This window comes from Tasmannia lanceolata, unplaced genomic scaffold, assembly GCF_043159265.1.
Source record: "Tasmannia lanceolata isolate RefF3 unplaced genomic scaffold, GAP_Taslan_0.1 ptg000019l, whole genome shotgun sequence".
Lineage (NCBI taxonomy): Eukaryota > Viridiplantae > Streptophyta > Magnoliopsida > Canellales > Winteraceae > Tasmannia > Tasmannia lanceolata.
This window is the reverse complement of record NW_027518696.1, coordinates 10,155,245-10,227,333: the sequence shown is the minus strand read 5'-3', so window position 1 is coordinate 10,227,333 and position 72,089 is coordinate 10,155,245. Positions and strand designations below refer to the sequence as shown.

General features: G+C 39.4%; 4 protein-coding genes across 9 annotated transcripts in view; 2 read left to right on the top strand and 2 right to left on the bottom strand.

Annotated features, from left to right (window-relative positions):
• The window catches only part of PPR40 (pentatricopeptide (PPR) domain protein 40), a 13,108-nt gene extending 12,511 nt beyond the window's left edge, over window positions 1–597 (bottom strand). For all 5 annotated transcript variants that reach the window (XM_077362722.1, XM_077362724.1, XM_077362721.1 and 2 more), the window contains exon 1: window positions 1–597. This exon is cut by the window's left edge. In XM_077362722.1, the coding sequence (XP_077218837.1) occupies window positions 1–481 (481 nt within the window). In that variant the 5' untranslated portion in view covers window positions 482–597.
• Window positions 598–4,568: 3,971 nt separating this feature from the next.
• On the top strand, window positions 4,569–5,408 carry LOC143852293 (uncharacterized). Its single transcript, XM_077361691.1, has one exon. It carries the CDS (start codon window positions 4,569–4,571, stop codon window positions 5,406–5,408), a length of 840 nt encoding a protein of 279 aa, XP_077217806.1.
• A 21,346-nt stretch (window positions 5,409–26,754) lies between these two features.
• Window positions 26,755–52,886, top strand: LOC143852932 (transcription coactivator). Of its 2 annotated transcripts, XM_077362593.1 has the most exons (11): window positions 26,755–27,139; window positions 27,332–27,421; window positions 27,798–27,902; window positions 31,186–31,287; window positions 36,960–37,044; window positions 40,265–40,331; window positions 40,485–40,529; window positions 47,791–49,488; window positions 49,597–50,097; window positions 50,549–50,765; window positions 52,136–52,886. In XM_077362593.1, the coding sequence occupies exons 1-11, from the start codon at window positions 27,044–27,046 to the stop codon at window positions 52,691–52,693; spliced, it is 3,564 nt and encodes a 1,187-aa protein (XP_077218708.1). In that variant the 5' UTR covers window positions 26,755–27,043; the 3' UTR covers window positions 52,694–52,886. The 2 variants fall into 2 exon arrangements, with proteins under 2 accessions (XP_077218708.1, XP_077218707.1); XM_077362592.1 differs by having other exon boundaries at window positions 47,791–50,097.
• Window positions 52,887–62,043: 9,157 nt separating this feature from the next.
• LOC143853431 (uncharacterized) lies at window positions 62,044–65,139 on the bottom strand. The gene is made up of 3 exons (XM_077363192.1): window positions 64,861–65,139; window positions 63,953–64,362; window positions 62,044–63,386 (listed from the first exon to the last, which is right to left on the bottom strand). Exons 1-3 carry the CDS (start codon window positions 64,921–64,923, stop codon window positions 62,204–62,206), a joined length of 1,656 nt encoding a protein of 551 aa, XP_077219307.1. The 5' UTR covers window positions 64,924–65,139; the 3' UTR covers window positions 62,044–62,203.
• Between the last annotated feature and the right edge of the window lie 6,950 nt (window positions 65,140–72,089).

Below are 72,089 nucleotides of genomic sequence, written 5' to 3'. Positions count from 1 at the left end.
CGCCAAGAAATTGAGAAACCCAGATATAAAATTTAAGGGAGAGTAATGGGTTTTCTTGATTTTGCAAAATTCTCACAACTAACTGTGGATTTAAACTGCTATTTTTGCCACCTAACTCGTGATTTAACATTACAAACCAGTCCTTGTCTCTCAGTATTTCAGATACATATACACAATCGATAGAATTCGTGTTTTTTCTATTCTTATTAATAGAAACTGGTTCACTCCCAATAGAGAAATCACCGAGTTGTTTCGACCCATAATAAAAATCGTGTCTTTTTGAAGGATTGATCGAGGACTTACCTGTGGATGAATTTTCTGCGTTGGGGGGTAAATGGGGAACTGTTTTTGAGCTGTTTTTTGAGGGTTTTTCTTTCCTTGTTGGCATGAGTTTGTAAGTTTCGAATTTGTTTTTGGCTGCGGGGGGAAGCCCCAGAGCAGTAGAAGAAAAGCGTCTCATCCCAGTAAGAGATGAATTCATCAAGGGCAAGAACAAAAAAAAAGGGTTTTGAGGCTGTTGAGGTAAAGAATTCGGCTAGACCTGGCAAAATCGACCCGGGCCGGCGGGTCGACCCAACACACCCGTAGGGCTGGCAATTAAACTTGTGGAAACGCCCTCACGGGGCGGGGATTGCATTTTTTAAAAAAAATGGGAAAATGACCAAATAGAAGGGGTTTTTTCTGACTATGACATTTCAAGAGGGCTGTTTTCTAAATCACCAATCAAGAGTGCATATGACTAAAATGTCCTTGACTCTCCCTCTCTCTTTCTCTTTCCCCCTATCAAATCACCTATTTGAAATGATTACATTTAGGAGAAAACAAATCCCAAAACCCACCTTTTTCCCTCTTCTTCTTCTTCCTCCTACCTACCAAAAAAACGTACGTATGAAAAATCCAAAAACCTCCATTTTTGAAACCCAAAAACCTCCATTGTTAGATGCCAAAAGCTCCATTCTAATGCTAAAAACCTCATTTTTAGATGTGAAAGCCTTCCTAACCCTTCATTGCATTGCACAACGCCTCCATTTTCAACAAATATTGGAAAAAAAACGTTATTGGATTTGGAAATCTTAAAAATCTTCACTAGAAACCACCATTCCATTGCAGAAAGCTTCCATTGAATGGAAAGGTGTGTATTTTTACCCCTCTCCCTTCTCTTTCCATTATAAGGCATGTTTATAAACTTGAATGAAAGTTTTTCATGTTAAACTACTGTCTTTCATTGCAGAAAGCCTTCAATCACTATTTAATCGTATTTAAATTACTTTAAACACTTTATAATCATTGTTATTTTACTGTAATCCACTAATTTCTTAAGTTAAACCAGTATTTCACTACCATAAACCAGTACTCAAGTGGGTGTTTATAAGTGGTTTATATAGGTTCTTTGGGTAAGATTCCTCCGTAGTGGTTTATAATCGTAAGTAGTGGTTTATTAAGGGTTACCAGTGGTTTAGAGTGTTTATAATTGGTTTATAAGGATTAACAATGGTTTAAAGTGTTTATAAATGATTTATACAGGGTAAGAAGTAATTTATAGTGTTTATAAGTGGTTTATATAGGCTTATCAGTGGTTTTGAGTGTTTACAACTGGTTCATATAGGGTAAACAGTGGTTTATATAAGCCTATCAGTGGTTTAGACTGTTTATAAGTGGTTTATGTAGGCTTATCAGTGGTTTAGAGTACTTATACATGGTTTATACAGGGTAAGAAGTAGTTTATACTGTTTATAAGTGGTTTATATAGGTTTATCAGTGGTTTAGAGTTTTTACAACTGGTTTATATAAGGTAAACGTGGTCTATATAGGCCTATCAGTGATTTAGACTGTTTATAAGTGGTTTATATAGGCTTATCAGTGGTTTAGAGTGTTTATAGATGGTTTATACAGGGTAATAAGTAGTTTATAGTGTTTATAAGTGGTTTATATAGGTTTATCAGTGGTTTAGAGTTTTTACAACTGGTTTATATAAGGTAAACAGTGGTTTATATAAGCCTATCAGTGGTTTAGACTGTTTATAAGTGGTTTATGTAGGCTTATCAGTGGTTTAGAGTGTTTATACATGGTTTATACAGGGTAAGAAGTAGTTTATACTGTTTATAAGTGGTTTATATAGGTTTATCAGTGGTTTAGAGTTTTTACAACTGGTTTATATAGGGTAAACAGTGGTTTATATAAGCCTATCAGTGGTTTAGACTGTTTATAAGTGGTTTATGTAGGCTTATCAGTGGTTTAGAATGTTTATACATGGTTTATACAAGGTAAGAAGTAGTTTATAGTGTTTATAAGTGCTTTATATAGGTTTATCAGTGGTTTAGAGTTTTTACAACTGGTTTATATAAGGTAAACAGTGGTTTATATAAGTCTATCAGTGGTTTAGACTGTTTATAAGTGGTTTATGTAGGCTTATTAGTGGTTTAGAGTGTTTATACATGGTTTATACAGGGTAAGAAGTTGTTTATACTGTTTATAAGTGGTTTATATAGGTTTATCAGTGGTTTAGAGTTTTTACAACTGCTTTATATAAGGTAAACAGTGGTTTATATAAGCCTATCAGTGGTTTATACTGTTTATAAGTGGTTTATGTAGGCTTATCAGTGATTTAGAGTGTTTATACATGGTTTATACAGGGTAAGAAGTAGTTTATACTGTTTATAAGTGGTTTATATAGGTTTATCAGTGGTTTAGAGTTTTTACAACTGGTTTATATAGGGTAAACAGTGGTTTATATAAGCCTATCAGTGGTTTAGACTGTTTATAAGTGGTTTATGTAGGCTTATCAGTGGTTTAGAATGTTTATACATGGTTTATACAAGGTAAGAAATAGTTTATAATGTTTATAAGTGGTTTATATAGGTTTATCAGTGGTTTAGAGTTTTTACAACTGGTTTATATAAGGTAAACAGTGATTTATATAAGCCTATCAGTGGTTTAGACTGTTTATAAGTGGTTTATGTAGGCTTATCAGTGGTTTAGAGTGTTTATACATGGTTTATACAGGGTAAGAAGTAGTTTATACTGTTTATAAGTGGTTTATATAGGTTTATCAGTGGTTTAGAGTTTTTACAACTGGTTTATATATGGTAAACAGTGGTTTATATAACCCTATCAGTGGTTTAGAGTGTTTATAAGTAGTTTATATAGAGTTACCAGTGGTTTTAGAGTATTTATAAGTTGTCTATTTAGGATAACCATTGGTTTAAAGTGTTTATAAGTGGTTTATATTGGCTTAACAGTGGTTTATATTGGCTTAACAGTGGTTTATAGTATTTCTAAGTGCTTTATATGGGGTAAGTAGTGGTTCATATTTCATTGTCATGACTTAGTAGGTCTTAGTAGTGGTTTATGTTGTTTTATGAAGACTTAGCAATGGTTGAAGTTATGCATAATTCAAAAATTGGTGCTTTACTTGTTAATTGGAATGGTTTTTTTTGAATTGGTTATTTTGACAATGGTTTAATTTTGTGTAAACAGGAGAACAGTAGAACGAAGAGCTTCTTTTATCTTACACGTCGACGGCTTTGTAAATGATGCGGTATCATTTGAATACGTAGGAGGGAAGAAGTTGCCATTAATTGTGGGTCAGAAAATAAAATTTAGAGAATTTGACACTCTAATTCACAGGAAAATTGGGACTAATCGAAGTAATGTTTCTTTATCCATCAAGTGTCGATATATTTTAGACCCATATCAGATCATCTTATACGATATTCGAGATGATAACGACCTTGATCTGGTGATGATGCTTTTTGATAGTACGGTTATTAATTCTCTGAGCTTGTATGTAACTAAAGAGTACAATTTTGGAGGAAACAATTCTCCTCACCCTACGGATGTCGGTCTGCTGTATCGGTGTGGAGATCCTCCTGATGAAGGAAGATGTGGTGATGGATATACGAGTGATAAGTAAAATAGTTGATTGTTTACAATCCATTTGTGAAATTGCCTTCCCTTTATTGTTACTCACCTTTGCGCAGATGTCACGCCAACTTAAGTGAAGTTTATGAAGATCATATTTCTTACCGGAATGTTGGTGTCGCAACGATCCCTACCTCATTTGCAGACGCTTCGAGGCCGAAAATTCATTCTGTCCCTGCATCACCGAGTCCATCAGTCGTTGCTCGAGAAGGAAAAAAAAGAAGACATAGCAGTAGTCATAACATACATCGGTAAATTATAGTAGAGAGCAATTGTTGAGTGCTATTCATATTCATTCCTTTCATTTATGAATCAATTATTTTATTTCTAATTGCTACCCGATGTGCAGCTACGAAGTGGACTTGAATCAGGATTTTGATGATCCCAATTTTAATGAGACCGACACCATTGAGACCGAGTTTGAGACAACCCACCCAAGCCAATACAAGGAGGAGTTGTCTAGGAATTTTGGAGGTGATGTTCATGCTAATGAATTAATTAGACCGAACGATGGCAGTAATAACGATGATGATGACTTTGGTGATGATAAAGAAGACTTCAGTGACGGTGAGGACATGGGTGATGAGTAGGATGAACCTACTAATTATCTAGGCAATGCTTTGGGAAATACGTATGAAAGGCAGCCGATGGAAGCAGATGAAATGGTTATAGGGGCTGATGAAGTAAATGAGATTGTGCGACTTGAGGAGTTCACGGTTGGGGCAATGTTCCCAAATCTTAAAGTCTTTGAAAAGAAAGTCAGAGACTATGCAATCCAGCATCATTTTGTGTTTGTCCCACAGGAGAAAAATCCCACAAAGTATGGCGTTAGATGCAAGGAGCGTAGTTGCCCGTGGCGTATCACAGGGACCACTTACACAGATTATGTTAAGGTAAAAACATTTATCCCCCAGCACACATGCTCAGGCACAGTGAAAGGGAACGATCATCCCATGGCCACTGCAAAATGGGCTGCTGAAAATTGTGTAGCCTTATTCCCCCGACCAGAAGACGTGAAGGCTACTTTGATAATAGAGTACATCAAGGTCCAGTGTGGTATAACATTGTCCTATCGAAAAGCCCACATGGCGAAGGAGCTTATACACGAAATTAAGTGCAGAAATGCCGAGGCGTCTTACCGCATCCTGCCTGCTTATACTAAGGAGTTGGTAAGAAGGAATCCTGGCACAATAATACGGTTGTGCCGATCCCGAGAGTTACGGCCAAGAGGGGATGATACTTTCGCCCGTTTATTTTGGTCATTTGGCCCTAACATACGTGCATTCAACCGAACAGTTAGGCCGCTCGCCCTAATTGACGGGACCCATTTGCAGGAGAAGTACAGGGGGACTCTACCAGCCGCAACTGGGATAGACGGCAACGGTGGGTTATTCCCGCTAGCATTTGCAGTAGTCGAGGCTGAGACGTATGAAAGCTGGGTATGGTTTCTGCATTTGTTCCGTCATAATTTCATTTCAACGGGCTGAGATGTCATCACGATTGGGTCGGACCGGATGAAGGGGTTGCCTAGAGCCGTAGCTGAAGCTTTGCCCAGGTCACACCATAGCTATTGCATCCATCACCTCAGTGCCAACTTCCATTCAACCTTTAAAAATGAAAAGCTCCGGAAACTCTTTATGACAGCTGCATATTCCCTAAGGGAGGGTGCTTTTAAGGATGCGATGGAGAGTATTAAAAGTCAGAGTAAAAGAGCACACCAATGGATATCGGACATTCCTAAAGAAAATTGGGCGAGCGCGTATTTTGAAGGATGCAGATATAACGTGTTGACAACTAACGCAGCTGAGTGCTTCAATGTCGTTTTAAAGGGAGCAAGAGAGTTGCCAATTACAGCACTTGTCGAACACACAAGATGGAAAGTTTGTGACTTCTTTCAGTTCCGTCAGAAGACATGTAGCAAATGGACGACTCGTTTGACACCAAAAGCGGAATCCTGGTTGGCCGAAGCACGTAAAGAAGCAGGTGCCTATACGCCGTGGCAGTGTAGTTGGACCGAATTTCAAGTAACGTCCAGGTATCACGTTGACCAGGTGGACTTAGCTAAGCAAACATGTACGTGTCGTATGTTCCAAAAGATGGGAATTCCGTGCGGGCATGCGATAGCAACCATGGGACTAAACCACCAAGATCCATACTGTTACTGCCAGGATTGGTATCTGGCCGATGCATAACGGAAGACTTATGATGGAGTAGTTTATCTCACGTTAGATCGATCGCAATGGCTAGATCCTTCTCATACTTTGCCGTTGGTATTGCCGCCAAAAGTAAGACGACAGCCAGGGCGACCAAAAAAAGTCAGAGTGGAGAGAGGACTGGAAAGAGGAGTGCATCATAAGTGCGGTACCTGCGGGCAACTTGGACATAATAAGAGATCGTGCAAGAATTCTCCCATCGTAAATCGTCAGCAAAACGAGGCTCCAATCGGGCCTTCCGCACCAATGAAGAACAGGTGTGATCAATCTAACATGTTTTTTTTACTAGTCCTCGATACAACCCGTGCTGGCGTTAATCGATTCGTGCAAATTTTATTGCGGGCCTGGTCTATCTTGCCTGCCTCCGTTTTTTCTGTAAGTATGAATTGCAGGCCCGGCATTTTTTGGAATACATAAACATTTTTTGGAATAATTGTATGTTTTTTTGGAGTACATGTATGTTTTCTGTAATGGGGTGCTATAATTAATGAGAAATTTTTTTTTTACGAAGCAAAGAAGCACTTAGAATTGTCAAAACCTGAAAGCGACTGATCATAGAATCCACCTATCAGGTGCTTGGCCAGCATACGAACTACATTATCCAAATTATCATCCAAGAAGATAAGCTTAATACATCATATGTCAGTATATATAAAGCGTCTGAGCAAAAAAGTATCCATCATCATCAGAGAACTGAAGCCATCTACTGCTCTGGAGGTGGTGGTGGAGGATATGAGGAACTGGCAGGCTGCTGACCCCACTGACCACCGGAGAGGTACTGGTAATAGGTGGTCCACTGTTCATCAATGTGTGTAGTAAGAGTCTGAAAGCGACTAGCCATCTCCGTGTCAACGTGAGTAGTGAGCGCCTGGAAGCGACTGGCCATCTCCGTGTCAACGTGAGTAGTGAGTGTTTCAAAGCGACTGGTCATTCCCTGTCAACGTGAGTAGTGAGCTTCTCAAACTGAGAAGCCATGGATAGCTGAAGGGCCTCCTGCATAGCGGTGAAATCCTGAGATGCCCGTGGTGCCACAGGTGCCTCAGTATCCTGATCCGCCTCTTCTTCTTCTTCTTCTTCCTCTCCTTCTTCTTCTCCTTCTTCGTCTTCTTCTCCAGCTGCAACTTCAACTACTTCTTTGTTTAGAGCCATGCGCCGGAAAGACTTATCATCAAATGGAGCGGTAGGAATGATGGTCGCCTCACTATCCAGAGCAATGCCAAAGTTGCGGAAGATACACGTAAGGAGCATGCCATATGGCAAGGAGGCTCTGGACCGCTTAAGTGTTTGGAACATAAAACGGAAGATGATATAAGGTAGGCAAACCTTGCGACGCTCAAGAATACAATAGATGAGGTAGGCCTCTAAGGGCCTTAGAGCATCGGTCATGCCCTGTAGACACCCCATTTTGACCGTGCCCTAAACCCTTCCAGTTTTGCAAAAATCCCCATCAAATCAATGAGTTAGGGTCCCAAACTTAACCCTAGGCTAGCTTTGGGTCCCAGCTAGGTCCCCGCAAAATTTTGTCGAAATCCGATCGCGTTTGCCTAGCAAACGAGCTAAGACGGTGCTGTAGTGTAAATGCGCAGAAGGGGGGTGATTTATCCTGGGTGGGGCCGAACCTGGACCGAATGGGACAAAGGTTACGGGTGCGCCTTATCATTTTTGTGCGCCCATCAAATGGGGGTGCGGATATCAACAGGTTATTTTAACCTATATAAAAAAAATCAAAAACGAAAGGGGGGGAGCTCATTTGCAAAAAAAAAAAGATAGAGAGAGAGAGGAAGAGAAGAGCTCATTTATTAAAAAAAAAAAAAAAAAAAAAAACTGTGGGTCTTCATGTTTTCTTCTCCGATCGGATCTGCCGGATTTCGGTCGATTTCCGCCTTCTTCTTTTCCGATCATCCTCATCAAAGCTCCGAGCAAGCTCCGGCCACCTCCCGATCCAAGGCCCTAGATCTCATTTCCTCGTAGAAAGATCTCAGATCTGAGATCTGAGATCTGAGATCTGAGATCTGAGAACTCGCTGGCCTTCACTTTTTCCGGCAATTTATGCCGGAATCCGGCAATTAGATCATCATCTCCGGTGAGATTCGGCTGGGAATCCGAACAAATCTGCCAGCATCGCTCAGGTATTTTTTTATTCATTTATTTTTTAATTTTTTTTATCGTTTCATCATTGCATGTTTGACTGTTCGAAGATTATTAATATTAAAATTGTTGAAATAGTAACAGCTGTTTGAATAGTAATAGGATTAAATTTTTATTTTCGTGCATAGTAAAGCTTGCGTGAACAGTACTAGGTCGATTAATATTATTAAATTATTATTTTCGTCGATTAATATTATTAAATTATTATTTTTGTCGGTGAGTAATTATTGTTTTTTGACCGTAATGATTATTTTATTTAAATTATTATTTTTGTCGGTTATTAATATTATTAAATTATTAATTTTTTTGACCGAGATGATTACTATTAATTAAGTATTATTATTTTTCTTTCGGTGGAATATTTAATTGTTATTTCGTTTCCAATTACCGAGGGACCCGCTGATGTGGAGCCCGCCGATGTGGGACCGCTTGTGTGGGGCCCGCTTGTGTGGGGCCCGCCGATGTGAGACCCGCCGATGTGGGACCCTCTTGTGTGGGACCCGCTTGTGTGGGACCCGCTGATGTTGGACCCGCTTGTGTGGGGCCTGTTTGTGTGGGGCCCGCCGATGTATGAATAGTACTTGGTAGGTCCTACTGTGAATAGTAGTTTTGAATAGTAGTTTTGAATAGTAGTTTTGAATAGTAGCTTTGAATAGTACTTATAAATAGTAGCTTTGAATAGTAGTTTTGAATAGTAGTTTTGAATAGTACTTATAAATAGTAATTATGAATAGTATTTTTGAATAGTAATCTTGTATAGTAATTATAAATAGTAATTATAACAGTCTTCAGCACAGGAGTCAGTCCTTCAGTCAGTCCAGGAGTTTTTCCTATCATCATAGGGGTTAGGATTCTGTCCATCCTCTCATCAAGTCGTGATCTTTACCCGCTCCTGCAAGGTATAGGATGCTGTCCAACCCTTGCCGAGTTATTTTCCTGATCGTTCCCCCGCAAAGCATAGGATGCTGTCCAACCTTTGCGGGATTCCAGAAGTCTCCCTACCCTTATGATGATAGGATTTTATTCTCTGGTGTCAAAAAAACAACAAAAACATTCCAAAAACACTTAAAAACAACAAAAACATTCCAAAAACACTTAAAAATTCAAAAAAACATAATCAAAATCAAAAATCTCAAACAAAGAAGATCCGGGAACCAGATCCGGGACGGGCGCGGGGGGACGTGCCCCCGCGCGAGTCTCTCTAGATCGTCCACGTGAAGGGGCACGTCCCCCCGCGCCCGTCCCGGATCTGGTTCCCGGATCTTCTTTGTTTGAGATTTTTGATTTTGATTATGTTTTTTTGAATTTTTAAGTGTTTTTGGAATGTTTTTGTTGTTTTTAAGTGTTTTTGGAATGTTTTTGTTGTTTTTTTGACACCAGAGAATAAAATCCTATCATCATAAGGGTAGGGAGACTTCTGGAATCCCGCAAAGGTTGGACAGCATCCTATGCTTTGCGGGGGAACGATCAGGAAAATAACTCGGCAAGGGTTGGACAGCATCCTATACCTTGCAGGAGCGGGTAAAGATCACGACTTGATGAGAGGATGGACAGAATCCTAACCCCTATGATGATAGGAAAAACTCCTGGACTGACTGAAGGACTGACTCCTGTGCTGAAGACTGTTATAATTACTATTTATAATTACTATACAAGATTACTATTCAAAAATACTATTCATAATTACTATTTATAAGTACTATTCAAAACTACTATTCAAAACTACTATTCAAAGCTACTATTTATAAGTACTATTCAAAGCTACTATTCAAAACTACTATTCAAAACTACTATTCAAAACTACTATTCAAAACTACTATTCACAGTAGGACCTACCAAGTACTATTCATACATCGGCGGGCCCCACACAAACAGGCCCCACACAAGCGGGTCCAACATCAGCGGGTCCCACACAAGCGGGTCCCACACAAGCGGGTCCCACATCGGCGGGTCTCACATCGGCGGGCCCCACACAAGCGGGCCCCACACAAGCGGTCCCACATCGGCGGGCTCCACATCAGCGGGTCCCTCGGTAATTGGAAACGAAATAACAATTAAATATTCCACCGAAAGAAAAATAATAATACTTAATTAATAGTAATCATCTCGGTCAAAAAAATTAATAATTTAATAATATTAATAACCGACAAAAATAATAATTTAAATAAAATAATCATTACGGTCAAAAAACAATAATTACTCACCGACAAAAATAATAATTTAATAATATTAATCGACGAAAATAATAATTTAATAATATTAATCGACCTAGTACTGTTCACGCAAGCTTTACTATGCACGAAAATAAAAATTTAATCCTATTACTATTCAAACAGCTGTTACTATTTCAACAATTTTAATATTAATAATCTTCGAACAGTCAAACATGCAATGATGAAACGATAAAAAAAATTAAAAAATAAATGAAGAAAAAAATACCTGAGCGATGCTGGCAGATTTGTTCGGATTCCCAGCCGAATCTCACCGGAGATGATGATCTAATTGCCGGATTCCGGCATAAATTGCCGGAAAAAGTGAAGGCCAGCGAGTTCTCAGATCTCAGATCTCAGATCTGAGATCTTTCTACGAGGAAATGAGATCTAGGGCCTTGGATCGGGAGGTGGCCGGAGCTTGCTCGGAGCTTTGATGAGGATGATCGGAAAAGAAGAAGGCGGAAATCGACCGAAATCCGGCAGATCCGATCGGAGAAGAAAACATGAAGACCCACAGTTTTTTTTTTTTTTTTTTTTTTAATAAATGAGCTCTTCTCTTCCTCTCTCTCTCTATCTTTTTTTTTTTGCAAATGAGCTCCCCCCCTTTCGTTTTTGATTTTTTTTATATAGGTTAAAATAACCTGTTGATATCCGCACCCCCATTTGATGGGCGCACAAAAATGATAAGGCGCGCCCGTAACCTTTGTCCCATTCGGTCCAGGTTCGGCCCCACCCAGGATAAATCACCCCCCTTCTGCGCATTTACACTACAGCACCGTCTTAGCTCGTTTGCTAGGCAAACGCGATCGGATTTCGACGAAATTTTGCGGGGACCTAGCTGGGACCCAAAGCTAGCCTAGGGTTAAGTTTGGGACCCTAACTCATTGATTTGATGGGGATTTTTGCAAAACTGGAAGGGTTTAGGGCACGGTCAAAATGGGGTGTCTACAGATGCCCCTCTTTGGCAGAGTGTGCTTGTCGCGCGAATGTCAAAGCTGAACAGACAACACATTTTGACTGGCCCAAAATTTATTTTACAAAGATTGAACTCGTGGAGGGAACAGATGTCTCAGGGGTCTCACTCGAATTGGAGGGAAGGGATGCCTCAGGGGTTTTGAATGAAAAGGATTTTGATTATTGGCTTGATGCTCTCAAAGATGCTCTCAGAGAGACTTTCGTTTTAAAATTTCACATTCAACATGACTTAATATTAATTTGGTGAAATGCTGGACACATAACTCAGCATTCAAAACATATTGGTGAGATAGCCTCCCACCAGAGAAATAACTCGAGTAACACATCGGTCACACTCGAGTAACACATCGGTCACACAGGTATTCCTGACTCCGCACTTGGGTGACGGCACACTGTGGAACGACGGACCATGACTTGACAACAAAATAACTAGAGAGAGTTGTTGTCCAGCTTTTCACCAAATTAGACAAGGAAGAACAACAGTTGAATGAAAATTTTGATCAGGGGTCCATGGTAATAAGCCATGAAGAGCCTTGCAGAAAACGAGGGTCCACGGTGGTGAACCGTGAAGAGCCAAGCAAACGGGAATCGAGGGTCCATGGTAGTAAGCCACGAAGAGCCTCGCGGAACGAAATTTATTTATATTTTTTTATTTTTAGGAAACTAGAAATCGAGGGTCCACGGCAACAAACCGCGAAGAGCCAAGCCATAATCCGGGGTCCGTGGTAATAAGCCACGAAGAACCTTGCAAGAAAGATATTGAGTGATTAATGGATTAGAAAAACTGAGAATCAAGGGTTCATAGCCATAAGCTATGAAGAGCCAAGAAGTAATCGAGGGTCCACGGTGACCAGCCGTGAAGAGCCACGCAATGAATCTAGGGTCCATGGCAAGAAACCATGAAGAGCCCAGCAGAAAGGAATTTAGGGTCCACGGCAATACTCCGTGAAGAGCCACGCAATGAATCTAGGGTCCATGGCAAGAAACCATGAAGAGCCCAGCAGAAAGGAATTTAGGGTCCACGGCAATACTCCGTGAAGAGCCAAACATTGAATTTGGGGTCCATGACAATAAGCCATGAAGAGCCCAACATGCAGAAACAAATGATATGTAAAAGATATGAATGGAATGACTATGAATAGTGGGTCCATGATATTTCTGGAAGGACATATCACGAAGAGCCAATCGGGGAGCATGGGTCCATAGTATACCTGAATGGTAGACCATGAAGAGCCAAGAAGTAATCGAGGGTCCACGGCAACAAACCGTGAAGAGCCACGCAATGAATCTAAGGTCCATGGCAAGAAACCATGAAGAGCCCAGCAGAAAGGAATCAAGGGTCCACGGCAATACTCCGTGAAGAGCCAAACATTGAATTTGGGGTCCATGACAATAAGCCATGAAGAGCCCAACATGCAGAAACAAATGACATGTAAAAGATATGAATGGAATGACTATGAATAGTGGGTCCATGATATTTCTGGAAGGACATATCACGAAGAGCCAATCGGGGAGCATGGGTCCGTAGTATACCTGAATGGTAGACCATGAAGAGCCAAGAAGTAATCGAGGGTCCACGGCAACAAACCGTGAAGAGCCACGCAATGAATCTAAGGTCCATGGCAATAAGCCACGAAGAGCCTAGAATGAAATTTGGGGTCCATGACAATAAGCCACGAAGAGCCCAACAAGAATAACAAGTAATGGAGATGAATGAAATGAGCATGGAGAGCGGGTCCATGATATATCCTAAAGGACAGATCACGAAGAGCCATTCAGGGAGCAAGGGTCCATGATGTGCCTGCCTGACAAACCACGAAGAGCCTTGGAAGGACAGTGATATTGCTGAGAATTGATTGATTTCGAATGATGATTTTTTTTTTTTTAGACTGATTGCCTCTTGCCGAGGAAATTGGGAGTATGAGTTCCTTGCTGAGAATTGGACTCAGATAACTTGCAGGGATTTGGATATTGACCATTTTTTCTGATTTTGCCGGGGATTGAAGGCTGCGCGAGCAAATTCTAGACTCCGCTTGGGAAACTGATTTTCTTAGAGAATTGACTCTTCTGAAGAGAGGACTCAACTGAGGAGTTTAGAGGTTAGGCTTGAGATGTGCTTGTACCCCTCTTATCCTTACTTGCTTGAGACATTGTTACTGATTGCCTTTGTGCGCTTGACATCTTTTATGACGCAAGTCATAAAAGATGCCCCTAGTATATTGTGTTTCCATGACAGGAGTTTTAAGAAGGCAAGACAATGATGGTTGAAGAAAAGATGTTTCGTTTCATGAAGGCTTGAGGATGCAAAGTTTTTTTTTTTTTTTTTTTTTTTTTTTTTTTTTTGTATGGAGAGAATAGGACAATAACCATGATGGCTGAGTCTGAAAATCTCTTCTTTCGCATGGCTCACTTTTGGAGGCTTAAGGTCTCGGGTAGGTTTGAACAAGATGTCTCCCGCCCCTTCTGATACCTAAACCAGGATTTACTCTGAATTTTCTTCGCATTTTGGAGGACACACTCCCATTCTTCCAGCACCTGACAGTTTGGACTTTGCAAGGAAAGGGAACACAAATATGAAGGAGGAACAGATTTCCAAGGACTCAATCAAAGAAGACTCTTATTGCTCGAAGGACTCGACTCGCTTTCGACTTCGCTCTTGGATCTGATGTGTCATTTTTTAAGGGTATGGCTTAGTCACTCTTAGAGTATTTCGAAGACCGTGTCAAGAGGCACTACTCTCCTTTTTCGGTGTTTAGGTCATGGTTATTATCCCTTTTGGATTGCTCGGTTTCAATGCCCCAGTTTAGAGGAATGTTAAAGTAAGCTTGCTGGCACTACTTGGACCCCGAGATTTTACGCTGGTTGAAGGCTGTTTCTCCATCTCAATGATTCGCTTTTTTGTTGGAAGTCATTGCCATTGATCAGATTGCCTTTTCAGGTTTTCAATCTGACGGACCGCTTGCCCTAACTTTTGCCTGGTTCGCCCTTTCGGGTTTTCAATCCAGCGGGCTTGATACCCTAATTTTTGCCTAAGCCGACTTTTCAGTTGTCAACTTAGCGGGTGAATGACCCTAAATTTTGCCTAGACCGCCCTCTCGGGTTTTCAGCCTAGCGGGTCTTCAGACTCCATCGTTTTTTTTTTTTTTTTTTTTTTGACTTTGAACCTCTGCTTGTTCACCAGAAGGACTTTCTAGGCGGGATTGGGTTCAAAAGGGTTGGATATTTCCTTTGGATTTCAAAGTTTCAACCGAACCTGGATTGGTCAGGTTGCCTAAGTACCCCAAAAATGGAGGATCAGGTCCGCGTAGTTTGCTGGGGTTTGGAACACAATGATTTGGCTTTAAGCTCAAAAGTTGAAAGGGAATAATTTGATTTTTATTCCAAAGGTTGAAAGGGAATAATTTGACTTTTATTCCAAAGGTTGACCGAACCTGAATTGATCAGGTTGCCTACGTACCCTGTAGAAAGGGATCAGGTCAGACGTAGTTCGGAACGAACTACCCCTGGTTTGTGGGTGTTTGAAAAGAATGTTTGATTTTGTTGAGGCTCAAAGGTGTTTGCAAAAGGATTTTTCAAACTTGGGATTTTTGGCGTTTAAAGCGCAGGCGTCCAAGGATGGCCCTCTGGTGTTTTGGCATACAAGCTTTTTGAATGGCTAAGGTTCAATGGCTTTGAACTTTTTTCTCTTTTTTTTTTTAGGAGTCTGGCGGCATTTCCTGGCAAGACTTCATCTGTACTGCGCAAACTTGACTGATTGAATTCCCACTTTGTCTTTGGGATCTTGCACTGATGCTCAGTATTCTAAGACTCAGGGTCTTCTCTATATGCTGAAGATGCTTTAAAACCGACTCAAATTCTCGGGATTCTGATATTTCTAAGGAGTTGACGTGGGGCATGCTCCCTTCTCCTTTCGTCTCTGGATTCTATCTTTCTTTTTTTGTTCATTTGAAATGCGGGAATGCCCTTACCCTTTGATTACTTTGACTTAGAATTCCATCGTAATGTATAGCCCAAGTATTCTTTTTGGGGTTCATGTTCTATGCTCATGACTTTGTTGTCCGAAAGTCTTCTCTCAATTTTTCATTAACTTCACTTGATATCTGGTATTCTTCGTTTGAAATTTTCGCTTTTTCGACCCGATGTCTGAAGCTGAGGGTGACTTATGTTGAACAATGCCAAGGCACGCTTCCGGTTTATCCTCATAGGACCAAGCAACACTTCTTTGAACCCTCTAAATAGGTTTATCGATTCTTTGCGCTCTTCGGGAGATTTTGCCAATCCTTATTTCCCGGGTTTCGGATTTGGGTACCACTATTCACGGTATCGATTTCATCTTCAAGTGGCTTTGCTCGACGCTCTTCCCCTCGTCTGATCATCTTTCAAATCTCGAGGAGAATTTCATCGGCATCCTCGTCCGAGGAGGGAGTCTTAATTTGTTTATTAACATTAGATCCAAAAGTGAACATATACAAGAATACTGACGACACTGGAATCAAATGTTCGTTGCATTGAATGTTTGAAGTACATACATTGATTTTTGACGCGCCACGATAGGCTCTCCATCAAATTCAACAAAAGATGGGACATTGGCTCAGAATGAGAGAGACCACAAAACACAACATACTTAGAATTGATATTGACATGGTTAGACTTACCAACTTTGACAGGAGGGTTGGTAGACACACTTCAAAGCAAATTTCAAAGATGAGATACTTCATCAGAGGCAACGGATTGGCGCTGAAAGTTCAAGGACAACGTGCCTTCATTGATAATGATTGGAGAGAGCAATCCTGGAGTTAGAATCTCAGAAGAGAGGGCCTCTTTGGTTTCTGTTGACCCAGCTCAAATTGTTCTTTAGTACCTGACCATGGCAAGGCTTTCTCTGGTATGATGTTTTCAAGGAGTTCAAGCTCTGACATTTTTCTTTTTCCTTCTCAATCATTTCCAGCCCAGAGGTGGTACAGGTAAAGGTGGCGAGATCCATGAAGGGTTGAAAGGGTAGAGTGGTTCCCATGGTGGGTGAAAGAGGTGCAACACGGTTTGGTGTAGGGTTCTTGGAAGCACCTGAGCTCGAGAAGAGAGGGGATCCCCGTCTATCAGGTCCTGGATATCATCATCATCTCTCTCATTTCTCTCAAGACGAGACTTTTAGCATACTCAGCCATCTAGGCAATGTGAGAGGAAAAAGGTATAGCGAGTTAGACCAAGCGAGTTTAGAGATGAAAGCTTTTTTGGGGTTGATGGTAGACGAGTGACTAAGACTCCTGTCATGGACACCATAAACACTAGGCTCAATGAGAATTAATCGCATGACAATGTAATGCGCAAGTTGAGACAAAAGGTAGCGCCAACACATCCTTCCCTTGGACCAAAATCCGACAGCTTAACGGTTGTACATGAAGATGTGGTACGACAAGTACATGGTTTGTCAACAAGCCTAAAAGGATGATGACCACACTCAAGGTATTTGGAGAAAATTCGGCAGCATAACGGCTATACCAGGAGATGTGGTAAGGTAAGCACATGGTTTGTGAATGAACCCAAAAGGATAATGATTACGCTCAAGGGTTCTAAAAAAAATTGGCAGCATGACGGCTATACTAGGAGGGTCTCAGCAACTAAACATGAAGAGCATGCCGTCATGGTCAAGATAAAGCAGGGTTCTCAGCAAGAACACACACTCCGATAATGATAATGGCAAGATAGACTCACAATCGACATGTGGAACACGGTCTGATCAGGATCAATCAAAGGATCAGACTCATGGGAGATAGATCATGGCTAAGAGAGCCAAGCATCTGATGATAATCCACAGAATGGATAGAGAAGAATAATTGATTAGATTATGAAGGAAAACTTAACTAGGAAGTAAACCCTAATCTAATAACAAACATGTACATATATATACATATATATATATACATCCTAATCAGGGGCACCAACCCTAGTCTAATCTAGCGGAGCCAATGAGGTCTTGACTCGTGACAGACTGATGAGTGTACTAGGACCGCGCTGTAGCCACGCAAGGTGAGCTACCCTAGTCTACAAATGGGACAAGGCTCCTAACTCTAGGCTTCACATGTGTAAGCAACACATGTTCGTCCTCATATGAATACAATACATATGTATATAAACACGGGTACTTCCTAGTTGGGTTTCACTAAGTCAGTAAGTATATACATAATATATAAAACAAAGTAGGGCTCCGGACTCAATCTATCGGGTACTATGCGTATGAAACATACTTAACATGTATAACAAAAGTACGCCCAATGTTATACATAGTATGCTTCATTGCCCATCGGCTGCTGTAGACAAAAGTACGCCCAATGTCTACGGCTGCAGCACCGGCGCATAGCTTGGAAATAGATTCAACAGTACCATCAGGGTGTAATGACATCCCAGTCGGGCACGCATCGAATCCATCCCGTGGAGCCAATAACGAAAACAAATAAAGAAATAAAGAATATGACGATGCATGATGTGCAGTGTGTGAATCCCTTGTTTTATTTACGCACCTACTTGGTGCCCCTGGATTTCTAACGATAAAGTTCCCATTTAACTTGGTTTTGACCCAAATTTCTTCTAAATTAATAAAGATGGCATTTTTACAGAGTTAGGCAATGTTCCAAGTTTTCCCCAGCAGAGTCGCCAGTCTGTGGAACCAGATCTAGAGACTAGCGCGCGGGGGCCCGTCCCCACGCCGCCCCTTCCCGGATCTGGTTCCACATGCCCCCGCGAGGGGTGAAGTTGCTGAACATGAAGTTGTGAAGCATCTTAGCTTCAGGAATGAGATGGGAGGCTTTCACTATCATGTTGGATCTATAACTCCGGGTAATCCGACCATACACAGTGTCGTGATCAAGATCATTAAGTGAATGGATCTCATTTTTAGGCCAAAAGTAATGCTCAAAACCATCGGGACTAATCTGAAGCATCTCAGCAAGTTCATAATAATTGAGTCAAATCGTTGTTTTCTTGACGCAAGACTCAATTTTGAAGTACGAAGGACTGATTGTGAGAATGGCATAGAAAAGACGTACCAATCTAGGATAGATAAGCTCATCAAGATGAAGAAATTGTGTCCATCCAAGAGCGTCAAACCGAGCTTGAAGGTCGAAGTGTTTGAGGACGTTGGGCTCTATGAAGCGTCCGGTGCGGACACCACGATTAGCCATTTTCGGCCATGCCTTCTTCGCTTGTGCAGAGGAGAAGTAGGAATTTGGAATAAGCTCTGGTTCGGGAGCCGGAGCCGTAGCTTTCTTAGACCGCTTCCTCGATGGTCCTTCATCGTCCTGGCGTTGGGTAGAACCTCTGATTTGGACATTTTTAGTTCGAGGCATCTTGAGAACAGTTAGGGAATAAGAGAAGTTGTAATGGAGGGTAAAACGGAAGATGGGAAACCTTACATTTCTGAAAATGGAGAAAATGAAAGAAAATGGAAGAGAAATTGATTATAATGGAAGAGATGACGAAGAAAATGAGGAATGTGGAAGAAAAATAAGAGAAAATGGAAGGAGAAGGAGTGTGAATGGAAGAAAATGGACAAAAGGAGGAGGAAATGGAGGAATAGGAAGAGAAATTGGGGGTTTTAGCAGGGATGACGCATTTTATGGGTTTTTGGGTAAAAAACAGGGTTGTGGAGGATGAAGATGATGAATTAGGGTTAGATTTGAAGGGATTGTAAGGGAGAATGGTTAATGGAGTTAGGGTTTGGAAACGGTTTTCAGAGAGAACGGAAAACGAAGGAAAATTAGAAGAGGGAAATGAAAAAAAATGCACGTTCGAGGGTTTAAAAGCGGTTAGACAAGTGTCGGAATTCTGAGACTATGTCTCGGAATTCAGAATTTTTTTTTAAAAACCGTCAGAGTCGCTGCGGAATTCCGAGACATAATTCTCGGAGTTCCGAACACATAGGTTTAACATTTTCAAAAAATTCGAAGTTTACTGCGGAATTCCGAAATAAATTCTCGGAATTCCGAGAAATTTTTTTTTCCTGCGGAATTCCGACTAAATCTCGGAGTTCCGACCAGTACTAATTTTTTTTTCCTAAGATAAATATCATATGTACCCTAATGTGCTATATTGGATTTGATTGACCGCCTCCATTATGTCCATTATTTTGGAGCCTTTTCCATCCATCCTATCCCCATGACAACAAATAAATTGAATTTGTTTCGAATAGTGTATCTCACTGCAAGCAGCATATGTGAACTCATGACCATGCGCAACAATCAAATCCTAATCCAACCAATTATTAGATGCCAAGGTCTTGAAAGTTATATTCGATTTGAACCTGCATTGGAGTTGGAAAATGGAAGAGACTGTCTGATCCTTACACAATGGACAAATTTACACACATTAGAATTTGGAACTGAAGAAATGGAATAAGTGGTCTGACAATCACCATAATACATTACAATTTACAGAGGTTATAATTTCGAAATGATATGTCTCGAGAGCGTCGACCCACCATAAGCACTCGGCCTCACAATCAGCATAACAATCACTATCACTGCCTTCTAAAAGTGGAACATAAGGTGCCTAACCCTTCAATGGTTCCCTCCGTAACAATCACCTGCAACACCACCACCACAGCCCCTACAAGTTGACAATCGTGCCACACCGGCCATCTAAAAAATCCTCCAGTAGTTGTCTTCTCATGACCATGATCTCTGCCTGACTGAACTTTGGCGGCATATCACGTGCCCGGCAATCCATCTCCTTCAGCACAAACAACCCACAATCATTGCTTCAAAAGAAGAAGACATCATCGACCAAGCTCGTGGAGCGCAAATAAGAGGCACAATGAATTTAAGTTTCCTAACCCCTGATTCTAATGAAATTTAGTACCTGTTTCTCTGTATGGGCCCCTTGTCAAATTCTTCCATTAGAAACTTACTTACATCCACCTTCCACTTTTCTAAGTATAGCCCCTCGAGGTATCGAACCTATGAAACAATCATTATAGGGTAACAGTTTTATATACTTACAAATTTAAGGAAGGAAGGTCAGACTCGAACTCACCAATGGTAGAACCTCTGTCCAGTACTTCACATCTTTCAAGGAGTTGTAGATGTAGAACTTTTCGTCCACCATATCAAGGACCAGAAGAATCCAATGCTGAGGGACATGCACCGGGAAGAGGACTCTTTTTAGGCTATCCGGCGGGCATTGATTCAAGCGCCAAACGTACTTCTCAACGGAGTCGGGGCCGGCGTAGCCCTTGTCAGTTAAACAATCCTATAGAAGCAATACAAGCAAAGTGATTCGTGAGCAAAATACATTCAAAGCTTCCTAAAAAATTATAAAAAGCAAGTTTGGGAATGAAAAACGATTTATTCTTACGTAGAGGTAGGTGCTGATGGAAACACAAGCTCTTTCTCCAGGTTTTCTATTCCGTTCATCCCGGACGTTCAGATACTCGGCGTATACGTTCATAAGCTACGTAAGATAACATATAGATATTAGAGACGAATATCACTAGTGAAAGAAGTCAGTATTACAAAAAATAACCAAAACACTTACCGGAGAAGTTAACCACGCTACGGGGTCGTTAAGAATAACCAAGTCTTCCGCACACATGTACTCGTTGTTGATCTCTATGACTCGGTGGCTGCAAAACTCCGGATTGTTTAGCATTTACAAAGGCTAGATAACTATATTACAGAAGAGCTTCAATCCAATTTACCTTTTGGGAAGTGCAAGAAGCGGTCCGAGCAACCGATGGTTTTGCGGCTCTGTCACCGTCTGTTTATTGTTCGTCTTCTTACGCCCAATACCTCTATACGGCGAACTAGTGTATTGAGAGGCTTTCTTCCTTCTTAAACTCAGCTTCACTACTCTCTCAATACTCCAAACTTTCGGACCCATAGGTTTTACTGGAGTGTCGTGGATGGAAATTACTACCGGCTCTATTCCCTCCCGTCGGTCTTGGCTTCCAAACACGACCAACTGCTGGTCGTCCTCTCCATCCGGACCTTCACCTTCAACCACCTCCGGTGTATCCTGGCTGGGAATGATGACCAACTGTCGGTCATCCCCTCCTTTCATCACCTCCCCCCTCCTTCATCTCCATCCTGGCCTTCGGCCTCTTGCTCCCCTTCAGCCTCCTGGTCCCCTTCAGTCAGCTTCCTCTTCAACTCAGCTACTTCATCTTCCAACTTAGCTACTTGATCTTCAAGTTGTCTTAACCTCCCCACTATGAAATTTAATTCAGCCCTGCTTATAGGCTTCTCTTCTCCATCCACTTTATTCTTTTCCTTATCAGTTTTGTTTTTTGTCCATCTTCTTCTCTTAACAGCTACATTGCTCTGAAAAACGTAAATGTGAAGTTAATAACATATGAAATATATAGTTATTGAAAATGAACTATAAAGACCGTACCAGTAGACTCAGAGACGCTATCGTTTCTTCCTCTGAAAAGTGAATGTCTTGGAGACGATCCTTGTCTCCAACACCTTTTCTCTTATAAACCTACGAAGATTAAAGGAAATTTAGATAACTTGAATACAATGACCCTATGTAAGCAAGAGAGTGATGTTCCTTACCACTGATATCGGAGTAGAACGTTTTGCGATCAAAACATTGTCGACATCTAAGACATCATCTTCTACGACGGACTGCCGCTGTCCCTCTTCTCGAGGAAGAAGAGGATCGTCGAGATTGTCTACATCATCTGCTACGATGGATAAGAGACTCTCTTCTTCAGGAATAGGTAGTAGGCACTTCAGAACCTGAAATCGAATAGTTAATTTCGGTTAGAATAAGTGAGACCTAGAGGAGTACAGAAGCTTTAGGTCTCACATCCTTCTTCTTTAGCTTCCTATCACGGATCAGGGTAATGAGGGTTGTCTGCTCCTTCATCCGTGTATCGATCCTCGCGGTCCACTTCAATAGACGTGGACGCGCATCTGGAACTGAAGGTTCCCACAGGGTAGTATGCTCGAATAGCCACACCTGGAATGAAGACGTACGATGATTATAGAACAAAAATTTAACTTACATATCGCTTATATGGTACATACTATATGTACTCTTTACCTGTAGCAGAATAGCACAACCGTTGATATATCCCATCCCCTTCTTCGAATATGAATCCAATGACTATGTGAGGAAGTCATAGACAGGGTATGCCCAACCAATTCTTCTGATGATCTCTGCTTCTAAGTAGGGGAAAATGCAAAATTTCGTCTTGTGATCCGTGGAGTCGGCATGTGCAAAAAGCACAGAGCAGCAGAGGAGTAGCAAGACATGTCTGACTGTCGCCTGGATCGATAAAATCTCGTCCGACATAGACTCTGCCCTAATAACCTTTGCAATCTCAGTGAATCTTGCCGTTGGACTGCCAAACCTCCAACCTTCGACCTCTTCTGTCGAATGCCAGTCTATCCTTATTCTCTCCCCTATAAGGCTTAGACCTAATGCTAATGCTACATCCTTAACCTCAAAGTGGACTACGATGCCGCCTACTCTAAATGCCCTGGACTTGGGTATCCAGGATCGCACGAGGGTGGTCAAAATTGCCTTGTACAATTTTACACCTTCTAGGTTAAGCAAGCCTCCAAATGGGCTTCTACTTAGGATATCAGTATGTACATTCCTCAACTGCAGGGACTCGAAGAAGTCGTAAAACTTGGAGGGGCAGCATCTTGACGTAACATAAGATGGCTGGAAAATAAAGCATTATTAGATATATAGCACATTAGCAGAAATACAACACTTTCAAGAATAACAGGAGGCATTACCATGATTTCACGAGATGATTACTATATGCAAAAGATGAATATGAATCCAAATAATCAGATGTGGACCTGTTCAAACACAATGTGAGGAAACAAATTAACAAATATCCATTTAATTTCTTAGAAGCCTATTAGGGTGTTGAGCAAATCTCTAAGGAGAATTAAACCCCTAATTTATCTATTAAACCACTGTTAACATGAAAAATTAGGGGTTTAAACACTTGATTGCTCGCAAATTCAAACCCAATATAGCAGTGAAATGTCTATTGTATTTTTTAATAGCCTAGTAGGGTGCTGACCAAATCACCACGGAAAATAAACCCCTAATTTATCAATTAAATCACTGTTAACATAAAAAAGTAAGGGTTTAAACAACTGATTTGTAACAAATTCAGCCCCTATAGAGCAATGACATGTCCATTCATTTTATTACAAGCCTATTAGGGTGTTGAGCAAATCACTATGGAGAATGAACGCGTAATTTCTCAATTAAACCACTAATTTCTCCTAAATTAGGTTTTTAAACCATCAATAGTTAGTTAAAACACCTTATTTATCAATTAAACGACTGATTTCTCACAAATTAGGTGTTTCAACAAATAATTTCTCATAAATTAGGAGTTTAAACCACCGATTTCTCAGAAATTAAGCGTTTAAACCACTGCTTTCTAACAAATTAGGGGATTATAACCATCAATAGTTACTTAAAATCCCTCATTTATCAATTAAATCACTTAGATTAGTTTAAACCACTGATTTTTCATAACCCTAACTGAGAAAACGACTAAATCACTGACTTATCAAAACCCTAAATGACAAAACCACATATAGACTGAGAGGGAGAGAGTGACAGTGAGAGAGATGGGTTACCAACCTGTGAGATTTGCCGCTGAGATTTACCTAGAGAGAGATAGAGAGAGGCCGAGAGATAGAGAGAGAGAGAGAGAGACGGAGAGACTTGCCGGAATTTTTCCGTCCGCCGGCGACGGTATTTGCAGCGACAGAGAGAGACATAGAGAGAGAGAGAGTAAACAGTGGTTTAAAGTAAAAAAAAATAAACAGGGTAAAAACAGAGAGAGAGAAAGAGAGTAAAACTGTTTTTTTTTACTAAGGGTATTTTTGTCACATACGCATTCAAACCAGTCAACATCACTTCTGTTTTGTGATTTAGAAAACACCCCTCTTGAAATGTCATACTCAGTATAAACCCCTTCGATTTGGTCATTTTCTCTAAAAAATCCCAAAGCAGGTGGCGGGGTGGGGGATGGGATGCCCCGCCCCATATCCTCATCTATAAAATTACATAAATATCCCTATAAGAGGCTGTCTTTCCATAAATTGTTATAATTTTGTTTAGAAATTTTAGAAATTTCGATTCTTATTTAATAAGTGTTTAATTAGATTAAAAAAAGTATAAATTTTTATTATAGAAAGGCGGGAAAGGGGCAGGGAATTTTTCCCCGTAGTGTGCAGGGCAGGGATGGTATGGGGATTAGATTCCCCCGCCGGGGGGCATTCCCCGCCATCCCTGAAGCGGGAGCGTGGACGGGGATGGGGAATTTTTCTTGAGGCGGGGGACGGGGAGTGCAACATCCGGCCTCGCCCCGCCACGTTGCCACCCTGCGCACCCGCAAATCGGCAAGTCTGTGGGTACATGTTGACATTTGAGTGACCCGTCCAAATTGACCCCCCTGAGTCACCCAACGTGCCAAAACTGGGGTTGGGTTGGGTGAACCCGCGGGTTGATGTGCCACAACATAAATAGGTTGTGCCCAAAAAATCATCACCATGGGATGATTGTAACACTCCGATCTAAAGAGGGACTCACATTATGGAAACTTCTATAGATCGGACGGTTGGGATCATCCTATTGAAATGATTTTTGGGGCACAACCTATTTACGTTGAGGCCCATCAAATGGAAGGTTTGGATCGGCCTGTGGTGTGGGTTGTACCGTCCATTTCGAAAATTAGGGGGTGAATTCATATATAGAAGGGGGTGAATTTATCACCGACCCAAAAAAAAAAACTCTTTGGCAAAAAAATTGTAGGTTACCCACAGGTTGACGCAGCCCACCCGAAGTGGGTGTCGGTCACCTAAGTGTTGACCGTAGGGATCTGGGTCATTTTTTACCTGTGGGTAACCCAACCCAACACACCTATTTGCTAGGTTCACCCTCTTCTCTTTATTATCTAACCATTGTCCCTAAGCCTAGTTGATCATGACCCTGGCCTACTAAGTTGATGCTGCCCCAACTCACAACCATTGCTCACGCTCACACTTAGGGGTGTAAACGGATCGAATTCGAAGCGAATATGGCTATATCCGAATTCGATTACAATATACACTATCCGAATTCGGATTCGGATTCGACGGATATTTAATATCTATTACTGAATTCGTATCAGATATTGTTCGAATTCGGATATTATCCATATCCGTTTATCCGGTAAATTCGACCATTTTATTGCAGCACTTTATCTTGCTTCTCCTTCTTACTCCTCGAATGAATTTTCCAAACCCTAAAACAAGACATCTACCTTCTCTTCACAAATTTAACTCTCAAACCCTAAAATATATGCGATCCGCTTCTTCATTTTAAAACAAAGGCAGAGAGAGAGGCGGTGGGGATGGATGATGGTGTTGGTAGTGGTCTTTGGGTTTTTTTTATATATATGATGGAATGGGTTTGAGATATTTTGAACAGGGGAAGTGGGAATGCTGATGGTGACAGATGAAGAGAAATGAGGATTGGGTTATAGATGGAGGTGACGGGCGGTGATGGAGGTGGTTCTGAGAAGGTGGAAAGGGGTGGCGGTGGATTTTGGTGGGGGTTGGAGGCACCAATGGATGCCAGAGATGGTGTCTCAGCCTCCTCATTTCTCCTTTCTCTTGCTTCTCCTTGTAAACCTTAGAAGTCCCCTATTTTAATTACATTTTGGGTTTTTATATAACCCTAAGTTGGAAAATTGATCCGAGCTGTCCATTTACCATCAATGACCCATATGACCTTTTTGTTTAGAATTCTCTAGAAGCTATGCCATATTATTTCAATCACCATCATCCATTTGTCTCTCTCATCTTACAACCTCCATTTGTTGCTTCATAAAGAAGCCATGTCAAACTCCAAGAGTGCCATTAAAATGAGATATTACTTCATTTCCTATCCAAAACACTTTGTGTTTGTTTTTTTTTTTCTAAAAAAAAATTCAAAAACAAAAGATAGTGCGTCATTACTAAAAATAAATATGAATGATATTACTAATAATAAATAAAAAGGATTTACTTCTCAGATTCGGATGTTAAACGGATCGGATATATCATTTACCAGATTCGAATCCGCTAAACGAATTTGGATAATATCCGCTTGAAACGGATTCGGATAATATTTGCTTTAAACGGATTCGGATGCGTACGGTAATCGAATTTTCGAATATCCGTTTACACCCCCACTCACACTTTCCCTCTTCTAAGAATTTTAACAATGTAAAATATAAGTAAAACCTATGGGAAGTAGGTACAAAGAACAATCCGAATCCGAATCCGAAAGAGACTCGATTCATTGTGACATCCAACATTCACCGCTACTTCCAAATCCAACCTTGCTCAAGAAGCTTGGTCGAGCCACACGTGTTGCCATTTTCGGTGCTTTCCTCTTCTCCCGCCACAGCACGAAAATCAAAATCCTTCCCCCCCCCCCCCCCCCCCCTCTCTCTCTCTCTCTCTGTATACGCGCTTCTGAGATCGTTTATGCTCCTGCTTTTTTTCTACCGCTTAATCTTTTTCTAGGGTTTTGTTTTCTCCGTATTGGACCCTCGAAATCCATTCAATGGATGACTGTGGTTCCACTTACCATTATCCGAACAAGATATTTCTCGGCATTCGTTTCGTTCTCTTCGGATTTGATTCCATCTCCCAATCACAGGTTATTTCTCCTCATTCCCCTTCCATTTTTTTATTTATTCCACCTAACTCGTTGATTTTCATTCATTCTCTCTCTCTCTCTCTTTAAAATCTCTCATCCCTAATTTTACTTATTTTCTTACTCTCTCCTTTCTCTGTATAATTCTATCCCATCAAATTCATTTGTTTTTTTGTTTTTTGTTTTTCCATTCAGTATCATTCCGAGCTTGTTAATGCCGGTGGAATCGATGTTGGTCGATACGATCCCAGTTGTACTCATGTGATTGTCCATAATCGTGTTTATGTAAGTCTATTTACTTGTTTAATCTCTTATTTTTTTCAATTTTGATCATTCTTTTTTTTTTCCCTATGGTATTGGTATCACTCTAACTCTTCATATATTGTTGTGTGGAAAATTTTCATGACGGTATTTTGAATGGTATTGTTAGATATGAGTGAATCTTATTTTTAAGTATTATTTAGGTCCTGTTTGATTGAGATTGTGCCAACTTATTGTTAGCCCCAAACCTATTATTGGACTAAAAAATAAACATAATTTTGAGTCCAATAATCTGTTTGGGGCTTACAATCGGTTTTCACAATCTCAAATGAACAGGCCCTTACTGTTTCTCATTTATCTAAGACTGAATTGGCATTTGTATTTCTTTTGCGTTGCATAGGATGACCCTGTTTGCATAGCTGCTCGAGGTGATGGCAAAACACTTGTTACCGATTTATGGGTCGAAGATAGTTTGGACTTTGGAAGGCTTGCTGATCCCAGTCGGGTCAGTTCCTTTATATTACTTGTGTTCTATGAATTATCTTCTTCACTAATTTTTTTTCCTAATTTTGGTGCAGGAGGATTGATATCTTTTATTTATGTTGTACCATTTTAAATGACACATTTTGGGCTGAGGATCAGGAGTAGAATACTTTCATGTGAATTCATCAGTAGAATGCATTTCAAATATATCTCAATGCGGGATTTTCAGATCAAATTGTTACCGCTCCCAGATCTCATTTTTATTTGCTTCCCATGCGAGCATGGAGCATTATGACCTTTCAGTAGATAACTAATAAACATTAGCATTTCACGTATTAGTTGAGCTTATTATTGTTTCTTCTGGGCATATTCTGTGTATTTGTTTCTTTCGAGCACGTTCCGAGTATTCCAAATGACTTGCTGATTGTAATAACTTCTATCTAAATTCATGCAGTCAAGATGGAGTTATTCCAAGTGACTTGCTGATTGTAATAACTTCTATCTAAATTCATGCAGCATCTTTTGCTCCTTAGTTATAATATACTCCTTAGTTATTGGGGATGTTTTATTATTTTTTCCCTCTCGACTATCTTTTGATTCTTGAACCTTTTAAATCAGTGTTTAGAAACACGGATGTGGTGCGGAACGCGGTCGAAAAAAATCCTAGTTGACTTGGCACGACCCGGTCGAGTACTCGGTTGACACGACCGAGTACTCGGTTCATGAACATATTTCGGGAGAGTTAAAGGAGTTTTTTATTGACTCTGTAGGGCAAAATGATGAATGCGGACGCGACGCAACACGGAACACGGCCAAGGTAAAAGGGAGTTGACTTGGGGGAGTCAGTGACCTACGATTGAGAAGTCCCCACTCACTATAAGCCCATAACACAGGGAGACATGTGCCAACTAACTCGTAAGAGTTAAAATAGAGGAGAACTAGATTACTGTTACAGTGTACGAGATTTACAACTTTGATTGTGATGTTATGGTTTTTAGAATATTCAGAATGATAATATTTGTTTATGGATGTCCCAAGGCTTTGCTCAAGCAATAAGACGACTTGGCAACTATTTTTCCATAAAACAATCACGACTATAAACATAAAACATGTGTTACACTCTCCCAATTATAAAGGGCGAGGCACTGGTCAGTGGGGCTGTTTACCTTTGTCAACATGTAGGAAGTAGCTCACTGACAAGAAAAAAAAGCGTGGGCATGGGGGAACAAACTAGTGGTGAAACTCGCCTTCCCGAAGTAACTCGCTTTCTAGTTTCTACAGATGTTGAAAATCTCTAAAAATTATAATTAACCTCTAGGTGGCTTTGCTTTCTTTATTTGCCACTCACATCTTTACATAATTCTCCTTCCACTTGCCAATTGACACTGCTAAAGTTGATGGATAAGAGGTCTTGTTAGAGAACTTCCATCTCCTTTAGGAACTTAACAATGCCAATAGACCTGTATAAATCACAAGGTGTGTCCATGAACACTATGGAAGAAACCATGCCACCGCCCATCTGAGTGAGCTGATGAGCCTGATAAGGCATTCGAGGGCACCAATGACTGGGTTTTGTGTCATGGTTAACAAAGGCTAAATCTCGTGGAGCAACAAAAGAACAATTTCAAGATCTAGTCCCAAAGTAGAGTACCAGGCTATGGCATCTACTTTTTGAGCTTCCTCGGCTTCAGCATCTTCCGCGGTGGCTCGGTCGACCGCGACAGTCGGGCCCTAGCCGTTGGGGCGTTTTCTGCTTGACTTTTTCAAACCAGTTATTTACAGTTTTACCCAAAACGGTCATATTTTCAAATATACTATATATACTTGATTAAAACCTATCCCTACCAGCTTTTGAACATTTGAGAAAGATCAAATCCCATTTCTCCTTCAGCTTTATTTTGAAAATCACCTTTTTGAACATGTATTTTCACATTCTTTCAAGAGGCACTCCATAGGGCTTTTCTTTTGCTTATTTCTTGGGAGTGATTGTGAGCTTAAACTTTGTAATCAGCCTATTAAGAGGCATTGGGAGTTTTTATTTTTCTTTGTTCTTCATTGAGGGTCTCCGATTCCGCCCGTTAAGAATAGTGAATCCGCCATATGAGGGTGTGTCCCCTCGCCGAAGGCTTCGTGCAGATGGGCTTCGCTTTGGCCCATGAGAATGGAAAAGCGGGCTTCGCATTGGCCCTTGAGAATGGAAAAGCTTGGTCATGTAATGGCTCATTGATCCGGCCTTGAAGGAGGATCAAGATAGTGGAACTTACGCGCGGACGTGAAGAGTGGAGTAGGTCTTGTGATAGACCGAATCACTATAAATCTTGTGTTCATTGTCTCTCTCTCTTCCTTTCCTTCTCTTGCACATGAGTTGATTGGTAATCTCTAACCTAACTTATATTTGTGATTTTGATTGAACAAGGGTTAGCAAATGCACTTGATTGAAATGATTAAACCCTAAGCATTATAATATGTATTTAAACATGGGTTAGCTAAATGTGCATGATTAGAAAGTCTAAACCCTAGCTTTCATTGATATACTTATTTGAACAAGGGTTGGACTAATTAATGCTTAATTAAATGAATTAATTTTTAATCTTCTCCTAATTAAGCCTAAAATTTCTAATTGACCAATTCACCCCCCCTCTTGGGTTGTCACATCTGTATTTCACACGTGTTTGCCAAGTGGGCCACACGTGAGGGGGAGTGTTAAAGTATAAAAGATTAAATATTGTCCTTCTCCAAAAAGCTTTTGGAGAAGTCGGTAAGTTTCTAACAGAAACCAAAGAAACCAAAGCACCGCTTCTGTTTGCTTCTCTCTTTTTTCATAAGTCTAACCTTTAACCATCCTGTGTCATTTCTGTAGTGTGAATTTCTGCAAATAAGGCTGCGGTTAACTTTATAGTTAAAATTTGTGTAATGAAGGGAAGGCAATTTATGGGTATCAAATTCATCTATTTTGTAAGTTTTTTTTTTTTTTTTAGTTTCTCTTTATATATGCACGTCTTTCAAAAAATGCATAGCATATAATATGTCCTTTTCCAAATTTCATAGATTCTTGAGGTGACTACTGTTCTTATTTGATCACGCAAATTGATAGCATTAGAATTGTCTAGCTTTAGGTGCCTTCTTTTCTTTCCTTCGCAAGTAAAAGTGCTAAGGAAGTTTGCTTTTTTATCAATATGTGAAAGCTAAAATCCATCTAATGACGTCTTTCTTTTTAATTAATTACTATATTTTGCTGGTGTGTTTATCTTGCCCTTGGTATGCTACTTGCTATTTATGATTGTTTTTTTGATACTTCTCTACAGATTCTATATAAACCAGTAAAAAATTTGGAAGGTATCCCTGGTTCTGCATCACTGTACATTTGCTTGACTGGATATCAAAAACAAGAACGCGATGATATTATGGTTCGTTGCTTACTCTATGCAATGCTGCTGTTATTGTTGCATGTATGATGTACCTTGACCATAATTGATTTGAATTCTGGACAGCTCGCTGTAAGCTTAGTATCTTATAGTTGGATGCCATTGTTTCCAATGTTTCAATAGATAACATGCTAGAGAAGAATATTCTCTGTAGATAACATGCTAGAGAAGAATATTTTCTTGTGTTTGTCAAGAACTTGCAACTTTAGAAACTAATACACGAAAAGAATACAAAATTTTCCTTTAAAATAAGGTGATCCGCTATATTCTTTTGCCAACAAGGTCTCTTGACCCTAAACACATTGAGTCATTTCATTATCAATCGCCGTATAAACTTCATGGTGTACGACTTCACATACATACATAACAAAGAATTCTGAATCAAAATGAACAACTGAGAGCCCGCTTCGGATTTGAGTCAGTGAATGATAAGACTTGCATAGGTAGCTCCTTCACTACGACAGCGAATTAGGGTCTTATAAAAGAAGAGTTAATGTGGATGTCACCCAAGATTTCTTTCGGAAAAGGAAAGAGAAGTTAGCCAAGCCTAAGAGATGGGTTGTTTGAAAGGTGCCTCATATGCTAAGCTAAACTTTGAGGAATGTTCTTTTGGTAACCAGGGCCTGATCGGTATTGTTCAAGTTTTTAGAGATTGCAAAAAGAAAATAGTGCTTGCTTTTTTTGGTCCGATAGATAGTAAATACTAGAGTTGAGCTGAGGTATCTCCTTGTAGGGTTGAGGCCTCTTTTTTTTTTTTTTTTTGAGGATTGGAAAAGGATCGTTGTGGAGGGTCGAGGATGACTCAGAGAAAAATGCAGCGTGGTTGGGCATCTTGTAAAGGTTCGGAGGCCATGGCATTAATGTGTCAATGATGAAACTACTTATTATGTAGGGATAAAGAAGTCAATCTTTCTCTTGTTCCATGGACAGCCAATGGTTGACTCTCCTTAGCTAAGGATGAGCTAAACAAATTGTGGAAGGATCGGCTGTTGGGAGTATCAACTAGGGCAGCCCACAGCGACCAACTTCTTAGCTAAGGACCTGGCTAAATAAATTGTGGAAGGGCTCACTGTTGGGAGCATCAACTACCCAATCGTAGTAGCATTCTCAACAAGGGTAGAGTTTTGTGGCCATCCAGGAGGCCAGAGTTTGTCGGAGAACAAACTGTCGTCTGTCCCTCACTAGCCCTGATAAACATCCAAGTCACAAGTGGGGTAGAGATCATCGGAGGGGATCTACCAGGGGGACATTGTGGTGGTGGTGGTGGGGATCCTAGTGATGAGGAGTGGGGTGAGGTTAGGTCCAAATGGGATAAAAGAGCCCTCAACGTACCTGTAGACCAAGTTGCTTGGAGCCTTGGGAACTGGTATTGCAGCCAGTGTAGATTCTCCAACTTAATATACATGTTATCATGTAGGATGTGCAGTAAAGGTTGTAGAAGATCAGATCTTAACATTCGCAGGGTGTAGCCGGCATCAGAGGTGTCCCTAGAAGACCCAGAGATGGGGCTCCAGTCCAAGTTAACCATGTTAGGATTTCAACACAGACAGTAGGGGGACTCTCCTTACCTGTTAGTGTTGTCTAGAGGAATATCTTGTTGGCCCTAGGAGAACATTCTAGTAGGTAGTGATTGGTCCCGGAGCAACCAACGAACTAGCCTTGACGAGATTCAGTAGTGGTGTTCCTGCTTTCAGAATCTCATAGGAGTGATAGCTTGCAAGATCAAATTACCCGAAGAGATGTCTTTTGGGTCGGTTGTCGACTGATCATTCCCACTGCAATCTTTGGTTCGGTGGGCTGAGCAAGTCTGGAGGATCAGTTGGAAGAGCTAGGCTAATGTTCTCAGATCAAGATCCATTTGGAGTTTTCATCAGAGGTCGAGGTTGATCTAGTGGTTGGGATGGAAGTGTCTCGTCGTGTGGAGCGATGCCCCCCCACCTCCCAACCACCACTGCACACACACACACAATTTTTTTTTGTTTGCTTGACTATTAGAGATCTATGACTGAAATAAGGGTGAAAGTTCTTGCTATTTGGCTTCGACGGGGATGCGTCCATAATAGGGATGAAAGTTCACGGATTTTGACCTCAAGACTCCAAATTAAAAGTGTTGGCTAAAACATGTGAAATATCTATATTTTGAATGAACCTTAATATTCAGGGCATGCCCACAATGCATGTCAGTAGGTGTTTACTCATGTTAAACCATTATGGATGGTTGTCTTATTTGATGGTTTATAAATGTGTGTTTATGCTTATTCTAGCATTTATTGAAGTTTCATCTTACATTTCCATTCTTTCCATGGACTTCCATAAAATTCTATAATTTTCCAAGATTTTCCTCGACTTTCATAAACTTTCATGAAGTATTTCCGCTTCCCTGGGGATGAAAGTTTGGATCGAAACCTATATTTAAATCCTTAGAGAACGATGTCACTACATTGACTAGAGTCATTCTAGTTGACGTGACTTCTCGTTTAGCCTCTCTATTTTTGGTAGGTAAGCTAGATTGAACCCCTGACCTCATGGTGAAAGCGTGTTGTCTTTACCAATTGAGCTTGAGGCCCAACCCAACTCTCGATCAGTCTCTGCTGAGAGATTAAAGGTCAGTGGTGCTGACATGGCCCTTAGATGTTCAGACGTTCATGGCAATACTGGGCACATGGGCCTCTCGAGAATTCGAGAGTCAATCTCAATCTAGGGTGCTACGACCCAGGTCATCGACAAGGAGATTTACATTTTGAAAGGGGTTTGGTGGGACAAGTTGCAATACACTATTTTGGGTCTTATGATTTGGCTAGGACATGTTGTCCATTTTTTGCTGAGAGATTAAAGGTCAGTGGTGCTGACATGGCCCTTAGATGTTCAGACGTTCATGGCAATACTGGGCACATGGGCCTCTCGAGAATTCGAGAGTCAATCTCAATCTAGGGTGCTACGACCCAGGTCATCGACAAGGAGATTTACATTTTGAAAGGGGTTTGGTGGGACAAGTTGCAATACACTATTTTGGGTCTTATGATTTGGCTAGGACATGTTGTCCATTTTTTGCAGTTCCTTCATTAGTGAGTGTGACCCAGATTATCCTCCGTGTCTCATTAGGTCTCAACGAGGCACTCAAAATTTTTGATGTGTGTCGTTGATGGGCACACGGTATTTTCGAGCACTTTTATCTATGAAAGCCTGAAAGGAGCAACGATCCAGGGAATTGAGTGGAACCCTTAAATTTTTAAAGAATCATGGTTGTGACAGGTGTGGTGCATTCATCTTGGTGTCATGTTGAGCCTGGGACATGTTCTCCAATAGAAGGTGGGGCAAAATTTTCAATGTCGGAGTCCTCACATATGCTGTTGCTTTGGGTCTCATCAAACTATGCGTTGATTTAGCTAGGCTTTGAGTGGCCTTTACAAGTGTCATGTCTTTTGTTTGGCCGTGGGGTCGACGAGTCTGCCACTCTAGGCTCATCAAACCTTTCGAAGTTGACATATGGCTTCATTAAGGACCAAGAAGAGAGGTTCGGGCATCCTTGTTATTGGTTATTGGAGGACCTCGTGTTCGCCTGTTACTAGTCCATAATGTCCAGACCAGTATGGAGAGTCTTCTGTGATGAGAAAGATTTTGACCGAGGGCAAGTTGAACCAAGCCAGAACAGTCCTGCCTTCTTTTGATTTTGACATTAAGGTGGATAGAAGGATCTTGAAAATCGCTTTACTTCTGAGGTTAAAAAGGTGGTCTTCTTAATGAAGGGAGGATGTGTCCCTGCACCAGATGGGTTCTTCATGGCAATCTTTTGGGAGTGCTGGGACGTGATCCAACATGACTTGATGAATTTTTTGTACGATTTCTACTTGAGTATGAGTATTGATGCCTTTTCATTACCTCAATGTTTAAAAAAGACGGTTTGAAGAATCTCACAAACTTTAGGTTGTTCAATCTCTATTGCTAGCTGAGATCCTTGTCGTCCTTTTGAAGTTTTTTTTTTAATTGAATAGGATCAGTTCAAAACCACAGAGTGCTTTCATTCTAGGTTAGCGCAAGTTATTGATGGGAGTGCCTTGATTACTTGATGGGCTATTTGGTGCTAAATGGAGGATGTGTATCCATAGTTGCATGCCCCTGGCTTGGTTTTCTATTTGTAAATGAATCCACTTAAGACTTCTTCAAAAGCTTCAATGGGCTGTGTAAGGGTACCCTCTCTCCCTGTTGCTTTTTGCGATCATAGGCAGGACGATGGAGGGGTTCGTAATCAAGTCTCACAATGTGGATATTACTCACTTGTAATACTAATATGCAGGTGTTACTCTTCTATATAGAAACAAATATGAGGAGAAGGTGAAGGAACCTCAAGGCAATGTTGTGGTGCTATAAGTAGTTTCAGGTCAGGGAATTAATTTTGCAAGTCTTTCGTGATGGGGATGAGGTTAGAAGAGGGGTAGGTTGATGGATTTTCTCTGATGTTGGGATGAAAATATGCTTCTATCTCGAATTTTGTTTGGGGTTACAAGCTTGAAAGGTTGCAAAAGAATTTTTTGTGGGATGTTAAGAGAGCTGGAAGTATCATCTGGTCAATTGGAATGTGGTTTGCAAGTCTAAGGAAGAGGGAGGTGTAGGTGCTTAAGGGCGATGACCAATTCCCTACTAGATAAGTGGATATGGTGGTTCAAGGATGATGTGCTTCATCTCTGCTGTGTGGTGATTGCTGAGAAGTTTGGGATTGACTATGAGGTTGGACATTGTGAGATTCTTTTTTCTTTTCTGGGTTGACGATGTGGAGAGATATTTTGAGCACTATTGTCTTTGTTCCGGAAGGGATTTGATTCAGAGTGGGGACAATTGACCGAGTTTGGTTGTGGCATGATCTGTGTTGTCGTGACTTCCCTTTAATGGATTATTTTCTTGACATCTTTAGAGTGGTATCCTCCTGGAAAGCAATTGTTAACGTGTCCTTTTAGAGAAAATGGTCAGATAGTGTGGGATGTTCGATTCCAAAGGCAATTTTGTGAAAATTGGGTCTCCCAGCGCGTGCGGGGCGGGGCGGGGCGGGGGATCTCTTTGGGACAAGGAAAATCTTGATAGTGTTGACATGTTAAACTTCACCTTTGTTAAAAAGGAAAATCTTGATAACATGTCTTTGTAGAGAAAATGGTCAGATAGTGTGGGATGTTCGATTCCAAAGGCAATTTTGTGAAAGATTGGGTCTCCCAGCGCGGCGGGGCGGGGCGGGGCAGGGGGGATCTCTTCGGGACAAGGAAAATCTCGATAGTGTTGACATGTTAAACTTCACCTTTGTTAAAAAGGAAAATCTTGACTGTGTTGTCATCGTTTAGCATCACTTTCATGATGGATACACTTTTCAGTTCTATATTCCATGTAAGATAATATTTTCCAAATAAATGTTTGGCTGGAATGTATGTTATGAAATTTCCATATCATTTGATCTTCTTTGATGTGTGGCCTAATTGCAAATATGGTAGGTTGTTATAATTGCAAGATGTTTTTATCTTCATAGATTTATAATATCAGAAATTTGGCAGTGCTTTGATGATGTTGCTATATGTCGCTTCACATAAATTTTGTTCAAGGTTCGCTAAAGCCCATCCTCTTTTTATTCTTTATTTTGATGTGATAAAAATTTGTTTGTGTTTGTTTCTCAGAAAATGGTAGATCTAATGGGTGCACAATTCTCCAAGCCTTTGGTAGCATCTAAAGTCACTCATCTTATTTGCTACAAATTTGAGGGTGCGTTTTTTATTTCCATGAACAAACCCTTGTTAAAAAGAATATTGCATGATAGTTATCTATTAATGGCTAGTAATGGTTGACTATGATATACTAATGTTTAATCCTTCTAGCCATTTAAAAAAAAAAATGTTTAATCCTTCTGATACAATCTTTTAAATCTTCAAGTTTGTAATTCATTTCGTGCGAGAATGATAATGTTTCTATGTTGTATTGATTTGGATTCTCATGAGTTTCTTTCCCATTATCTATTGAGCTGTTTTTTGATAGATACATAATTACATTAATAACAAAGAATATCATATATACCATGGGATAACATCCTATCAGTCTCTGGTTCGTACAAGGGGAGATCTCTCTATATTGATTAAGACGCGGCATGGTTGACATCTCTCTTAAATTTGCCTCGGCGATTTAGGGAATTTGAAATGTAGGAGGCAGTTTGACTGTCTCATAGAAGGTTAAGACATCATCTATTTCTCAATTATTACAAGAGCAAATATCAATTCACAAGTTTGGTAGGTGGGTGTTGGAATGTGGTTGGGGCTCTTATTGCTGAATAAATGATTGAATGCCATCACTCAAGGCTTTTGGTTTCAAATTGTAGCATTTGAGGCATCTGAAACACCACCATGATAAAGCCTCATTGGTCATGCATCTTGGGTGGAAGATTAGGAACTCTTAATGAGGTTGTAATTAGAGGTTTGGGTGGAAATCATTTGAGACAATCCAACCTTCCCATTTAGTCTCCAAAATTCCTTTTCTATATAATTGATTTGACACTGCTAACCTAACATTCCTTTGGCTTTAGTTTGAAAACAAATGCAAAATATTGAAGATTGTGGTTGTTATTAGTTTATGAAACTAATTACGATGATGTGTATCATTTTTGTTTATGTAGATTATCATGCGAATGACTTGATGCCAAAATCATTGTAATTGAATGTTCTTAACTCTTAAAAGTGAAGAAAGAAGGAATCATTTGGAGGAGACCAGCCTAGTTGTGTAGATTTAGATAGAAAATAAGATAGAAGGAAAGGAGAAGGAAAAGAGAAGAATGGATGGAGTGCAGACAAACCTCATGGAATAAACTCAAGTCAACTCAACTAAGCCTTTGTCCCAAACTAGTTGGGGTCAGCTAATGAATCCTTTAGAAAATTTTCATGAAGAAGGTGAAAGGATCTACCCGGCTCAAATTGACTAAATCTAATCCTGACACTAGTTGGGTTCGTCTACATGGATCATTTTCTTCCATTCTATCCTATCCAAGGTCATGTTCTCTGTTATGTTCCTAGCCCTCAAGTCTTTCCTCACTGTTTCTACCCAAGTTATTTTCGGTCTGCCCTACCTCATTTTACTCCATCAACTTGGCACGAGTCACTTCTTCTCACCGGAGCATCCAAAGGCCTACGTTGGATATGTCCAAACCATCTTAAGTGATTCTCTCTCATCTTCTCCTCAATTGGTGCCACCCCCACCTTTTTACGGATGTCTTCATTTTTAATTCGATCTAACCTTGTGTGGCTGCACATCCATCTAAGCATTCGCATCTCCGCTACACGCATCTTATGCACATGCTGCTTCTTGGTAGCCCAACATTCTGAGCCGTACAGCATGGCTGGCCTCATTGCTGTCTTATAAAACTTTCCTTTCAACTTGGTAGGTATTTTATGGTCGCACAGAACTCCTGAAGCATGCTTCCACTTCAACGAACCTGGTCTTATTCTGTGGTTAACATCCTCTTCAATCTCTCCTTCCTTATATAGGATTGAACCAAGTTAGCGAAAGATATCCCTCTTAGGTACCTCCGGTCCAGTCATATTTACTACATCGTCGCCCCGCCTCCTTACATTACTAAAGTTGTACTCCATTTACTATCTTAGTCCTTCTCAGTCTAAAACCTTTGGATTCCAAATTAGTTCATGGCATCCACAACTTTATATTTACGATATATATGTACATACATACGTATACATATAAATATATATAAATGGGTTGGAAATATTTGTAATAATTCCATAAATGAAAATGAGCATTAGCATAACCCATAGAATTAGTCATTAAAACATAAAATAAATCACTAAAAATACGTTATATTGTCAATACTCCCCTCAAGTTGAAGTACAGATATCTTCCATGCCATTGGGAGAATAAAACTAAACTGACTTCGGCTAGGAGCTTTTGTAAATATGCCCGGTAGTTGATCTTTGACCTCGCATATGGAGTAGATATTAGCTTGCTTGCGACATTTTCATGCACTAAGTGGCAATTCACTTCATTGTCCCACATCATATATTTGTAAAAAGTGAACTTAGACTCATCCATACAACTTGGCTTAGTTCATACAGGTTAAAATCAAGTTAGTCAAGGTATGGACTTTATGCAGCTGGGAGCTCCAACCTTGTAGAGTGCCTCAACCCTTCTCAAGTGTAAAATGATTTTGATTCTGTGAATTGTTGCTTTACCAGATCTGTGCACATTAGAAATTGGAAATCATTTTTATTTGTTTGCTTTGTATCTGGTCTAGCCAATCTATCCACCATCTTTCTTTCCGTCACCCAGCCACCATCTTCCTTGCCAACATCCAGCCGCAGGAGTGAACTTCGATATCAGCATGCGCATTGTTATCAACCTCACATGCTTCCAACTTCTAAGCAAAATTTAATCCATATTAAATAGGCTTTTTTAGTTTGTAAAGCTACTCATTATTTGCAATGAGTGTGTTTCCTTCCGTGTTTTCATGTTGCACTGATACTTCTCATTTATTGTCTTCAAGTCAGGATTTTGCGTGTAGTTCACACGCTAATTATAAAAACGGCACTGAGTTTTGTTAAGGAATATCACTCCGAGATAAAGATTATTTGGCATTGAAAACTCGCAAACTTTGAAGCTTGTCTGTCTAAAGATTGGTCATTGAAAACTCATCAACTTTGAAGCTTGTCTGTCTGAAGGAGGCTGTAGTTCAAGATTTAGAAACATCCACTGTTGACTGTGATGGTGTGTGTGGACAACACCTAAGACGTGACCTGGACTCTTCTATATACTAAGGGAGGGACTTAGTCTATCTAGTTAAAAATCAAATAATTCATATATTTTTCGTCCTTTTTAGGTGTATTATGAATTTAAGCTTTCTTATTGGTTCCACATCCCATATTGTTGTGGATCATGTATGCTTCTTTTGGTGAATTTAGTTATAAGCGAGACTTGCATTTTTATGTAGGTGAAAAATACGAGCTTGCCAAAAAAATGAAAATAAAGCTTGTGAATCATCGGTGGTTAGAAGACTGGTATAACTTGACTCCTTTTTTCTTATTAAAGTTAAAACATAAGTTCTAGAATCAAAGACATACATTTGTGGACTATTCAAGTACCATAAAAGTTGGGTGTTTCATTCTTCCCTCATCAATGATTTTCTATCACTGATATGTTTGTTGTTGCAGCTTGAAAGCATGGGACATCCTTCCAATAGATAAGTATAACAAGAGGTACTTTAGTGTTTCTTTTTTGGCTATTATGTTGTTAGGTTTCTCTGTATCTCTCTCCTCCCTCCCATGTTGTACAGCAGAGTAAAATGAAAAACAGATATTCCTTTCTTTATGTATTGGTTTGTCAGCAAGTGGCTGATGATATGCTGTTTTCTTCGTCCATCTTTTTCAGATTTGTAATCTGTTAATTGTACTAATTAAACATATCAATGAAACCCTAATAGTATAAGGTTAGTGTTTATCATTTATCTAAAATATAACTTTTCCTAGCCATCTTTTTTTTTCCAATAATTTTTTTTTGAGTTCCGTGTTGACTCATGTAAAAATTGGCATTTAATTTGTAACGACCCGATTTCCATGACCGGATCGCTACAAGCAAACACCTGTCAAAATACTCATATATATATATATATATTAAAAAAAAAAAAAAAAAAAAACCATACATGAAAATTAAATAGCCATCGCTCTTATTCCATTTCCAAAATGTCTCCTTACAATAACTTTAACTTAAAACCAATTTACTCAGTTAAGTAAAGTCTCAAACTAGCCAATTTAAAATAAATTCAAAGTGTTGACGAAGGGTATCGTCTTCCTTAATTATTTGCTCCCATCATCCTACGCTCCTAGACATCCTCGTGCGCAAACGCACCCTCATTAGAATTCTCTAGTCCTGGGGAGAAAAATAAGGTCAGCAGGATGATAGAAACTGAACCAGTATAAGAATTCAATTTAAAACAACATATCAAGATCCATATATTATAGATAAGACAATTGTAATTTTCCAAAATAATGGTTTACCAAAATCTTCTGCAACTGAATAGAAAAATCATTTAGGGCGAACAAATGTACTAATAACTGAAAGAGGATAATTCAATAAAAATAGGAACAAGTATAATCTGCTACATTCTTATCATATCAATTTCATTTAAACCCAGGGCACTCCAGCTCCCACTAGCTTGTTACCCTTGCCGACACGACCGACTCCGCGTGGACTTATTACAATAGATCATACCGCCTAGGGACTCTTGGTCTCCGTAGGATTCCGACATCAACTAGGAGTTGCGCGGTTCCCCCAAGTTGTATACCTTTGTTTACGGGGATAACTCAATGGTTTCCCATCACCCTTTCCCATTTCCTCTTTGGATATTTCTTATGTTTCCATACGACTTCCAAGTTATTTCATGTGATAAAAACAATTAAACTGATAATTCTTTATTAGAAATCAGATTCCATTTCCAACATGTAATACAAGAGACAAAATTTCATTTATCATAGAATAGTTTAGAAAACCATAAAAATTTAGATACTGATGCATGAATTGAAAGCCATACGAGCAAAGTTAGCTATCACCTGCCTTAATCTTACGAACGCGGTAAGATGAGATGGCTCTTGTTAGAGAGTGGAGTGCAACGATCCTGAAGTCACATAGTTGAGTGTAGAGAATAGCAGTTTAGCCTAGGTTCAAGTTGTTAAAAATTTTGTACACTACTTAATCTTGATCTTGTCCCGTAGTGGGACTCACACATACTCTTAATTACACCATATTGCTGCCCTGTTCGAGCATGCAATCTCACTCACCACAACACTAATAGCTGCCCTGTTTAAGGGCATAAAACACGTAAAAAAAAAAATGCTAGTTTCCTATTTTGTTCTTGGTTATAAGGAACAACACACAATTAAAACACTTATTCGGAACTCGAGGTCATTTAAACAGTTAAGCACTCGTACTCTTATTATTTGCATGCCACCCCCAAAATATACATACGTAATAGCATGCAAGAAACCTATTATATTAAAAATAAAGGGGTTGTCTTGAGAAAATAATGCAATAGCTATTATACCTTGCCTGCACGCATGAACTGCTTTTAAGGAAATAATTACATATATAATATATGTCATAAGTAATGACTATTTTGAAAGAGAAGGCCATCCCACAAATTTTTATAAACAGGCATAGGGTCTGTTTCAAGAGAAACCATTATATATTCTTAAGATTCACACTTATGATTATTGGGTTATAAGAACTGACATAGCATAAAAAAAATCATTTGATCTAGGTGTGAAATCATTTATGGGAAAATTGAAAGAAAACCATTCATCCCACCTTAATACAATTGTTGGAAAAAGGCTCATGTAATAAAGATCGTTTTTACATTGTACATGTCATTAGCACTGTTTGAGCAAAATTATACGTGTGCGAGGTTGTTCTTATGTACAATAGGTACATACGTCTGTTGTAAATCAAGGCCTACATAAAATAAAATTTTAGCAGTTTTATTTCTACATACATATATTATTTTGGAAATAAAAGAATCACTTTATTTAACATATGCCCATGAGTTGAAAAGAAACGAAATTTAGATACACCTCTATACGTAAGGTATATAAAGAAATGATTACATGTATAAACTCATTGGACCCAAAATAATAAAAAAAAGAACAATTGAAATTAATTATATCATATAAAAGAAATCTTTTGGTTTTAGAAGTCTATCCATAAGACATACATATAGGGTCACTTGGAAGGTTTACTAATACATACAACATACGTTTGAAATTCAACTGTCAATACAAGGTTTTTAACTTGCGTATAAATTCTTTTACTGTTTGATATACAAAGAAAATAAAAAGAATCAGTTGTAAGACTTACCTAGTCACAAATCACAATACACATAAAACCTTAAAATTGACCAAAATATATTTGAGTAATAAAATAAAAGTGAAGCCTTATGATTTCATTGTCTCACCCACTGTAAAACTTGAGTAATAAAATTTCATATGGAAATCATGATTTTAAATTGAGGAACTCAATTCATCTACCAAAAATCATGAGTATTACATCCCTCATTTGTTAAAAGAATTCAAGAACTTAATTAACTCTGAACGTACTTACTTGAAATTATGAATAGGATAAAAAAAAGCCCTCCACTTCTCCTTCTCTTCTTTTCTTTCTTTCTTTCTTGCTCTCTTTCTAAAAATTTTGGGCGAGAATGGGAGAGGTGTACGTCACTATATATATATATATATATATATATATATATATATATATATATATATATATATTCTATTTTTCTTGTTTTATGATTGGTAAATTAAGATGAGTCATATGAGGGCTATAGTAAGTTACCAAAAACCCAACACCTTGGTCTTATTTATAAGGCATGATAGCCACTTTTTATGGGTTTTAAATTTTAAAGAAAAGGAAAACAACCAAAAGAGGGGATTACATATATTCCCTAATTTTTGTTTTGATTTGCTATTTTGGCTAATCTACTATTAATGATAATATTATATCCCTAAAGTTTCTCACTTTACATCATCCATAAGTTTACTTAATCTCCAAGTAATCCCACTACTTCTATTAATGTAAAGTCCCCATTATTGTGAAGAGTTTTTGAATTTTTAATTAAAGAAACTAAGATATCCAAAATCTAGGAATTTTCTTTTAAGATTACTTATAATTAGTAAATCTAAAAAGACATCTTTAAATTTACTATCATCACACCATATCATTGATTGCTAATTAAAAGTAATCACATATATTTCCCTAAATAATTACTTATACTTAGTAATCCTACAAAGGCATCTTTAAATTAACTATCATCATACCATATATATATATATATATAAGCTCACCAAACTTATGGTGAGCTAGCTTGCCCAATCACATGGGTCCCACATTTTGGGGAGTGATCCAAACCATTCATTTGCAAGGCCTTATCATAGATAGGGGGTGTACCAAAAATCAGCTCCATAGGATCATCCTAACCCCTCCATTTGTGGTGGACAAAAATGGGGCAGATTTGTGTCTGTCCATTTTTGTCTTCCACAAATGGAGGGGTTAGGATGATCCTATGGAGCTGATTTTTGGTAAACCCCCCATCTATGTAAGGGACTTTCAAATGAATGGTTTGGATCATCCTAACAAAGTGGGCCCCCATGTGATTGGGCAAGCTAGCTCACCATAAGTTTGGTGAGCTTAAGCTCACCAAACTTATGGTGAGCTTAAGCGCCCAATCACATTGGGGCCTACTTTGTTAGGATGATCCAAAGCATTCATTTGAAAGGCCCTTACATAGATGGGGTGTGTACCAAAAATCAGCTCCATAGGATCATCCTAACCCATCCATTTGTGGAGGTCAAAATGGACAGACATTATTTGTCCACAAATCTGCCCATTTTTGTCCTCCACAAATGGAGGGGTTAGGATGATCCTATGGAGCTGATTTTTGGTACACACCCTATCTATGATAGGGCCTTGCAAATGAATGGTTTGGATTACCACAGAAAATGTGGGACCCATGTGATTGGGGCGCTTAAGCTCACCAACACTTTCCTCTCTCTCTCTCTCTCTCTATATATAATTTATTGAGGGTGGGCCCATACTGCACGTTTTCCCATGATTTCTTCCCATAACTTTTTATCTTATTTTATTTTTTTGACTTTCTGCGTTTTAAGTGATATTTTCCGTGGAAATTATTTTTACAACAAGACTTATTTTCTTCTCTCATTTAGGGAATTTAGTTATAACCCTCAATAGCCCTAGATTCTAAGATCTATGGATCAAAGCAAATTAAAGGGAAAAGAGTGATTAAAACTAAGATCAAGGGTTGATCATTGATGGATCGTTGATCCCCACCCTTGAAAATAGATTCACTGATCCAATGGCCTAAATCTTAGAGTTTTGAAAGAAGAAGATAATCACAGTCATTTCATAATTATGCCATCTTCATCAAAGATTCAAAGTCATCCAGATAAAATGTTGTTATTATGTCACATACTCACATCTTGGTTGAATTTGTTGAATAGCTGATTATGCATCAAGGTGGAGATTGTTGAATTAGTGATACATAATCACCTTCTATTTTCTTTTTTTCATTTTGGGTGGGTCCCACTTGGTGTGTTAAGTGGGGTGTGTGTAAATACAAAAGGAAAAGGTTTTAAAAGAGGGGAAGAACTTGAGAGAGTTAGGCTTTGAGAAGAGTAGAGAGGAGGAGAAACTCTAGGGCAAGAAGAGGGGTTTTCTCTTGGGACTCTAGGAGGGCTTTCGTGGTGAAGCAAAAGCAAGGCTCTCTACTTGGTTACTCAAGGTGTTGAGAAGAGAAGGGAGGAGAAAAGGTAGAGCAAAAAGAGGGGTTTTCTCTTGGACTCTTGGAAGACTTTTTGTGGTGAAGCAAAAAGGGTTTTTCCTCATCTTCTTGTTTACTCAAGGTGTGTTTTTCTTAGGGGCGCAACTCGGGCGGGCTCAACCCGAAAAAAAGTCGGGTTGGGTTGAGTTCGGGTCGGTTGAGGGTTGAGGGCTTGGGCAACCCGACCCGAGTGAACCCGACATTTTTAATAATTTTATTTTTATTTTTTAAGCTTAAAATCTTGGGTCGGGTCAGGTTCGGGTTGGCAAACAAGGTTCCTTTGGTCGGGTCGGGTTGAACCTTGTCGGGTTAGAACTCGGGTCGGATTCGGGTTGAGCAAATGATTGCTAGGGTCGGGTTCGGGTTGGCCTCAACCCGACCCTACCCGAGTTGCACCCCTAGTTTTTCTTCCATTGTTCTTCTTCTCCATGGAGTTTTCTTATTTGCAAGAGAAGCATTGTATTGAGGGGTTTTCCAAAGGAGTTTTCCTCATACTCAGTGTAGAGATTTGAGGGTTGCTTCGGGGTTGCATAGAAGGTTGGAGAGAAGGGTTTTATTGGTGGATTTTACCGGTGGAGGTAACATTGTACTATGGTTCTAAATAGTGGATTTTTTTGTGTTGCCTTGTCTGTGGAGTAGCCCATTGTAGTGAACCATGTATATTTTTCTCTTCTTGTGATTTGGTCCCTTTGTGGTTGGGGTTTGTTAGCATTTATTTTCTCCATCTTGTAGTGCAAGATCATGAGTATTTCCGTGTGTTCGCTGGTGGTAGATTGGCGGATGTTATTGACGGTGCATTCCCAACAATTTTGTCTAGTTTAATTTAAACAGTTGCAATGCACACCAAAAGTGCAGTTAATAGAGCCAACGACTTTTCTAGCCCCAATTAATGTACTAGCTACTCCAAGCCTTCCAGTGAGATGTACATGTGCAGGATTTGCATGTACATTTTGCAGGTATAGTGGTTTGACTTGGTCCCTCATGTCAGTATGAGTAGACATTGAATTGAGTCTAATGCTCCTAGTGAATTTGAAATTATTCGTCGAGGTATCCTAATAAGTTGGTAGTTAGATTGATGGAAAGCAGTCCATAAGTGCGTACAGTTCAGGTAGCTCCTTTTGGAATTGACTTACTTGACATGCCCCACAATTTTTTATCCCCATATAAGATTTTGGTTGTATGTTAACTATTACTGTGGTTTATAATTATCCTTAAGACATGTCTGCCTTAACTGAAAGCGTTTGTAGAATTAAAAAAAACTTTTCAAAAAAAAAAAATTATCCTTAAGACATGTCTGCCTTATGTACTTCATTTCTTATTTGTATCTGTGACATTTTCCTTTTCTTGATATTCAAGCTCCAAATCTGGAACTCTGTGTATAAGAACCTTACATGGCTCTGGAGCTTGGTCTGGACGTTGCCAAGGTCTTTCCAGAAAACCAGCATGTTGTCTTCTTTAGGAGCTAGTTGATTGATTGCTGTTTGATGAATGTCGAAGAAGTTGAACTTAATGGGCCTGTTACATGGCCTTTCAAGTTTCAATTACAATATTTTTTCTGTAAAAGATTATTATCAAACTGAAATAAATATATTACTTTGATCTAACCCTTGTCGGTCATTTTATTTTATGCTTTTGAAATTATTTCTTCTGTATGTGTACAAGAAGAATAAGTTTAGAACTAACTATAATGTATGGTGTGAAGTCATACGTAATTCAAAAAGTTGTCCTAATCCACAATGTTATTATTCACATTATGTGTATTTGTGCTGTATGCAATAGTGTGCTCGTAAGGAACTTAATCTTACATGTGCTTTTGCCACATTTGTAATGCTTTTAATCCTTCTGCAAGGCTAATGTGACTATTTACATGTCCTAGTTTTTTAGGCTTATCACATAAGATACCCCATTCCTTTTTCAAAATTGAGCCACCTATCCTTGTGCACTATTCTCACTTCTTTCATGTGTTAAATATATAATATTTCTCTCTTTTTGTGATGTCATAACTAATTTATTGCCTGCTTCTGTTTTTTTATTGCCGTGGTTTTGTGAGTGAATCAAGTTCAGTAATCTGTCTTCATTTCCACCAGCAAAAATAACGTATCATCCCTGTTCTGATGTGTTTTCTACCGCAGTGGGTGGGAATTAGAGGTTATGGAGGCTGAGGCCAGGGATTCTGAAGAAGAAACGGAGCCAGTTGCAGGGGAGCTTTCTAGCTCACGAATGGGGACTACTCCTAGAAGCTCTAAATTGACCATGCCAGCGAGGGACGTATCTGACATTTACCAAAATACATCAGCTGGCAAAAGTTCATCACATTACATTGAAGATAAAATTAGGTTATTATCTACTCATGATAAAGGTCTTGATCTATGTGATATTGACAATGGGCGCCTCAAGGAGTTTGACAATCAAGGTACCGGAGTTCCTGATCTAGCCGGTGCTACAATGGATACTAGTATTGATGGGTATACATTGACCCCAAACAAAAAAATTTCTAGCCTCAACAATGAAGTCCATAAATTGTATTCTGATGCAAAAACCTATAAAAGGTCCCCACCGTCTCATACAGAAGAAGATGAGAAGTTTGTTACTAGTTTATCGAGGAAAACTCCAAGGAAATCCACAGTCCCAATGCTGCCTGAAGAACCAATTCATTTACGCAGCTCTCCCCAAGGACCTTTAGAAGAATGCAAAGTCGAGGGTGCTTTTGATAGCAATAGATTGTCTTCTGGGTCAAGAACAACTAAAAGGTCCCCACATTCTCATACAGCAGGTGAGAAGTTTGGTACACTAACTTTCTCGAGGAAAACTCCAAGAAATTCCACAGTTGCAATGTTCCCAAAAAGAACATCAAGTCATTTACACAACTCTCCTCAAGGACATTTACAAGATCAAAAAATCAAGGCTGTTTTTGACACCTCAGCTTTAACTTTTGATCAGGCTCAAAATAATCTCACTTCTGGTGAAATTCAAACTACAAGGGTTAGTGGAGATGTGCATCATGAGGAAGGGAAAAGTGATACCTTGCCTCAGAAACGGAAGGTGGGTATCCCGAGAACTGGTCTCATATCACCAAAGACGGGAAATTATAGTGGCATAGAAAGCTCATTGAGGAATAAAAGTCCAAGTAATATTGGTTCTCCATCATATGTCAAAATGGCAGACTTGCCGTTAAATGTTGAACCAAGCCACACGTTAAATAAGCCTCTGAGCATAACTGAGACAATGATTGATATGGGGGAAATGGCCATTGACAACAAAAGCAAAGTAGAAACATGTACTGCAGAGAAATCACCTGACACATCATTAGGGTTTCTAATAGAGGCTGAGTTGGGCATTAAAGATGAAGATCCATCAGTGCTTCCCTCCATTGAAACGGGAGAACCCCAGAAATCACAAAAGGGTGGGGAGGCCTCATCTCCCAACAGCAAAAACCCTGAAATTAAAAAGTCCCCCAACAGCAAAAATCCTGAGATTAAAAAGTCCCAAAGCACTGCTAGTGCCAGCATGCTTAAAGACAGGAATGTTAAAGCATCTTCAAGTACACTTCGGAGGAAACCGGTAGCCAAGAAGAATATTAGCCAGAGATCTAATTTAAGTATCGGTAACGATAGTAAACATAATGGTTCCATTTACTCGAATAAAATTGTCAATGCATCTTGTACAGAAAAATACGAAGCTGGAGCAGTTGCTAAGACGACTAATGTTGGGAAGACTCAGATGGTTGAGTTGGTTTCTAAAGCAGATGTAGTCATTGAGGAAAAAGTGAAAGGAGATCAGCCTTCTGTCAATAAAACCAAGAGTAAGGCTAGAGCTGCGGATGATGTGGAAAAGGAGAATAAGCCAACTGAAAATGGAGATACAGATGTGAGTTCAAAAAAACATAGCAGCCGAAACGTTAAAGCCAAGAGTAAGACTATAGCTGCAGATGATGTGGTGACCTCCATGGATGTGGAAAAGGAGATTACTCCAACTGAAAATCGAGATACAGATATGAGTTCGAAAAAACAAAGCATCCTAAAGGATCAAACCAAGAGTAAGACTATAGCTGCGGATGATGTGGAAACCTCCATGGATGTGGAAAAGGAGAATAAGCCAATTGAAAATGGAGATACAAATATGAGTTCAAAAAAACATAGCAGCCGAAAGAATGAAGTTAAATCCAAGAGTGTGTCAGTACATAATAAGAAAGTAATTGGTGGAACTGATGGAGATGGATTGCAAGCAGACAAGGGTTCAAGAGTTGTAAATTTTGAGCCGGTTTGGTTTATATTGAGCGGTCATCATCTACAGAGAAAGGAGTTTCAACAGGTTATTCGACGATTGAGGGGAAGACTTTGCAGAGATTCCCACCATTGGTCTTACCGGGCTACTCACTTTATTGTTCCAGATCCAGTGAAAAGAACGGAGAAGTTTTTTGCTGCCGCAGCTGCAGGAAGGTAATGCCAAGGATTTAATTGTCAGTTTCGGCCACAACTGAAACCTAAATTTTTCAGTTTCTGCTGAAATAATGTAAAAGTCGGTAAAATTTTTTTGGTATTTTTTAAAATTTCAGTTGAAATTTTGAATTTTGTTCCAAATTTTGGCAATTTTGGAAATTTCAGTAAAAGCCCTATTCAACGTATTTTCGGTGTCAGTTTGGACCAAAACAGAAATATTTAGGGCGGAATTTCGGATTTCGGCTGAAATTTAAAACTATGGGTGATGCTCTGCCAACATCAGTGGATAGAGTACTCACTCTTACCATTAGAATGGAAAAATATGGTTCGGTGGATTAATAGGCTGGGAATATGTTTTAAACTTTTTTTTTGGTGTGGTTTGAGTGATGTTTTATATCTAACGCCCATGTTGTAATACTAGAGAGCAAATTCTTTGGTGCCATGAATGCAGGTGGATACTCAATACAGATTATTTAAGTGCTAGTAATCAGGCTGGGAGGTTCTTGGCTGAAGAACCTTTTGAATGGTATAAGAGTGGCCTTAGTGTAGATGGTGCAATTAGTTTAGAAGCTCCTCGGAAATGGCGTCTGTTGAGGGAGAGGACGGGCCATGGTGCTTTATATGGAATGCGCATTATCATATATGGAGAATGCATCTCACCCTCTCTGGTATTTTATTACCTATATTGGTCTGGGTTTAATATCTTTTTTTCAACAGTACTAGCTATTCTGTGCTATCTTTCTTCCTTGATTACATTTTTTTTAAAATGGTAACTTTCATTGATTCCATAAAATTACAGAACCATAATAGCACAGGAGACAAGAAGTCTTCCATCGTCAAATCTCCATTGCATCAATGAGACACCCTAACAGTTACCGGGAATATTAATGATTACTTCCATCCCATCCTTCACTACTACTCTAGCGAGTTTATCCGCCTCTCCATATTTTCTCCATCAGATCATTGATCAAGAAATTTCTTCCTTGATCACTGGAAGAAGATAAAACATTCACCGCCACCTATGCCCCTCTTCTACGGAAGTAGTGATCAAGTCTACTTCATATACACTGGATCATGCCTCGTGTTTACTAGATTTTGTTTACTCACTGATTTGTTTATCCTCTTAGCTGTTAGCTCTGATGGTATGACCTCGCAAAAAAGTTGTTCTTGCAGGTGGTAGTGGGCCCTACCATCTGATCACCTTCATATCATGATAAGGCTTTGGCCACTCAGCAAAGGCTTGATTGACTATAATTATTATCTAATGGTTCATTCTTCCTCGTTTGTGATCAATGTCAATTATCCTCTTATCATTTTTGGCATTTTAGCAGTCTATTCATCATTGGAGAATGATTTGGCAGTGTCCTGACAGCAGGGTTTGCATGGTTGCCACATACGGTTTAAAAACTTCTCTAAGTCAATCATCGACTTGCCCTAGTTGACTCAGTTTCACCTTGGCTGAGTTCTCCCGGTCCCAATTTTTGCCCTACCAACTCAATAAAAAACTCCTTTGATTTGCCTGGGTTAATGAAAAGTTGACGGTGCCCTTCATTGACTTGCCCGAGTTAACTCCTTTTACCTTAGCTGAGTTTGTCTGAGTTCGAGTTTTTGAAAACTGCCATGAAGCCTGTACCTGTAAAAGGTGGTGAGGCCGTCATCCGGATTATCATGTCATGATCTTACAGTGATAATTTCTCTAATCAATGATGCAGTGTGATATGTGCTAAATCATTCTTTCTGCATACAATTTAGGTAGCCCTCTTAATGCGTCTTGCTTCTTAGCATAATGGTCACCGTCAGGTAATTTGGCAGAGTGATTAGATGGTGTGACTCACCAAGCAATTTGTACCTCTAAAAGAAGGTAGTGGGCCCACCATCCAATCATTTTTCAGATCATGATCGACGGCGACTATTTCACGACACTCATTGCCAACTCTACAATGTGCATTGGATGACTCCCCTTGTTTTTATTTAAGAATTTTGACTCATCATTAATTCTGATTACCTCAATCCATTTCTATGTTTCTCAATAAACTAGGATACTCTGAAGCGAGTGGTGAAGGCAGGGGATGGTGCCATTTTAGCGACTTCCCCACCATACAATCGCTTTCTTAAATCCGGTGTCGACTTTGCCATTATCAGCCCAGGCATGCCACGGGTTGATTGTTGGGTCCAGGAGTTCTTAAGTCACGAGATCCCCTGTGTTGGGGCTGATTATCTGGTGGAGTATGTGTGCAAGCCGGGCTACTCTCTGGAGAGGCATGTGCTCTATAACACACATTCTTGGGCTGAGAAATCATTCTCTAACCTGTTATGCTGCTCAGAAGAGATTCTCGAAGCCTCAATGCCATCATCGAAAGATGACGATGATGTCGAATGTGAAATATGTGGGTCCCGCGACAGAGAAGAGCTGATGCTTATTTGTGGCGATGAGAAGGGTTCGTCAGGATGTGGGGTTGGGATGCATATTGATTGCTGTGATCCTCCACTTGTAGCTGTTCCAGAGGAAGATTGGTTTTGCCCCAAGTGTAGTAGAAGTAGAAGTACCACTCCTTTCAAGGAGACAAGGAAAAGCTCATCCTTGAAATGTAAGTGATTTCTCCTAATCTTTTTGTTTAATCTTTCTGTAAATGTATGCCAATATCATGGTTTTGGTCCTTTTCTTGTCCATGACATAATTCAAATGTTTGGACTCTGATAAAAACATGTAGAAATTATGATAGTAGATTTTGATATAGAGAAGCTTCCTATGGTCCAGTTGCTAAAGTGTTTGGTCTGTGATAAAAATATGTAGAAATTATGATAGTTGATTCTGATATATAGGAGCTTCTTAAGGTCTTCTTTTCACAAAGCTCTTGTTTCATGGTTGATATAGGAAGTTGTTTTCTACCTGCTATGACTCAAAATTCTTCATAGCAATACCACAGTACACATGGACACGCGTGGCGATCTTACCCGTCCATTAGGTAGGCCCTTTTGCAGGCAAATGCAACCCTAGAATTGCACCAACCAAACAATCTTCCTCGTCCAATCAATCAGCTTAGCCCTCAGATTTCAAACCCTAATAACCAAAATCCGGCAATCTTCCTGCTTGCCTCCTCTCTGTCATCCTTGCATGACATAGAAATCCCAACTTGTTTCTCAGCTCAACTCTGTTTATTGTTGATTGCTAAACCTATCGGCATAGCTATCCCATGCTAACAGTCCCATTATAGGCATAGCATGTCTTTTTGGTATTAATGCTATGACTTGTGATGTCTTATGATTGGTTTCCTCCATGAGTTTTTTATATGATTTATAATACTTACCGCTAAAATGCCAAGGCCATAGATTCTCGTTCTAGCTCGTAGTATTTTGTACATGAAAACCATAAGATATGTTACATTTATGGTTTGATTTCCTCCCTCCCTGAGTTGATTCTAATTTTTTGTTTTGTGCTGTAATCCTTGAGGACCATCTCGGTTCTCTTTCTTCAATATATATTGCTGCAATTTCAATATATATATATATATATATATATATATATATATATATATATATAGAGAGAGAGAGAGAGAGAGAGAGAGAGAGAGAGGGGTTGCTGCGCTCGAGGCAGCTAGGCTTAGCTGCACTCGAGCGCAGAAACAGGCGGGTGGGGCCATTTTTTTTTTTTTTTTTGGGGGGGGGGGGGGGGGTGATCCTAACCATTCATTTGGAAGGCCCCATCGTGGATGGGGGGCCTACAAAAAATCAGCTCCATTGGATAACCAATGGGTGTCCGTTTGTGGGGCAAAAAATGGACAGATACTGTTTGTCCACAAATCTGTCCATTTTTTGGCCCCACAAATGGACACCCTAAGGTGATTTAATGGGGCTGATATTTGGTGGACACCCTACCCATGAAAGGGCCCATCAAATGAATGCTTTGGACCCCACCCAAAATGTGGCCCCACCCTGTTTCTGTGCTCGAGCGTAGCAACTCTATCCTCGTGTGTGTGTGTGTGTATATATATATATATATATATATATATATATATATATATATATATATATATATATATATATATATATATCTCTTACAGAGGAAACTGTTGCTGCGCTTAAGCTCACCATAAGTTTGGTGAGCTTAAGTGCCCAATCACATGGGGGCCCACTTTGTTAGGATGATCCAAAGCATTCATTTGAAAGTCCCTTACATAGATGGGGGGTGTACCAAAAATCAGCTCCATAGGATCATCCTAACCCCTCCATTTGTGAAGGACAAAAATGGACAGACACAAATCTGCCCATTTTTTGTCCTCCACAAATGGAGGGGTTAGGGTGATCCTATGGATCTGATTTTTGGTACACCCCCTATCTATCATAAGGCCTTGCAAATGAATGGTTTGGATCACCACAGAACATGTGGGACCCATGTGATTGGGGAGCTTAAGCGCACCATAAGTTTGGTGCGCTTAAGCTCACCAATAGGGGTGTAAACGGATCGAATTCGGAGCGGATATGGCTATATCCGAATTCGATTATAGTATACACTATCCGAATTCAGATTCGGATTCGACGGATATCTAATATCTATTACCGAATTCGTATCCGTCGGATATTGTTCGAATTCGGATATTATCCGTATCCGTTTATCCTGTAAATTCGAACATTTTATTGCAGCACTTTATCTTTTTTCTCCTACTTACTCGAATGAATTTTTCAAACCTTAAAACTAGACCTCTACATTCTCTTCACAAAATTAACTCTCAAACCCTAAAATATATGAGATCCTCTTCTTCCTTTTAAAACAAAGGCAGAGAGCGAGAGAGGGAGGCGATGGGGATGGATGATAGTGTTGGTAGTGGTCTTTGGGTTTTTCCTTTTTTTTTTGTATGTGATTGAATGAGTTTCGGCTATTTTGATGGAATGGGTTTGGGCTATTTTTGTTTTTATATTTTTTTTTCTAAAAAGAATATTCACTTTTCTTATAGAAACAAAAGATAGTGTCATTACTAAAAATAAATATTAATGATATTATTAATAATAAATAAAAAGGTAAACCTCTTGGATTCGAATGTTAAACGGATCGGATATACCATTTACCAGATTCGCATCCGCTAAGAGCCGGATATCTCATAAACGGATTCGGATAATATCCGCTTGAAACGGATTCGGATAGTATTCGCTTTAAACGGATTCGGATGCGAATGGTAATCGAATTTTCGAATATCCATTTACACCCCTACTCACCAACAGTTTTCTCTTATATTACATTTACTTCACAGTTCCTCCTTTTTTTATTTTGAGGAAAGCAGAGAGGGATGTCTCACTAAAAAAGTATAAAAATACACATGCAGCATGCAGATAACGGAATGAATTGGGTGTATAAAGCTTGTCCCCTGATTGGATTGGATGCCTTGATAGACATGTGCACCGTTTTCTTGACATTTTTTTTTATCAATTTGTGAATGGGAAATGATATTTACACTCTCTTGCCGCTCTCCATTATTGCCACCCACTATTTGTTTGATTTTTCTTGCAAGTGACTCCATTTCCAAGGAAAGACAAACGGGTGGAATTGCAGCCATTTTTCAGGAAAAGACAAACAAGAGGGAGTAAAACTGCAGGCATTTTTAAAGAAAAGGATAAACAAGATGGGGGATAAATGCTGAAAAGGTGGTGGGGATTTTATTTCCCTTTTGCTCACCCAATGAATAAAGCAGTGGTGTGGTTGCTGCTAGAAGCATGGGAAGCCTTTATATCTGAATTTGAATAGAGTTGCCACCTAAGATAGGCCTATGACCTAAGGATTGATACAGTAGACACCAATCTATTTCCCTAAGGCTCTGTTTGGATGCAGGTGGTTACCACGTAGATTAGTGGTATAAGTAGTAATTAGGGAGGAGACAAACAATTGTAAAGTTTGATCTACCAAGGATTTACCTGGTAGAATAGTGATCATTATTTGGTAGCCAATCTCGTAAGTAACGGGAGGGGTGTCATTACCATCGGGGAGAGAGAGAGAGAGAGAGAGAGAGAGAGAGAGATTTCACTTAGAGAAAATGTGGCATGGAGGTTATAAGGAGTTCATTGGTGCCACACCACCAGACGAGCAATAATCAGCTATGGTTCTTGTCTGGGAAACAAACACCAAAAAGTGCATTATTTTCCTCTGCGATTGCTCAAGGCTCCCTTGCAATTGGTGTCCAAACAGAGCCTAAAGAGGCTTGGGGAATTGTGTTAGAAATTGATCCTGACCAAATCAATAAAAATCGATCGATCTCTACTAAACTTTACAAAAATTTATGTTAAAACTAGAGTTTAAGGACTATCGATACATATTAGAAGTATTATTGCAAGATAACGTGCATAACTATATAGAAAAAGCATGAACTCATTTACATTAACATCATATTGATCTTCTTTCATTTCTAACTGCAAATCTATTTGTGATTGCTCAACTTGTGATCTTTATCTACTCACGGTACCAAACGTATTCAAATCCACGATTGTTACTTTAGAAACTTCAGATTTGATTTTATTTATCATGTCTTCCAGATTTCTGTAAATTTCTTAAACACCTATGCAAAGTTGCAAACTAGATCTTAATGAAACTAAATGGATCTAGCGTAATAGAATTCCAATAAAAATCTACAAGCATGAGAAGAAACTACAGATCCCCTATGAGTTGAGATCTACCTAATAGAATTCCAATGAAAATCTACAAGAATTGAATTTTATCGTCTACAATTAATTTTCTAGATTTGATTCCCTTACATTGGCCTCAAATTCTAGGATCTTGAGAGTTTTAGTCGATGCGGGGCTAAAACTTTTTTCCTTTTTTGGGTTGGTAAGCTGGGGTTTGGCAGGGACCCCTATTGGTTTATTAGATAAAAAAACTTCTACCTATATTTCTTAAATCATGCAATTTAGAAAAGTTTTGGCGGAGCTTTAACTGATTTTGCAATTCGCAGTTTGTGGCGATTTGCGATCGTAAATCCCCAATTTAGGCCCTGTTCGTTTAAGATTATTGCAACCGATTGTGAGTCTAAAACCAATTATTGGACTCAAAATTACATTAAATTTTGAGCCCAGTGATTGGTTTTGGACTGGCAATCAGTTGACATAATCTTAAACGAATAGGGCCTTAGTGTCTGCATTTTAGGACCAATACGGGGGTTGAATTTCTAAAATACTTTGAAACGGTTTGATGATTTTAAAATTTAAGTGTTATGTATAATCCATCATTTACTAAAATTTACCATTTTAATAACAATGGATGGCTCCCGTGTTTGAAATATTTTCTTTGAAAATTCTTTTAATAAAACAGGATTATTCTATTTGAAAGACGAACATTTCATACAATATTTATCACATTATCGGCTTTTAGGTTCTCCTAATATAATCTCATTAATAAGATAAAAACTCTTCATCATTAGAGACACAACAAGTGACTCATGTCCATGATTTTAAATTTCGACCGAAATCCAAAATTCGGTGGAGACCGAAACCGAAATTTCCCGAAATTCCGAATTTCGGCCATTACCAAATTTTGGCCGAAATTTCGGAATTTCTGGAATTTCGGTCCAAAATTTCAGTTAATTGTGTGTGTGTGTGTGAATATATATATATATATATATATATATATATATATATATATATATATATATATATATATATATATATATGTATGAGGAATATGTTCGTGCGCTCAAGCTCTAATAAGGAATGGTGCGCTTGAGTGCACCAATCACATGGGTCCCACAATTTCTGTGAGGATCCAAACCATTCATTTGCAAGGGATAGGGTGTGTACCAAAAATCAGCTCCATTGAATCATCCTAACCCCTCCAAAAGTGGAGGGCAAAAATGGGCAGATTTGTGGTCTGTCCATTTTGACCTCCACAAATGGATGGGTTAGGATGATCCTATGGAGCTGATTTTTTGTACACACCCTATCTATGTAAGGCCCTTTCTAGTGAATGCTTTGGATCATCCTAACAATGTGGGCCTCATTGGTTTGAGAGCTCAAGCTCACCATAAAGTTCCAACACTCAAGCTCACAATCCTTTTCCTATATATATATATATATATATATATATATATATGTTACAAAATTTAGGAATTTCGGTCCGAAATTTCGAAATGCATTAAATATTATTTTTTAATTAGGTCGAAATTTTGGAATTTCGGTCGAAATTTCGGTTTTCTAAAGGTCCGAAACAGTTACCGAAACCGAAATTTTAAACCATGCTCATGTCATGTTAGGTATATTAGGTAGAACAAAACGAGGTATCTACAGATACCGTTCGTTGGTAGTGGGTAGACAATGACCAATTGTCAAAGATTAATATACGACGAAATTTGGTTTCTCACCTAAAGAATTTGTGCCAGTTTGTCAAATCAGAAATATCATACTGACAAGAAAAGAGTTTATACTTCAACACCTGGCCTCATTTTTTGGGTTTGCCTCACACGTGAAGTTTTAAAATTTTAATATCAAGGAATTGTTGGGTTTTGATCACACCCGTGAACGAATTGCTCTGATATCATGTGAAACAACCAATTAGGCCCGTTTGTTTTAGATTATGACAACCGATTGTGTGTCCAAAACCAATTAATGGGCTCAAAATTAAACATAATTTCGAGTCCAATAACTCATCTTGGACATACAATCGTTTCCGTAATCTGAAACGAACAGGGCATTAGTCTAAAAGCTTAAGCTGTTAGAGTTGGTGTAACTTAATTATTTATGATTCAACAACCCTCCTTCTCTCCCTGCAACTTATTTGGGAACAACTTGGAAAATTTAAAAATAAACTGTAGGTGGAGTCATTGAAAGGAATTCTAGTAAAAAGAAGAGAAAATAGATTCGTTGGTTCACTTCCACTACAAATCTAAAAAAATATTGGAGACCTGATTTAGTTTTTCTTTTTTTAGAAGAGTTTCCACTTAGAATTGGGGTCCAAGATTCGTGTTTTGACAATGTAGAGAATTGGGACTATGTTCCCGGCTCCAACCATAGATCATACTCATCTGTTCTGTGCACATGTTGTTATAATATGTATTTAGAGATCTTAGCATTCACCTCAATCAACCACCTCTATCATAATCCAACAATATCAATGCTACCTACTCACTTCAATCTCAGTCTCCTTCTATGTTCACACCAAGCATATTGAAATTGACTATCATTTTCTTAAACACCTTCTAATCCCTTTATGTAATTAACATCTTGAGATCAACCGGGTGATATGCTTAAATATAAGCTTTCGTGTACTACATTTTTCAATGTCTCCCATGGTTTTAAATTTCCCCCGAAATCCGAAATTTCGGTTGAAACCGAAACCAAAATTTCACGAAATCTGAAATTTCGGTCTAAATTTCTGGTTTACCGATATAATGAAATAATACTTTTTTGTTTTTCCTATTACTGGATTTCGGCCGAAATTTCAGTTTCAGCCAAGGCCGAAATTAGGACGGAAACAGAAATTTAAAACCAAGTGCCTCCTAAACTTACTCTAACCCTTGCAAGGTCAAGCTTGAGTGACTAAAAGACAAAAACAGTTTCCATCGATGATAAGGTTAGATCAATGCAATCCAACGGTTAGAACACTCCAAAGATAATTTCTTTCCAAATGTATCATCCCAATTAGATGACTTAAACAGGCAGATGAGAAGGAAAATGTCTTCATCCCTTTAATCTAACGGGTAAGATATATGTAAGGCGATCCTAATTCTCTAATAACATCCAAAACCGTGGTTGAACCCACACGAACGAACGATCCCGATCAGCTCAGAATTCATGAAACTCAGAGCCCTACACATGATCCATCACATCATAGCCGTTGATGAATCCGAGATATTGAAAGTCATAACATACAAGCAATCTGTACCGTGTTCCTTAACCTCACGTTTCCCCAACCACCCTTTATATTATTATATTTTAATAAATTTATAAATAAAATAACATTATACAAAATTAGAAAAAAAAAAAAAAAAAGATTAATTTTTCTGCCCTTGCACGTGATTCCCTCTCACTCACATGCACTCTGCCATCATCACCACTTGGCCACTACTTTCCCACAAGTCCACAACCAAATTTTCTTTTCTTCTTATAAATGTTCCCAACATTCAAACAGCCCCAAAATTACTAAACTAACCTACCTTTTCTCATTTAAAAACTACTATTTTTAATAAAAGATCAAGGGCATCTTGGGAATTAATGCTCTGACCAGAGAAAATTTATTTATTATTTTTCAGATTAGTATATAGTTTGGAGGCATGTTTCTTCCCACATCCCTCATTCCATCTATTTATTTTATTCTTTGTTAGGAAAATAATCCATCCAATGGATGGTTAGGATCAATCCACAAATCTGTACTCGTTTGGTGCTTTTATTATACACAGAGTTTTGGTGTATATCTTGTACAGATGATCATAGATTCGAATTAAAAACCTGGCGGGAAATTTTTGGCTTTGTTAGAGTGGTAATTATCAAGGTAGTAATTACATCGACAGGTCTATATAAATCTGACCAATTTAAGGGAATCCAAGAGGGTTTTTGCAGGTATCCAAAACCATTTCTTGTCACTGTCACACGGAAAAGATGTGACGAGAGTTTGAACGGCAGTTTTGTTACAGCAATAATAACATAATATTCCAATCTGCTATTTTCACCCCCCCCTTTCTTTATTTTTTATTTAAAAGCTTCATGATAGGGATTTGTACGTAATGACGTCTTTAGCCATATTTGAGACTCAATCTTTGGACATTTCGGCTTATATTACTAGTTTACTACTATATCAGTGAGAAATTGTACACTAGTGGGGGCTGTCCTGAGTAAAAAAAGGGGGGCAAATATAACATTTCTCTTAATGCAATCATAATCGGGCTCCCATCGGCCAATAAAAAAATGGGTGGAAGTGACCAAAACAGAGGTGGAAAGTTGTATGTTCACAGTAAAAAAACAGAAAGATCACGTGGATTTTCAGGCCTACGTTCATCTCTCGATGACGAATAATGGTCTCAGTGTCTCACCCAGTAATTGTCAGTTTCTTTTCTCATAATGGGGAATGCTATATTCGCCCCCCCTCTTCTTCCCCAATAAAAGTTGTCATAAATACACCAAAGCCGGGTGGTCCGAGGAAGAAAAGGGGACGAAATCTATCACTTTCCTCAGAATGAAACCTGAAAATATTTTTTCAAAAGTAAAAATAGATGAAAAATCACAGTGACCAAATTGTCCTCGAACCACCATCGGAAAAGCAATCATTTATTAGCCACGTGAAGGGTAGGTTGGGTAGTCGGGGGATAACAATTAACAACTACAATAGCCAAAAAGAAAGGCTTTATGGTACAAGTGGCAACATAGAATAGAAGCATATAATACGAACCCTCTTGTTTTGATAACGGAACCCCTCCATTAAAGTTCTTTCAGCCGCACTTCCCTGCCAGGGGAGCTGTAATATTGAATCTGAGGTTTTTTTTATACTTTCTAGTTTTCTACTAACAAATCAAAACATAGGCTTGGGGTGAGGATAAGTTGATATTAGCACCCCTTTGTCTCACACGGATGAAAGAAATATGGAAAAGGGAAACAGAACCCAAAGCACAGAGCCTTATCACAAACTCCAGCAGAGGAGTCTCAGTCCTATATTTCCATATTGCCACCCCCATTTTATGCCCACTGATAAGATATAGAGGGGATTCAGAACCCCAGGACAAAAACAATCCCATACTAAATCCACAGTTGTGTGCTCTGATATGGGTCTCTTTTCACCATCCGTTCCACGGAAGGGAAAAAGCTTTCAGACTCTCTCAGTCTCTCCACCCATGAGGAAGTAAGAGATTTCCATACCCCAATACAGATTCATCCTCTACAAAATTCACCCACATCCCATGTAAAGATAAAAAGAGAATACTCTGCCACTATAAATCACATGGAATCCCAACTTCACAGAAAAGAAAAAGGAAACAAAGAAGGTGAAAAAAGAACAAAAGTCACCATATATATGCTTATAAATCAGTACAAACTAAGAGAGAGAATAAAACTAGATAAGGTGACAAAATTTCCTGAAGCGCCCCCATTTGTACAAAAGAAAGAATAAAAACCCAGTCTAAGATATTTATAATATTGCTCCAAATCAGCAACTTAAGGCCTCATATTTCACCGGAATCGGCCGATTAAAACCCACCTGAGAAATCAAATTCCCAACAACAGCAATATCCCGGCAAAAAACTCCTTGAAATACCGATGATGCACCCCTATTACCTGTCTCATTTTCAACCATTGCCACTGTTTTATAGCTGGGATTCAATTCAAATTCAAATGCAACCGGAATTGCTGAGGTTGCTGAGGCTGCGGCCTTCTGCCTCTGCTTCTCATAGGCTTCCTCTTCCATTATAGAGGACATAATACTCGAATAACCCTTCTGTAATAACCGATACAGAATCAAAGCCGACATTCGAGCTTGATCCTTAACTGAATCAACATCCCTGTCTTCCCCAAACTCGCACCGATCAACAAAACTAGTAGATTTTTCAGGCCCATGTCTTAAACAAAGGACTAGATGGGAGCGCTCCAATTCAGACCGGGTGCAACCCCTTCTCAAACCCATAAGCCCATAGTAATCCACATTGCACCCTTCCCCATCAGCAATTCTCTGCCTCAATTCCTGCACTTTCAAGGCAATTGCCCGAGAATTCACAGCCACATCCCGGTACCGGAAATTATGGCGTTTCCAGGCAGGACCGGGGAGTTTCCGGTCACGAAGAATGGTGTCATAGAGGAGTTTCAAATGCTCGAGATCTCGGAGACAATCCGGGAGGCACCGGATTGTTTCGAGGAGGGCGGCGCGGGTGGATAGGGCGGAGATTGAGGCAGGGTCTAGGGCGAGGGTGCGGTTACAATCGGAGATGGATTCTGCAATTCGGCCTAGGGATCGGTAGGCCGAGGAGCGCTGGAGGTAACATTGGGCGAGGAATCCTTGCGGGGTGCTCCGTCGAGAATCGAGGATTTTGGAGAAGTGGCGGATGGCCTCTGAGTGGAGGCCGGCGTCTAGAGCGGCTAGGGCTGCAGCTCGACGGCGGAGGAGGAGTTTTATGTTGGAGAGGAGGTGGGTGATGTTTTCGGAAGTTGATGGTGTGGGTGGTGTGGTGGAATTTTGGTCGGAGAAGATAGTGGTGGTGGAGGAGAAGCTGTCGTCGGACCAGCAAATGCTTTCTCGCCGGAATGCGGCGGAGGCAAGACGTTTTCCGGTTTGGAGGAGGACCATGGCGTCTTCCATTAGGCCTAGGTGACAACAAGCTTGGCCGAGGATGAGGTACCTGTGTGGAGGACAATTAGAGAGATGGTGAGATTAACCATATATGAACTGAACCCGGTTAAGGTTGAACCGGATGACAGATGAAAAGAAGTGGGTTTCTCGAAATGTGTGACATTGATGATTTGGTGAGAGCATTATGCCATTATGGGTGGAAATTTTATAGAAGTCTAAGCTGCTTTATAAACTTTGCCCAAATAAGAAACGAATAAAGATTCGAGAGAAAAGAGTTGTAAATACAGAGTTTTTATATGATAATCCAAACCGTCCATTTGATGGGCCGCAGCATAAATAGGTTGTGGTAAGAAAATCATTTCCATAGGATGATCCTCTACAGATCCTAGGGCTGGGATCATCCTATAGAAATGATTTATTGTGGCCCATCAGATGGACGGTTTGGATCATTCTATGGTATGGGCCGGTTCACAAATTGATAAAATCTAGTAAAAATCTAGTAAAAATACAGCTTTTTAAAAGGGCCCAGTTAATAACCTGATGAAATATAACAAAACCCGGTTCGGATCAGACCGGACGGCTCTCAAACAGAAAGATTAAAACTTAGAAAATTACCTCCATTGTCCCTCCTTCTCACTGTGTTTATACAGCCCAGCTAAAACCTTCTTCTTCAACTCAGAAACAGAGAAACATTTGAAAGACGAATCAATCTCTGCCGAGGAAGAAGAAGAAGAGTTATCAGAGAGAAGCTTGACCCGATCCCTCGAAAGCTGCTGAGAAGAATTCTCAGAAGATGAAGATTCTTCTGAATGCATTTTATAGCTAGGGATATATTCTTGGAGCATATCAGCAACCTCATTGAACCTCCTCAGATAGAGAAGAGACCGAGCCCTTAGCTCGAGCGCGGTCTCTAGCCGCGGAGATAGAGCCAGGGCTGCATCTAGGAGATTCAGGGCTGTGGCTATCTCTGATTGATCTTGGGTCGCGATTAGGACTCGCGCGTCTTTAATGTATTTCTCCACGATCTGTAGGAAAATGAAAGAAATGCTAGTCAGTAGAGAAGGAGAATTGCCTAAAAACATGTTTTTTTCTTCTTAGGGGAAGAGGGTCTTTGTTGGATTATTAATCCAATTTTAGCTAATGTGGGTTCTATTGGGATTTGAGACAATGGGCTGAAATGGGGGCTCATTTTTATGATAAATTACAAAGATCAAGATGAAAATAAATGGGAATGAAAATCTGAGAAAGGGGTGTTTTTCTTCTTCTTCTAAGATGGAAAAATAAGAGAAGATCTTAAGTAAAATCTAAGACAAAGATGAATGATAGGGAAGACTAGAAAAAAAGACATAACAGAGACACAAATTAATGTTGCAGAATACCACAGACCGGATACAAACAAATCCAGTCCTCATTACATCAAAAACAGAACAAACCCAACCAAAACAAAAACCCTAACAGTAGAACTCCATTACTAACAAAAATGAGGAGTAGAAGAAGATTTTGAGAGAAGAAAAAAAACCCACCTTCCTACTACTCAACCACCAATGTTTCTTCTCAGCAGAAGCCAAAGAAGGGGAAGAAGACATACTTTCAAGAGCATCACCTTTCTCTCAACACCTCTTTATTTTCTCTCATTAAAAAAAAACCAAACACAGAGAGGGTTTGATTTTTGCATCTCTGTAGTGATAGATAAGGTTAAAAGGAAACCCTAAAAAAAAAATGCCAGCTTTGAAGCTTACGATCGAAAGCTTCGATCCTTCAACTTCTTTGCTGGCAAGACTTCTTCCAAACAAGCAAGACCTCTTCTAAATAAAAAGGACAGAATTACCGGTTCAGCCGGTAAAAGCGTCTCATATACCGGTTATATCCGGTAAACGCATCACGGGTTCTCGGGTTCAACTACCGGGAAGATATAGTAAGAAAGAGCCAACTAAACGACAAAAGAAAGTGACTACTAGTACAAGGGCTTTAAAGCACCCTTATTTAATGTGAACGAAATTTATCTACCGCAAAAACCGTTGTTTTTTTATAGAATGACTTCCATATCCCTTCAATTTCTCGAGAAAGGTAATCTTAACACGTGGAAGCCAAGGAGCGATTTTTACGAGGAGATTACCGTCACATAAATCGTCAATATATAAAGCTTAATTTGCTGAGATTCGCCCTGTTTTTTAGCGGATAATTTTCACTTAGAAGTCTGTTTCTTGATGAGGAAGACTTGAAAATAAGACAACTCATTTTCCGGGCGTTATTTGACAAATAAAGTGGGCCCACAGTACAGTTGGCATGATCCTGACCATCGATCTTGTGGATGACTCACTACAAGATGGCACAGTCTCAGTTTCTACTTTCTTCTAACGCTTAATTGCATAAAGGTTCATGATATATTCGCCCCTTTTCTAGTGGAGGGGTGGCCTGCCGAAGAAAAGTGGGCGAATAAATCACTTCCCGTGAATAATAAAGGGTTGATATTTGCACTACCATGTTTTTATTTTGACACAAACTCACTTTGTCTTTTCATTTTTAATAAGAGCATGCCAATGAGAGCTTTTTGGGAATTTGTATCATGGTTTTAAATTGCGACCGAAATTTTCAGATTTTAATCAAAATTTCACCCAAAAATCTCAATTTTGTTCATTTTTTAATAATTTCTAGACATAAAATATGATTTCGGCGGATTTCGGCCAAAATTTCGTCGAATTAAGGCCGAATTATTGATCAGATTCCATGAGAACTGAAACGCATTCCGAAACCCAAATTTGAAACCATGATTGTAATAGCTTTCGGTCTCCGAAACCCAAATTTGAAACCATGATTGTAATAGCTTTCGGTCTCCGAAACCCTAATTTGAAACCATGATTGTAATAGCTTTAGACAGCTGGTTTATCAAAACATAGCAGCGTATCAGTATTCAGTAGAGTTAATACAACAGGCAAGCTAAGTTTTGCAGCAAGGCAAATTTAAACCGTGTATTCACCAGACCAGAAAATTTGACTTCACACTGGGCCCCACTTAGTCACAATCTAAGTGACGAAACGAACCTAACCGCTCGATCAATTAACATCGACAGATGGGATAATAACGTATGTGGATACTGACCACATTTAAGAGGACAAATGGCCTATTAATTGAGTGGCTAGGATTATCTGATTGTGCCACGTCAGCACCACGGTCCATTAAAATCATTATGCCACGTGTCCAATTTCTGTACTCATACAGGTACTAATTTCAGGAGAAGGGAGGGTTTTTTGGTAATTTGATGGAGGGGGTAGGGTTTGGTAAAATCCACCCCTGCGCTATATTAACGGAGAAGGAAAGTGACCGCCCCCTTAAACCACAAGTATCACGGCCCACTTTGCTTTTTAGGGGGGGTGCATTTTGATATTACCACCCTCGCTTTTTAATGAGAGCACATGTGTCTAGATGGGGTCGCCTTTAAGGCTCTAACCTCTCCCTATCCCCCAAACTTAAGGAGGACAGCTCCTAAAATCTCGTGGAGGTATGCCTTCCCACTAACTCCTTTTAGGTGGGACCCACATCCTTTGGTTTCTCCTTTATACCCATCTCCTCTCATGCTTGCCACGTCATTAATGCCTCCAACGTTACTCCACGTGTTTGACAACAGTATTGCTTCTGGTGTGGGACCTACGTCAGTAGGATCATGCTGGCTGTCCATGTCAGCTACTATGCTGTTAGCAACTCAGCATGCCATTATTTTTCTCCAGATTTTATGTGGTCTAAGGCCCTTACAGTATAGTCCCTTATTTTTCAGAAAGTACAGTTTCGACCTCACTGCAGGTTGATCCAAACCGTCCATCTGATGGGCCATAAAGTAAATAGGTTGTGCCCAAAAAATAATTTCTATAGGATAATCAAAACCCTCCGATCTATACAGGAACTGCATATTATGGAAACCTCTATAGATCGGAAGGCTAGGATCATCCTATGGAAATGATTTATGGGGCACAACCTATATACGTTGTGTTCCATCACATGGACGCTTTGGATCATTCTATGATGCGGTCCGTACAGTATTTTTTAGAAAAATATGGGACTATAAGGGCTTACGCCATATAAATTTCATTTTTCAGGGCTTCAAAGGCCTTTAAAACATGGAGATTACTCAAGCAATTTTGCCCTAAGCCATTTCGTGGCTTACTTTTGTAGGAGGGAACAGCCACCTAATAAGACAAAATCTGTTAAAATGTGGCTGTTTTCCCTCCCGTAAAAGTGAGCCTCAAAAAGGCTTTATGCTAAATTGCCTGGCAAAAAACATTTATATCTTATAAACAAGGGGTGATGATATTTTCACCCCTCTTGCAGTACTTGCACACCTCCCTTGTAGCGAGATTTGACATAAAGTTGCCCGCTTTTCACGTCAAATTATGCTATAAGGGGGTGTGCATGTAATGCAGGAGGGTGAAAATATCATCTACCTAAACAAAACTCTACTAATTATATGGCAAAAATACATTTATGCCAACTGTGAAATTTTTTCTATGATAAAGTTCGTTTCTCAAATGGTGAGAGAGGGGTAAGGCAGGTGGGGAGATGGAGATATTTGAGAGGGCAAGAGGTGAAAAACAAGGAAACAAGAAACTTCACTCAAAATATGATTGATTTTCTCCTTGATTTTTAGCCCCTTCTCTTTTCACCCTCTACTCACTCGTGCCCTCTCAAATCTCTCCTCTCACCCACCCTACTCCTCTCTCACCACTTGAGACACTAAATTTATCATGAAAAAAGAAAAATTCATGGTTGCCAACCATGTTTGCCAGCCAGCTGTGAAATTGTTTTCCTTGAAATATTAGTTTAAAATGTGGTGAGAGGAGTAATGAAGCTGGAAGAAAGGAGTGACTTGAGAGGGCATGAGTGAAGCCAGAGTTATGAAATGTTAAAAAACAAGGCAAAAAATATGTCACCCTCCCTCACCACTGAGCAAACTAATATTCAATGGAGAGAAATTAATGGTGGCCAAACATAGCCCTCTGTTTGGTTGTTTTCCTACCTTGTAAAGTAGGAGTATTTGATTGTTAAAAAACTTCATACCCATTGTACCACACCTTACTTCTCCCAGAATATATTTGTAGCCAACAATCTAGATTACTGGGGAAGGAAGTAAAAATCAATCTCTCGAGAGTATCTCGACCGACCATGGGATGATATCGCCTTAATCACCCTTGACCTAAACCTGTTGAATGTTGAGATTAATTAACAATAATATACAGACCATTTGTAAGTGCTAACCACGCAAGAAGAGGCTTAAGATCATATGACCTGCAACATTTTTAGGGCATGCCCCATAGAGAGTGGGGCCCAACTTGTGGATATTCCAAAATCTCCATATCAATTCAATTATTGAACCGCACAAGGTGGCCATAGTAAAAAGTTTCATCATGTAATAATGCATAAGAGTTGAAGATAATAAGGAAGTAGTAAGGGAACTACAAGCTTCCTCTCTCCAACCCTTTACCACTATCAAAGTACTGGATAACAAGTGGTTCAATGATTGCCCTCATAAACCTATTCTTAGTTTCGAAATTTATGTATCATAACTTTTTTATAAATAGAACTTCCTAATTTTAGCATCCCTACCATGATTTATGGGTATTCTATTGTGATTAAATTCCTTAGGTAACATTGTAGAAGGACAATATGCCTGATAAAAGAGAGCCCTTGGCATGAGATATAGTGTTCTGGATCCTTGTAAACATGGAATTCTTCGCAAATGGAATGAAGACTGAAAATCCTGTTTTGATTCAACCGTGACATGTTGAGCTGCTAAATATAAATGTGCATAACTTTATCTCTGGGAAAAATACCCTAAACAAACATATGAATGCATATGTTTGAAAGAGATTCACACATTGAATGAGATCATTGACATGAAATAGTAATGGATGAAACCACCTTGTTCTGTCTACAAATAGTCTGCATGTGTACTGGAACCCTAAACATGATGGAGCCTAGATGACTTATATGTCAAATGTTTGACTTAGTTAAACTAAGTGAATTGCCTCTAAGCAAACTCAATTTTCCGTTGACAAGTGATACAACTGGCCCTTTAAGAACCATAGCTCTCTCTCTCTCTCTCTCTCTCTCTCCACCCCATTGCTCTTTCCAATCACTAGTGTAGCTTCCAAGTTTCTTAAGAAGTGTCATACAAAATTCACCTTGTCATTGAGTCCAGCTCATCGACACCCATAAAGTTTTTTCAAGGCCAAAATTCTTTCCCAAGACAAGAAACGTTGAAAACTGTTAGCATCTCACTCCAGCTGCCATTAGTTCAAACCATGGTCCCTTGCAAAGGTTCCAAACAACCAATACATGTGGATGGGTCCCATCACTGTCTCACATAGTAATATTAAAGTATTATTGCTAATGTTCATATTTAAAAGGGATTTTTGTTAGTAAGTCCCCAATTTGTAAAGTATTTTCTAAGTAATTATCAAGTATCATCTATTAATTGAGTTTATTAAGATTTTAGGGAATAATTTCCTAAACTTCCCTTAGACCAACTTCTAACCCCAAAAGTCCACGTAAGTTGAACCATGTTAGAAATTTAGTGTTACATTTCATTAACAACGCACGTAAGTTGAACCATGTTAGAAATTTAGTGTTACCACATTTGATCAAAACCGCCCTTTTGCCACGCCATAACCTTGAATAGCATTTGATCAACAGCTTCTAACCCCAAAAGTCCACGTAAGTTGAACCATGTTAGAAATTTAGTGTTACATTTGATCAACAACGCAAGTGAGTTGAACCATGTTAGAAATTTAGTGTTATAATTAATCGTTGTTGTTTCAAGGTCAATCTATTCACTCGTCTAGATAATATTTTTCCTTGGCCGTTCACGTTCACTCACTAAAGTTAGGGAGTGATGCGTGGCGTGCTCTCGCTCTTGTATTGGTGAATCTATCTTTGTTGCCTTCCCTCCCTGTGGTCGGTCGGTCGGACGGTGCGGCTACAGTTGGTGGTGAACTCGCTTTGGGAAAAAACGTATTAGTGTGTCTTGGTTTGAAATCAAAAATTCCTCGTGTACCCAAATAAAAGAGGATTCCTCACTTCTTTCTCTCATTCAAAACCGTGCATGACAGAAAGATTATTGCTAATTGCCCGAAGTGAGAAGCAAAAATGATCCGAAATTGGATTCAAATCCAATATAGCACCTATGGGTACATAAATAGGCTCAAGAGAAGAACCAGTTTTCTTCTTCTTCTTATATATTATCCCATATTATACATCGTAATAAGACACTATATTGATCAACAAAGCCCTTTTGCCATGCCATGCCATGCCATAACCTTGAATAGCTTTTTTGGGTAGGTATGATGGGATTGAACCTCCTCGGAGAACAGAGCCTTGACCATTGAGCCAGAGCGCCCTAAGACTTCAGGGCCCACTTTCTATTACAAAAGTTTGGCAAATGATATATCCACTCCCTTTTCTTTCCTGGGCCACCCCCTTGTAGTGTACAAAGAGCAGTCATAAATACACTGGTGGGGATGGCTAGGGAAAGAAATGGGGGCAAATATATCACTACCCTTATTTCTATAGTTGGGTATGTGGGTCCTCCCTTATTAGTTTAATGGGCCTTGTGGGAAACCCCTACATGCATGAAGTGCCAAGTGGGGGTGTCCTCGTCTGCATGATTAGGGCAATTTCCCTTACTTTTCTCTTCTTTCCACCCTTCTTGTGGTACCCACCCCTACAATTAAGGGCGTTTTTGTGTCCTTTCACATAATGAAACACTCAACACACTATCTAACAAATGTATTCGTCCAACAAGGTTGTTCTTTGTTCATGTTACCATAAGTAACCTGCCTCCCAAATCAATACATGCTTTTGCTAGGGTATTAAAGTCCTGGATCATGGGCCCACCTCTAACAAATTAAAAAAGTTTACATGCTCCCTTACTGATGAGTATTAATGGGTCCCACTCACCGCAAAGGGAGGTGTATGAGATCAGCTAACATGGATCATCTTGTATTTTGTTTTGTGTGTGGAACCCACTAAAACAGAGGACGAGTAAAACAAATTCGGGCGAGATGGAACTTCCCCTAGTAGAAGGAAAGCTGTGTAGAGATGGGAGTGCAGGTCTGGTGATCGAATGTATAGAGAAATTCTGGGAATATGTGATGTAAATGAGGGCTGGTACGTTTAAGATAAGAACAACGGTTGGGCCCACACAATAGTTTCCATAAGATCATAACAGCTCATTGGGTGGGCCCCACTTTTGTAAGTATTTTTGGAAAATAATACTAAAAATGTATTAAACTCGAAATTTTCCCATTCCATGTGTTTTTTGGTATTTTGCTAACTATGTGTCACACCCTAAACTGGGTCTGTAACAGCGCCCGTATCCATGACTCTTCCCCTGCTCATTTTCTCCTTTACTACTAGCCTCCTCTTTGATATTGTTTTTGGGACATGTGAGAGAAAAGGCTAGAAAAGGGAAAAGTCTATGATTACTTTGTCAGTACTTTCAGGCCGTAGAGAGGAGATAAGAATGAAGTTGTAGAAGCACCCTCTCTTGGCCTTTTCTTAAATACTAATGTCCAAATTTTGATAATGGCAACCCCTAATCCATTTTACCTCTTCCAAATGTTCATACTTGCCTTGGATCTTTCATATTTATGAAAACTCCCTCTCTCCACATTTTTCATCTTTATTCAAATATCTTAAAAATCCCAAATTTGATATTTGCACACCAGCCAAAATTTTATAACACTCCCCGTATTTGTTACAT

Excerpts from the sequence above, each read along its gene's own strand:
- LOC143852932 (XM_077362592.1), top strand. The coding sequence starts at position 27,044 with ATGGATGACTGTGGTTCCACTTACCATTATCCGAACAAGATATTTCTC. Across the intron at positions 27,903-31,185 it reads GGCTTGCTGATCCCAGTCGG|ATTCTATATAAACCAGTAAA; the intron begins GTCAGTTCCTTT and ends ACTTCTCTACAG. Across the intron at positions 37,045-40,264 it reads TATTTGCTACAAATTTGAGG|GTGAAAAATACGAGCTTGCC; the intron begins GTGCGTTTTTTA and ends ATTTTTATGTAG.
- LOC143852293 (XM_077361691.1), top strand. The coding sequence starts at position 4,569 with ATGGAAGCAGATGAAATGGTTATAGGGGCTGATGAAGTAAATGAGATT.
- LOC143853431 (XM_077363192.1), bottom strand. The coding sequence starts at position 64,923 with ATGTCTTCTTCCCCTTCTTTGGCTTCTGCTGAGAAGAAACATTGGTGG. Across the intron at positions 64,363-64,860 it reads GGTGGTTGAGTAGTAGGAAG|ATCGTGGAGAAATACATTAA; the intron begins GTGGGTTTTTTT and ends ATTTTCCTACAG. Across the intron at positions 63,387-63,952 it reads GAGAAGGAGGGACAATGGAG|GTACCTCATCCTCGGCCAAG; the intron begins GTAATTTTCTAA and ends TCCTCCACACAG.